Consider the following 54,780-nt stretch of genomic DNA (forward strand, 5'->3'; position numbering starts at 1 on the left):
AGAGGCCGTGATGGGGCTCTGATCTTACCAGTCTCTGCTCTTGCTAACTTCCTGCTTGGACTGAAATGTCCTCCTGCTTTGTCCCCTACACTCTGCTCTCCAAGGCCCTTCTCTTCCTAGAAGACTTCCGGGCCAGTGCCACTTCTTCTTCTTTTTTTTTTTTTTTTTTTAAGATTTTATTTATTTATTTGATGGACAGAGATCACAAGTAGGCAGAGAGGCAGGCAGAGAGAGAGGAGGAAGCAGGTTCCCTGCTGAGCAGAGATCCTGATGCGGGGCTTGATCCCAGGACCCTGGGACCATGACCTGAACCCAAAGCAGAGGCTTAACCCACTGAGTCACCCAGGCACCCCCCAGTGCCACTTCTTACAGAACCTTCTGTGACCCTCTTCTCCCCACCGCACCTCATGCTCCCATAATCCCGGGTGCACGTCTCATGTCATCTCACTCACCGCCGTGAATATTCCCGCCTGCCGGACTCTTTAACGAAGGAGCTGAGTTGTTTGTCTTTGTCTTCAGTGACTTGCCCGGGGCCCGACATGTAGAAAGTGTGCATGTGCGTGTGTGTCCATACACACACACACACACACACACACACACACACACAAGAAATGGTTGCTGAATATTGGATGTTACTGGGCAAAAGGGGAGGGAAAATATACCCAAAGAGCAAAGTACCAAAAACAGCAGAAAGAATTTATCTGCTGTAAGAGTTATATTAAAATAACTTTTCATGAAGAGAACAAGTCTGGATTAGACATCATAACTGTACACAAAGTCCAAAGGTGACTTTATATTATAATTAAAATGTCGTATTTCTTCAAATAGGGGAAGTAATATGTTTTAAGTCAAGCCCCAAGTTTCTCTAAAAACAAATTTGCCTTTCTCCCTAGCCAATTCAAAATGTATATGTAAGTCAAGCCAAATTAATAAGAGAAAACAGTTCCACAATGAACCCTAATCCTATTAACGGAATTGTCAATCTAGGTTAGTCATTGAAAAATAATGTTGTGCCCCCTGCCGCGCTATGATTTAGTTACACCTGGTGTTTGTCTGCTGTATTAAGGGCATCGTTCGTGCTGAATCAAGACGAAGGTAGAAGAAAATCTACCAGTGGGGTCGACTTTGAAGGTATCACATTGAAAACTCCCTTAGAACAGAATTTAAAAGTTGCCTCTTTTTTTTTTCTTTGGCCATTTCTTTGCCTCCTCCTTCAGATTCAGAGCTCGGGGGCTGCCCAGCAGGGTCCCAGACAGTGAATCCTCCCGCCCTGGGAACAGCTGTTTCTGGTGGCAGAGCTGGAGGCCATTGGGGGGGGGGGGGCGTCGGGGGCCTTCCCTTCCCCCTCTCCTCCCCATCCTGTCCCCGTTCAGTTTGCTCCTTCTACTCCCCTGTCCCTGAAAGAGCCGTGGACTGAATGTCCTGAGGGGACTTGGGGAAGGGGAGAGAGCCCTGGGAACTGGTGCAGTGGTCCTTAGCCACGTGGGCAATCTCACTGAATCCTCTCGACCACCCCGACCACCTCACTGCACGGTGAGGTAGGTCGGTCTTATTTCCCCTTCCCAGATACGAACACTGGCTGCTAGGGGGCGAGGAAGAGCGGCTTCCCAAGGTCACGCCACCTGTAAATGGCAAAGCAGGATGAGACCCCAGGCCGATCTGACCCCACTGGCCATATCTTCCTGCTACCCCCACGGCGGGGCTGGCTGTGCACCCTGAACAAGCTGAGTGATACTTATGTAAGTCTTGGAACCTCAGCTTCCTCCTCTGTAAAGAGAGGCTTGGATAGTGACCCCCACGAGCTTCTCGAGAAAGCTTCTCCTTTCTCTGCAAAGGAAAGAAGTGAGAGATGTACACAATCGGTATCTAGAGACCCCGTTCCTCCCTGGTCCTATCGGTGCGCACGCGCTCCGCCGAAGAAGTCAGACCCACACCCTCTGTCCAATAGCTGATGGGGGAGGACCGCACGGTGTAGGGGACAATGCAGGCACCAAGCCCCAGACAAGGGTCCTTGTCCTGCTCGACACTAGAATCACCTGGGAAACTTTTAAAAAATCGTATTGCCCAGGCCCCTGCCCCAGAGCCTCGCTCCTGCTCTGGCCTGAAGACCCCTTTACCTCTGGCAAAGCAGGCTGTGCTCACTTTGACTTGCCGCGGAGGGGTTTGCTGACTGGCTGTGTTCTTTTATCTCTCCCCCTCCCCCTTCCACGTCTCCTAGGTTTCTGCAGGACAGGAGCCAGGGGTGGTTGTCACCCTCCCTAGCAGCCAGTGCAGCCCCCCTTGCATAAGCAGGTGTGAAGACCGGTGGTCCTCACAAACACAGAAACAGCTGGTGTTAGATCAGCGCGTCCAAGTCGAAGAACTATGTCCATCTAGCTGTTTGGTATTACGTAGACCAACACCAAATAAACAAACCAAAGCCCAAATAGAATCTGCCTAGAAGCCGATATGCCGGTATTTGCGACGTGCCCAGTTTGATTGTCTAGGAACTTAACCAGCGGTGAACGCTCAGCTTTTTGACAAAATAGCCATCTGAGATAGGATTGTTTTTCAACCTGGCTCAAGGTGGGTACAGGATGAAGGCCGGTTTGTCAAAATCTAGGGCTCAGACCGTGGGAATCCTGAGGTCGTGCTTACCCCTCAGTGAAAGGTCAGAAATCAGTCACAGGGAATGGCCAGAGCATGGCGCCGGGAGATTTAAATAATGGGGCCTTGAGCGCTGGCAGGAAGATTATAAATCTGGTTAAAAACCAAGAGATTAAAACTGATTCTGGCCAGCCGGCATAAAAATAATTAGCTCTTAACTGCATTAAACAATATCCCAAATGGATAAGATTTCTAGAAACGAGAAGACCTCCAAGACAGGAATAAAGGACAGCTTGTCAGGCCTCTAACTGCGTGCGGGCTCGCCTCCCTCCCTCTCTCCCTCCTGATCACCTCCCTTCTTTCACACCGTGCTCAGCTTTTTGACAAAATAGCCATCTGAGATAGGATTGTTTTTCAACCTGCGCCTCCCTGCCTCCCTGGAGCTGTGCTGGATAGTCTGTAACTACACTCGAATCGGGGGGTGTGCGGAGGCATTACTGCCTTCCTTGACGTGTGGACGGTGTCCAGACCTCCCTGGCCTCCCCCGTCCGACTCATCAATGGGCAGCAGAAAGTGTGCGTGAGACGTTCGCTACGTGGACTGCAGACGAGATCCCGTGGGTAGGGAGGCTGGGGAGGTCAAGGGGACAAGGCTGCTTCTATTCTTCGTGGCTTGCTCTGCTCTGGATCTTTCTCCCAAGGGGCCAGTGCTCTTCCACCCTCTGTGTCCCTATCTGTGCCTTCTCAATCGCAGGGATCCTTTCAGCAGGGATGGTGACGGCGAGCTGCCCTTTTTTCTCAAAAATGTGAGTAACCACAGTCCTGCTTGTCCAGGGCTTAAAAGCTTACAAGACCGTCTCACATCCCAGCTCCCTCCATCTGCTTGGGAACCCTCTGAGAATCCACGGGCATGGGGAGTGTAAGGTGACTTGCCAAAGGTCACGCAGAGGGCGAGTGACAAAGCTGGGGCTCGAACCCGGGTCTTTGGCCGCATGCCACCCCTGCAGGGGAGCGGTCTGAGTCCGCTGCAGGAGGCTGTTAGAAGCCCAGACCCCTTTTTACAAACAGGACCCTCGCCCTTGGCCTGTTCTGGACCTGGGGCCAGCCCACATTAGGCCCCAGTGCTAAGGAGGCTGGGGCCCAGATTTGGTCCCAAAGGGTTTCATTTTGTCCTCTAATTACTTGCTCACTGGCCCTGTCTGGTTGTCCTGCCCTCAGTCATAAGGAACCCACAGCCCAGAGAAATGGGTCCCAGGGCTATTGGGTCATCACTGGAAGCAATGGTGCTGCTGATAGAGGTCAGTAACATTGTCCTTCTAGGAGGGGGACTGTAGGACTCGGCCCCTAACCAATGACGACGCTGCACACTGCCTTTAGACGGGACAGTTGGAGCCACCTGCCTTGGGCCCCATGCTTTAGATGTGTGCCTTGGGCCACATTCCTTCACATGGGGGTGCAAAGTTTACAGGGCCACAGGGACAGGCCCGCCCAGAGCCCACATCCCTATTTTATTTTTTATTTTTTATTTTTTTCTAAGATTTTATTTATTTGACAGAGAGAGATCACAAGTAGACAGAGAGACAAGCAGAGATGGGGGGGGGTGCAGGCTCCCTGCTGAGCAGAGAGCCTGATGCGGGGCTCGATCCCAAGACCTGAGATCATGACCTGGGCCGAAGGCAGAGGTTTAACCCACTGAGCCACCCAGGCGCCCCCCACATCCCTATTTTAGACCACACTCCAGCTTCCCAGAGGTCCAAATTCCCTGCCTCAATGTATTTGTGGAGACTGCTTCAGGCCTCGTCTCGGGGCCAGTGCCCTGGAGAGTTCAGTGAGCTGCTGGTCGATGTCCTGCTAAGCCTCCAGGGGTGGGCAGGGGCTCTGCATACATAAAGTTCCCAGGGAGGGACAGACCCAGCGGTGGGGGGAAAAGGATGGCTGGTCGTGAGTCTGGGCCATCCTCTGGGTCCCACAAACATGCACATGGGATGACAAAGGCTAAGGGAGTCCCGGTAGATGTGTCCCAGAATTGAGGACCTAGTGCCGAAAAGGAAATGAACGGGCCCAGCCTGCCAGAAACTTGACTGTGGAGTGAAAGAAGCAGGGGGCGAGGAGGTGCATTTCTAGGCCAGAGGTGAAGGTACCCAGAGAGCAAGGCCTCTGGTCAGGCTGACTGCCATGTGCAGGAGTCACGGTTGTCTGCCACAAATCCCCAGCCCAGCGCTGAGGGTTATTCTGCTCCCGAGCAGCCCCTGGGGGTGACTGCTTCATGCACTCCAAATAATGCAGGTGTCATCTAATTAATCTTCTACAACTCTAAGGCCAATAGTAGAATCCTAATTTATAGGAAATAAAACTCAGAGAGGTTGGGGCGCCTGGGTGCCTCAGTGGGTTAAAGCCTCTGCTCGGGTCATGATCCCAGAGTCCTGGGATCGAGCCCCACATCGGGCTCTCTGCTCAGCGGGGAGCCTGCTTCCTCCTCTCTCTCTCTGTCTGCCTCTCTGCCTACTTGTGATCTCTGTCAAGTAGATAGATAAAATCTTTAAAAAAAACCCACAAAAACTCAGAGAGGTTATGTAAGGTGCCCAAGGTCACACAGCATGTAAGTGGTGGCGGTAACTTTTCCGCTCAGGCAATCTGATTCTCAAGCCAACACTGACCTCCCAGGGCACTGGCCCAGCGGCAGTGGCCAGTAAGTCAGTAGCTGCGACATAGAGCTCTTTACAGCAAAGTGGACCTGCCCATTTAAGGATCGTTAAGGCCGTTGCAGTCCCGGAACACTGGCTCATGGAATCGTTCAGTAAACGTTCACCGTCTGTGTCTGCATGCCAGGCATTCTGCTTGTTTTGGAACCTTGCAGAGAAGTAAGTTATGGTCCTGTCTTCAAGAAAAAGGGAGCAGGGCCTCTTAAACGCACCAGAGTCACCAGGAGGGTTCGAGAAGTCGGAGATTGCTGGGCCCGCCCTTCCAGCTTCTGAGTCAGCAGTTCCGGGTGAGGATGTGCCTTTGCAACAAGGTCCCAGCAGCCCATGCTGCTGGCCTGGGAGCCCTACTTTGAGACACAGTTTGGTAAAAGTCCCGATCAAGAGCCCCTCCGTGAGTTGTAAGGCAAAATGGAACCCAACGCTCTCCCTTCCCTCGGCAAGGGGAATGAGGAGAAAATAAACCCGAAACTCCTCCCTGAAGGAGGTACTCTTTCCAGACCTCCCCAGAGGCAGGAAGCTGCAGGGCCCCCCAAAGGCGAGACAGGGGAGCACTATCTTCAGGAGCAGCCCAGCTCTCTGAGCACCAGCTGGCTGGCCCCCGACCTTCCAGCTACCTGTCCCTCCAGGCTACTCCTTCCAGTCTGGACTCCACGGACTCCACAGAAATCTTATTCCCCACCAGAGGGGAAGGGAGGCAGTGCCAGAATTCCCAAGAGTGCCTTTTCAAATCATTATTTATTTTATTCCAGGGTGCGTAAGAGAGGGGAGACGTCCTGCATTGACAGGAACTGAGAATTGCCAGGCTGATGTCCCGCCTTTCCTCCCCTCCCTGCAAAATTGCCCAGAAAACGATCAGCAAGAAAGGCAACCTCTAGGCTAGGTAAATAAAAAAGAAATAGAGATGGAAGATTGGCTGGGAGCCCTGAGGATTAACTAACTAATTAATCCCCACAACAGTTTGACGAGGAACTAATTAATCCATTAAGCGCTTTGAGGGACCAAGGCCTGGCCAAGTGCAGGGAGAGGCTTCTCTCCCTCAGCAGGCTGTGGTGGAGGGTGGACCCTCCCAGGGGCCTTTGTGGAGGGTCTGTGCGAGGATCGAGGATCGTACATCCCAAAGGGGTATGTCTCCCCCGCATGGGAATCCTGCCTCCCACACAGGCTTGCTGTCACTTCGCCCAGGGAACCAGAGACCCAACCAAAAGAAGGAGCTCTGAGGGGAACCACGGGGCCCTAGGGCTGGAGAAGGCCCTGGAGAGCCACTTTACAGATGGAGAATAGAGTGTCCCCCTTACCCTGACTCGCTCTTTGGACCCAGAGACAACCAATGTCTGTTTATAGCCTTTTTTTTTTTTGAAGATTTTGTTTATTTATTTGACAGAGAAAGACACAGAGAGAGAGAGAGAGAGCAGGGGGGCTGGGAGAGGGAGAAGGAGGCTTCCCACTGAGCAGGGAGCCTGATGTGGGGCTCGATCCCAGGACCCTGGGATCATGACCTGAGCTGAAGGCAGAGGCTTTAACCCACTGAGCCACCCAGGCGCTCCTATTTATAGCCTTTTCTACTCAGCACCCGGGCAAGGGGAATTCATATTTTCCTCTAGGTGTTGACTCTAGCACCCAAGGGGCCCTAAGATCTTTCTAAAATCAGATCAATGAGGGTCTGATTAAAACTAGGCGATCGTTTTATCTTGATGAGAGTTTTCACACGCTTTGGCTGCAGCACATGGAGGTGGGCGAGCCCCAAAGTCTGCTGAGATCTTCCCGACCCTTTGCTTTTCTGACGCTCTGTAAGCTTCTGGGCCCCTGGAGCCCTGTGTGCCTCCTGTTACAACCAGACCTCAGAAATCGTCTGATAGGGCCACGTGGGGATATACACTATCCCTACCTTTCCCAGAGAAACTTTTTCATTCAGAAAGGGAGTGAGGAGGGAGAAACAGAGGGAGAGGGACGAGAGAGCTTAAGCTGGGTGTGCAGCCCGATGTGGGGCTCAATCTCACAACCCTGAGATCATCGGGTCATGACCTGTGCCAAAAATCGAGAGTCGGATACTTAATCAGTGAGCTGCCCAGGTGCCCCTCCCAGAGAAACTTCTGTAGATTCTCCTCTCTCCTTAAGAAACAAAGGCTTGAAGCCAAAGGGGTAAAGGAATATCTAACACCACGCAGCACGCACTATGAAATTCTGGAGCAGTCACTGGTGGGATCCCAGCCTGATCTCTGTGAGGGGCAGACAGCGGCGGGGGCAGGCGCGGGGAAGGGTGCTGGGAACAGCCACGCCCCGGCGAGTCCCTTAATAAACAGGCACCATGTGCCCGACTTGCTTCCAGGTACGGAGCCTGTGGGGTTGAACGGATTCTGTGCCCCACAAGGGGCCCCCTGTCTAAATGGAGGGAGGGAAGGGGCAAAGGTCAAGCAGAAGTTGCCACGGTGACTGAATGTGGTCTGGCTTGTGGTCTGGCCAGGCCTTGTGAGACCAGACCCCACCCTCCAGGGCGGGACCTGCCCACGGGAACCACTGAGTCACAGCCTGGGGCTGATAGACTGCAAAGCTTGCACAGCTGCCCTGAGGCGGAGTGTACAGGGTGTTGTTCTCAAGCTTTGCTGGCGGGCTGGAGGGGACGGATTCTTATAACCCGGATCGCTGAGCACCGCCCAGGAGTTTCTGATTCCGCTGGTTTGGGGACCCGAGGATCCGTCTTTTTACCGTGTTCCAGCAGCATTAGAGACCACACTTTGAGAACCACTGTTGTAGAAAGATCTGGTCGGCCCAAGGTGCAGTGGAAGGGGGCATGTGAACCACGACCCGCAGCCCCCGCCACCAGCCGGAGAGAGACGCCGTCCCCGTCGTTCAGCCCCCACCGGTGCTCTGGCGGCTACTCTGACTCTGTGGGTGGCTTGGTTGTGGGACAGTGGCTCATCTCCTCCGTGTTTGTGTTTGACACAGAGTGAAATGGACGAGAACCAGATCCAAATGGCTGGAGACGATGTGGACCTGCCCGAAGAGCTCCGGAAAATGGTGGATGAAGATCAAATCGAGGAGGAAGACAAGGATTCTATTCTTGGGCATTTACAGAACCTCCAGAACATGGACTTGGACACCATCAAAGAAAAGGCCCAGGCCACCTTCACGGAAATGAAGCAGACGGCAGGGCAGAAGTGTTCTGTGATGTGAGGGGAGGGCGCGGGGTCAAGGGCAAGGGGACCGCTCTCCTGAGGAACACTGCCAGCAATGAATACTTAAACACAGCAGACACAGAAAAACCGTGGTTAGAAAGCACTCCACAAACTGGTAGACAACACCTTGATGATCTAAATGTTTCTGGTAGAGCACTTAGCCAGCACCTTGCAGTAGGAAACAGACTCTCCTTTTAGTTATAAATGTGGCTCTGGGGGCGCCTGGGTGGCTCAGTGGGTTAAGCCTCTGCTTTCAGCTCAGGTCATGATCTCAGGGTCCTGGGATCGAGCCCTGCATCGGGCTCTCTGCTCAGCAGGGAGCCTGCTTCCCCCTCTCTCTGCCTGCCTGTCTGCCTACTTGTGATTTCTGTCTGTCAAATAAATAAATAAAATCTTTAAAAAAAAAAAAATGTGGCTCCGTGTGAAATTTCATCTGTGAGTGACGTAGAACACGTATCTGCTTGGAGATCTTCGGGACAGCCTGGAAGAACCGAAAGCAAATGGCATTTCCTCTCTGGCTTCCTTTCTTAGAGGGCAGGGTCTCACCCTCTCCAACCATTAACATGACTCCAAGTCCCTTGGAAAAAGATGTAGGAGGTCAGGGAGCCCACCGGGAACCCAGGCAGGTTCAATGGCAAGCAAAGATCACTCTGACTCTCTCTCCCAGGCACCTCGACAGGGCTGATCCTCCCCCATCAAGGGTGGCACTTGGACAGGTTCAAGGCCAAGGGGCGGTGGCGGGGATATGATGAGAGATGAAGGTGAGAAATGAAGGCAGGGAATGGAACTCACCAGCCATTTGCATCATTCTAGAGGCCATGTGAAGAATGGATTGTGTGTGTGGGGGGGGTGACAGGAGAGGCAGGGGCCAAGTAGGAAGGCTGTGGCTCTTCCCACGTTGACGTCTGTTGGTGATTGCAATGACAACAAAGCAGGGGGACCAATAAAGAGCATTGAGAAGTTGAATCAGTCTTGCTCTGTGTGTGTGTGTATGTGTCTCTCTCTCTCTCCTCGTTCTCCCTCATCTTCTTCTCCCCAGCTTGCCTCCCCTACCTCTCCTTGGTTTTCCTCTCCCGTCCCTCCTCATCCCTCGGCTGCAGACTAGATTCCAATAAACCTTGCTGTCCTTCTGCACTGACCTTCCGCGGGTGCCACATTTCCTTCGCCTCACACTTGCTCTCGGGGAAATTGCTCCAAAGACAGACTATTTACCTCGGAAACATCTAGAGCTGGCTAACTAAAGCCAAACTAAAACCAAACCAAAACAAAACTTGCCTTTCAATGAATCTGTTCATTGAATAAATAATGCTCAAAGACAGCTTTAAAAAAAAAAAGATTTGTTTATTGGAGAGAGAGAGAGGGCTCGCCAGAGCAGGAGTGGGAGGGGCAGAGGGAGAAGGAGAGAGAGATTGACAAGCAGATGCTCCGCGGACCGTGCAGCCCACCACGGGGCTCGATCTCACAACCCTGATATCGTGACCTGAGCTGACCTCGAAGAGCTGGATGCTTCACCTGCTGAGGCAACCAGGCAGCCCCAAAGACAGCTTTTAACAAGAGGAACTGCTCTATCAGAGGAAAGGAGACCCAAGACCAAAAAGCTAGGGGCTAACCTGCTCTCTAACCAGAGTTCCTGAATGTGCGCTAGAAGAGGAAGCTGCGTGCTATGAAAATACGTAAATGATACAAATCATCAGCGGTCCAGGACCTACGATCCTCAGAAAAGTTTAGCTCCTCTTGGAAGTCCCTGGGAGAATACTGAAGTTCTTGAAGCCGTCTTGAAGTTCACCGTCATACTCCATCCCGGCTGCTATGATCAGATATGACAGTCTGGGTGACTTATAAACAAAAAATGTTTTTTTCTCATCGTTTGGGAGACTGGAAGGCTGCGATCAGGGTGCCAGTATGTCTGGGTGAGGACCCTCTTCTGGGCTGTAGCATTCTCATTTTATCCTCACACCATGGAAGCGGCAAGGGAGCTCTGGGGGGGGGGGTCCCTTTAATAAGAGCACTCACCCCATTCACAGGGCTCCACTCTCATCACCTTATCACCTCCCAAAGACCCCACCTGACAACATCACCTTGAAGGTGAGAATTCAGCATATGAGCCTTGAGGGGACACAAACTCAGGACACAGCATCCACAGACCCCCAATACCATGGGAATATTTTAAAATCATGCTTGTCTTTTATCAGAACTGGCATGTGAGTGGTGATTGGTTTTATAGTAGAACATGTAAAATAGTCAACATTATTAAAGCTGTAAAATAATGGATAAAACTTAACTTCATTCTGTGCCTGCCTCTGCCCCATAACGGATGGAAGGCATGGGACGTATGGGGGTGCACATGGGCCTTGGGTTTATATACTTTGTTGTGACATAAAATATTGTGATTGTCAAGTTTGCCCACAGACTAGCTGCAGAACGGCCCACAAGACTTGCTTTCTTAGGAGATACCACCAACACAGATAAGGAAACCACCACACTAGCACTTCATCTTGACAGTCAACATTGCTCCGAGGGCCTTTGGTCCACATCCCAGTGGAGCGGCGTAACTACTAGAAGACTCTGCCACAGTCGTCAGATTCCTCATATCACAACACATCACATCACGTGACACCACACAACCCTGGTTCCTAGTATCCCCAGCAAAGCCCACCGCAGCACCCCAAATAACACCACATCCCACGAATGTGTGGGTTTGGGCCAGAGAGGGCCTGTGTTCGAGCATCCAGAAAGCCCTTTTCCTTCTAGGTAGGTAGGGTCTGTACCCTGTGGTGGACACAAAGGGTCTCCTTTCACCACAACAGAGAATCCAACCATTGTAAAGCACAAGGAGGGAACCTGTTCTAAACTCCCACAAATAGGGGTGCCTGGGTGGTTCAGTCAGTTAAGCATCTGCCTTCGGTTAGGGTCATGATCTCAGGATCCTGGGATCGAGGCCCTCGTTGGACTCTCCGTTCAGCAGGGAGTCTGCTTCCCCCTCTCCCTCTGTCCCACCAGCCCCCCTTTCATTTGCTCACGCTCTCTCAAGTAAATAAATGGAATCTTTAAAAAAAAAAAATGGACTTTCCAATTTTGCCTAGAAGTGCTCAGTCCTCAATTAGCTAGGAGCTCCTATAACAGAAGGAAACAGGAGTTCTTTTGAAAGAATATTGACGGGGCACCTAGGTGGCTCAGTCATTAAGCATCTACCTTTGGCTCCAGTCGTGATTCCAGGGTCCTGGGATGGAGCCCCTCATAGGGCTTCCTGCTTGGCGGGAAGCCTGCTTCTCCCTCTCCCACTCCCCCTGCTTGTGTTCCCTCTCTAGCTGTGTCTCTCTTTGTCAAATAATAAATAAAATCTTTAAAAAAAAAAGAATATTGACATAGCAAAGCTCCATCATTCAGAGTCCAAGTAGTCCAGCTCGTGAGTTACAGAAGCCCCCCAGTTTTGATCCTGACGCTAGAAATCTGGCCAAATCTTCTACAAACAGAACTGGCTGAGACAGGGAGAGGAGTGAGATTATAACTAACCGACTGTGGTTTGCAGCTTCTGATAACGGAGGATTAGCTCCCAGGGGATCCACCCGCCTGCAGATAACAACTTTAAACTCTTGACCAAATACAAAGAAACAATAGCCCAAAGGCACCAGACAGCCGCCAAAAGCAGGTCCACACTGGAGGGGAATTGAATCTACACTTGGGAAAAGGAAGAAGGGCCAGTGAATTTTCTTTTGTTTACCAGTTTCATCTAAGGGCAGACCCCAGCCAAGCCAAGTAAGACCGCTAAAACTCAGGAAACCTGCAGCCCTTTCGGCTTGCTCGAAGAACCGGGGTGACCCCAGGAGCCATAAAATGAAAGAGCAATTTCCAGAAGGGACAGAGCCCTGGGAGAATGGTCCTAATTCTGTGTATTAAGTCTGCTCCAGACACTGGCTAGTCCCTGATCTGTGTGTGCATCAGACAGACACCAAGCCTCCATCCACCCAGGGAAAAGAGTTGGGAGTTTCTATCTAGCCAAGTTTGCAGACTGCTAAACAAACCAACCAAAATACTCTTGGTAAAAACATAACACTTAGCAAATTAAGGAGAAGGGAGGAAACACTAAACACAGGAGCACCAATCAATGAAAAAGAAAGCAATTAATATATTTTAAGAAGCCCAAAAGTTAGTTCTTTAAGAGGAACAACAAAATTGGTATGTGCTTGGGGCGCCTGGGTGGCTCAGTGGGTTAAAGCCTCTGCCTTCGCCAGGTCATGATCTCAGGGTCCTGGGATCAAGCCTCGCCTCGCATCGCATCTCCTCTCCGGCGGGGAGCCTGCTTCCTCCTCTCTCTCTCTCTCTGCCTGCCTCTCTGCCTACTTGTGATCTCTGTCAAATAAATAAATAAAATCTTAAAAAAAAAATTGGTATGTGCTCGATAAATCAGTCCAAGAAAAGAAAAGAACATGAACTGGCAGTATCAAAAACCAAAACCAGCATTCCCTGCAGATTCTAGAGATGTTATTAACATCTCAGTAAGGAACATTACAGAGAACTTTATGCCAATGCATCTGACAACTTAGTTGTCTCAATTTGAACTTGACAAATGCTTTGGAAAAAAATAAACCTTACAAATCCTGATACGAGGGTAGAATAACTCCATGTTTATTGAAGAAATAGAAGTAATTCCCAAACTCTTATCCCCAAAGAATAAAATATAAATATATACTTATATATATCCAAAATTCCAATCTTTTGTTAGTTATAAATATATCTATAATTTACATGAATACAACCCAATGATAAAAATTTTTAAAAACAAATGCAAAAAGAAAGGGAAAAGTGTGAGCGGACACTTAACAAAGGGAGACGAAGAAGCAGCCAAGCATATGAAAAGGCGCTCAGTGTGATTGTCAGGGAAATGAACGTTCAAAAGAATCGCAAAAGTAAGTCAATCAGAGAAGGTAATTATCATACATCTTGCTGATATGTAGAATTTGAGAAACAAGACAGAGGATCATGGGGAAAGGGAGGGAAAAATGAAATAAGAGGAAACCAGAGAAGGAGACAAACCCTAAGAGACTCTTAATCTCAGGAAACAAACTGAGGGTTGCTGGAGGGGAGGAGGCGTGGAAGGGATGGGATGGACATTGGGGAGGGTGTGTGCTATGGTGAGTGCTGTGAATTGTTAAGACTGATGATTCACAGACCTGTTCCTCTGACACAAATAATACATTCTATGTTAATGAAAAAATTATATTAAAAAAATCACAAAATGACATCGTATCACAGACCCACTAGAATGTTTAACATTGTAAAAACTGACAAGGGTTGGGAAGGCTGTGGAGCAGTGGGACCCCTCCTGTGCTACTGGAGGGAGTGTGAAACGGTACCACCGGTTTGGCGAAATGTTCTGGCACTTTCATATGCAAGTAACGGACTAAACCACACTAGCCTCTGACCTGGCCACTGCATGCTTAGGGTTTGAAGGCACATGTCCTCAAAAAGATGAGTCCAAGAATGTTCCCAGCAGCTTTATTCGTAAGACCCAGGAAGTGGAAGCAATCCAGGTGTCCATCAACAGGGGAATGGATAAACAATGAAGGATGATTCATTCAATGAAATACTAAACAGTAAAAATGAATGCAGTGCAGAAAAACAGGGGAGACTCTCGAAAGCATCAAACTGAGTGAAAGGAGTCTGACCCAAAGTAGCCATATGATTCCATTTATAAGAAATTCTTGAATGGGGGCGGGGGGGGTCCTGGGTGGTTCAGTTGGTTAAAAGTCTGCCTTTGGCTCAGGTCATGATCCTGGACTGCTGGGATTAAGGGCCCTCCCCCTCACCCCAGGGCTCCCTGCTCAGTGGGGAGTCTGCTTGTCCCTTTCCTTCTGCCTCTTCCCCCCTTGCTTGTGCTCTCTCTCTCTCTCTCTCTCAAATAAATAAAAACCTTTAAAAAAAAAAAAAGACATCATGCATTACTATCATCTCAGAAAATTCATGCATGCCCTTCCTGGCTAGTGCATCACACCGTTCCCCTCAAGCAAATGCAGTTCTGGTATTTTTCACTATAGACTGGTTTACCTGTTCAAGAATTTCTTTTCTTTTTTCTTTTTTTAAGATTTTATTTATTGGGGCACCTGGGTGGCTCAGTAGGTTAAGCCTCTGCCTTCGGCTCAGGTCATGATCTCAGGGTCCTGGAATCGAGCCCCACATCAGGCGCTCTGCTCAGCAGAGAGCCTGCTTCCCCCTCTCTCTCTGCCTGCCTCTCTGCCTACTTGTGATCTCTCTCTCTCTGTCAAATAAATAAATAACATATTTTTAAAAAATATGTTATTTATTTATTTATTTGAGAGAGAGGGAGAGAGAGCACGAGCCAAGCCGGGGGAGGGGCAGAGAGAGAGGGGATAAGCAGAGTCCCCCACTGAGCACGGAGCCTGATGCAAGGCTCAATCCCAGGACCCTGAGATCATGACCTGAGCTGAAGGCAGTCGCTTAACCGACTGAGCCACCCAGGTACCCCAAGATTTGCTTATTTATTTGAGAGAGAGAAAGCATGGGAGTGGGGGGAGGGGCAGAGGGAGAGGGAGACAGTCTTCAAGCAGACTCCCCGGTGAGCACAGAAGCCTATTCAGAACTCCATCCTATAACCCATGAGATCAGGACCTGAGCCAACACTAACAGTTGGAAGCTCAACTGACTGAGCCACCCAGACACCCCCAACTGTCACCATTTTTAAGAGTACAGTTCTGTGACATGAAGTCCATTCATGTAGAACAACGATTACCACCTCCCATCTCTGGAACCTTTCCATCTTCCGCAGCTGAAGCTCTGAATCCATGAATGAAACAGGACCTTCCCATTCTCTCCTCGCCCCCTACCCTAGCCTGACAACCAGCTTTCTACTTTCAGTCTCTGTGCATTTGACAACTCTAGGGACCTCGTAAGATTGGATCACACAATATGCCTCCTTTCATGACTGGCTTATTTCACGCAGCAGAATGTCCTCAGTTTTCTCCCATGCTGCAGCATGTGTCTGAATTTGCTTTCCTTTTTAAGGCAGAGTAATATTCTACTGTATGTATAGACCACATTTTGTTTATCCATTCATCTGTCTATGGACACAGGTTGATTCTACTTTTTGGCTACCTGAGCGCTCCTACATTCCACCTTTTTTCAATGAGATTGGATGCATTTCCACCTAGAAACAGAATTTCTAGATTGCTCTTAGATTTCTGTCTGCATTAGAAATAGTGGTTTGCGGAACTACAAAAATGATGCTTGGAGAATGCAATAAAATTTAGGGTCATACAAATTAAATTCAGATCTAGAAATCTAGGATTTCCTTTTTTTTCCCTTAAAAAAAAAAACCTTTTATTATGGAAAATTTTCAAACCTAACCAAAAGTAGCACTGCAAGTTTAGCAAATGAACTTGTATCCAAGTTCAGCTTCCTCAAAATGCTGCTCTCCTGGGAGAACTATGTGTTGTCAACCCCACCTATATACTAACGACATCACTCTTAGATGGTGTCTAAGTCCTAGAGCTAGAGAAAAATAGCATAAATGCACAAAGTGATGCTTGCTGGTTTTCTCGAGTCATTTCAGAAAACTCTGAAGATTTCCAAGTTGTATTTCTTTAAAGCTGATTCCTTTTGACTCACAATGCATGCACCCTCCGTGTAAGTGCGGTAAGCTGACATCTGAATGAAGACACTTCTGGGGGAACATCTTGAAAACGCTATTGAAAGCATCTGGTGGTTAAAAGGGGCTAATTAGATTGGCCGAGGGGGGGATATATGAGATCAGCATTTTTAGGGCTTAAGGGGTCAAAGGAGAAAGTACAATAAAAATGGACAAACAAATGTCTATGAAATTGCAGCCAGCTGTAAAAGTAAGCTACGGCTTATGGTGCAGAGGGGAGTTACAGGACCCCCTTCGGATAAAGAATGGCATTTCTCAGACGGTGCACCCTACCAAGAGAGGAGCCGGCTGGGGTGGGCTCTGAGTGTGGTGGCTGGGGCATTGCACGAGGGCTGACTCCTCATTCGATGACCGATGAACGCTCACATCAAAGACCAGCGAGGAAACCCCAGAAAGCGCTGATGCTGACAAGACTGGAAGGGCCTGAACTGACTTTTGAAAGTGATCAAATGGTTTCTGTCGACTTCGTCGGAAGGAAAGCCAAGCGGCTTGACATTTTCCAAACACCTGGGAAATAACTAATATTTAGAAAAACTTCTGATGACTGATGATAAGGATGTGAAAAAACATGTACTTGTGATAATAACACTGTGAAATCAGACAAGTTTCTTAACCTGTTTCCTCATCTATAAAATACCGTTCCTTGCTGTTTTTCATTAAATCAGCCACCGCTGTGGATAGCACATGTTCTCGATGCTAGGAATCCAATAGACAAGGTCCCTATTCTCACACAGCTTAGAGTCTAAGGTGGGGAGACAGGTAACAAACAATTACACAAACAATAAATAAGATTGCTTTGGAGAGCGGAAGGTGCTATGAGAAAAATAAGATGACGAGAAGGGTTATGTGGACATTTGGAATTGGGGAGGAGGCAGTATTTCAGGCAGTGAGACTAGTCAGTGCAAGTGTCCTGAGGCGGAAAGGGGGTTGGAGGATTTCAACAAGAGAAAAAGACCAGTGTGGCTGTAGCTCTGTGAGCAAGTTGGAGTAGATAGGAGGATGGCCAGAAGTGTTTAATGAGGCCACGTAAGTGGGGAAGAGGTAAGTTTTGACCCCACAGGGTGCTGGGAAAATGAAATGAGAATTGACTCCTTTAAAAAAGAAGAGAGGAGGAGACTGCTGGAGGTGGCCCAGCTCTGAGAGGGGGGTGGGTCAAGGCTGCAGCAGAATGGACATCCTCGGATTTATCTTCTTAGCATTCTAAAGAGGATTGATGGGCTTCAAGTCCATCATCCCCTTGAGATAAATGTCTCTTGTGCTTCCCTTAGACACTCTGAATTCAATTAGTTTAATTAGAAAACAAGTAAAGAGGAATTATCTTAATATAGCTTTGCTCCTAACAACGCAAAAAAAAAGGGGGGGGGCTCATTTCTTTGGCAGAAATCCAAGTTTCCCTCTTTTATTTATATATTCTGAGATAATGATGCAAATGTTCCATTTTATTGGCAAAAGAGGTGGACATCTCTTATCTAATAGATCACATTTTAGCTTTCATAATAATAATTTCTTATTTCTTCAACTCTTTAACGAAGTAAGAACATTGGTATGCTAGTGAATATTTTTAGACGGCTAAAAATATTGAGGGGTAGGGGAAGAGAAGAGGGAAAATGCTCTGATTTTCAGTATTTGCCAGTATCGGTGACTATGATTTGTTTCAAGTCACTAATGTGGCATCGGTGAACTCAGAACTGGGAAGGGATACTCACCATCAGCTCTCATAAGCCACTACGAGCTGATTCCAGCACACTGATTGTTTGCCCAAATGCCCCGCAAATCTATTGCCAAGGGAATTTTTCCTGTTATGTAGAAGCTACTTGGATTGGCATCAGCTGCAAAAGCAAGCTCAGGACCAAGGCCAAGGTAATTGGGTTGGTAAATGATTGGGGAGTAGTACGAAGAGTAACTTCATTGTGTTTGTTCAATAAATGTATTCCTCCATGATTCGTGCACACATTTACTCTAACTACAAGCCTTCCAAGTGTAGGACCCCCTGAGAGCTCAGCATGGCAGTGGTAAAGCCACAGTAGCCTGTGGAAGAGTCAGGAAGTCCAGAGACTGGCCCCTGGTCCAAGCCTTGCCACAGCCATCCTGTCTCATCGTTGGGCAAATCACTCCCTCTCTCTGGACTCCAATTTCCCAGATTCCCACATCCCTGAAGGACAGATGGGGGCTAGTGGTGGGAGAGCAGACAAGATAATAACCAAGTTTTCCCTTCTAAGTCTTAAACATATGATCCTCTGAAATACCAGAAAACTACATCAGAGGCTAGTTTTAAGTGATGGTATCCCTAAAAATATTGTAATGGGGAAACAACAAGAATGCCAAAGGAGGACAGACTTATTGCCAATTAATGGATAATCTTCAGAGAGCTGTGGTCTCTGTTCTTCCACAAAAGGAAATCTTTCAAGAAGCGTATTGCCACTGGGGAAACTCAGCAGCTCCCAAATGCCCTTGGTTTCATTTGAGGATTAGGTAAAATGTCTGTTTCCATCTGCCCATCTGAGAGGCTCTTGGTTCAGCCAGAAATGCCTATAGGATGCCCTTCTTTTCACTGGTTGGTGTGTTTTAGCCACAGTTATGTGATGAGGTGAATAATAATTCACTGCAGTATACTTTCATCAACACTGACTCCAATTTATTTTGAAAATACTAGAAAACATTCAGGTTGCCATATGGAATGGTAACTGATGTATAGGAAATGTGTTTAGTACTCGTGCCAATTTGATGAAAGTGGTCAACGATATTCATTCTTCGTTGTCTCCTTGTAAAACTGGGTGTTCTGATAAGTATCTCTAAGGACATGTTCCTGGGGCGCCTGGGTGGCTCCGTGGGTTAAGCCTCTGCCTTTGGCTCAGGTCATGATCTCAGGGTCCTGGGATCGAGCTCTGCATCGGGCTCTCCGCTCAGTGGCGAGTCTGTTTCTCCTTCTGCCTCTGTGATCCCTCTCCCTCTGTAATTGCTTTTGCTCTCTCTAAAATAAATAAAACTTAACAAGGAAAAAAAAAAAAGAACAGGTTCCTGACTTTCTTTCTGCTGGGCTTCCAGTAGGAAAATACTTCACTGATTTAGGATGGTAGTGAGAAACGAACAAGCACTGTGTGTCTTATCTCTGGACTCCGTGTGTCCGAATTAAAGAGAGTTTAGCGATTGTTTTTTTTTTTGTTTTGTTTTGTCATGTGGGAAGGACAATATGGAACAACAATTGGAGTGGGGCGGGGTGGGAGGGGGAGATTTGGAGGAGAAAGGGCATTGGGTCAGGCTAACACGAAGAAAATGAAATCGAAATGTAGCTAGCAGTTATGGGCGGCTGTAGTGTAAAGGGGCTCTTTTGTCTTGGGTGGATGTGGGAGGTCCCATTTCTGGACGCATTCTAGGTGGACTGCTTCCCCCAGAGCACTCTTGTGGGAAATGGGCATTTGTAGAACAAGTTCCCTGTGCACTGGGTGAGCACGGGACATGTTCATGACACGCTAATGGCATTTGACTGTAGCCTCTGGTCATTTCACCGTGAAGCCGTGTTTGAGGTTTTGGCAAAAAATGTTTATTTAAGGGCCTATATGATATCACTTCACAAAGTGTTTTTGTTTTTTTTTTAACAATTGTCAGCAGCTTGTATATTGCGCCCACGATGTGACATGCAATGTACAGTATAGTATATGGGAGAATTCATAGCATCAAAGACAGACAAAATAAATGACACAGGGCTGATGCTTAAAATATACTGGGTGGTTCGGTAAAGCCCCGCCCCACTCCAGTCGTCGTTCCATATTGTCCTTCCCACATGATACGGAACCTCCCACTCTGAAGACACCCCCCCCCACCCAAGCCCTGAAAACCCCCACTCTCCTCACTTCTGGAAATGTTTCTCTGAGCCATGCCAAGTTTAAAGGAGCTTCAGCTGTGTCTAGGTTCAGCCCGCATGTGGGGGCCGGGAGGAGGGATTTTTCTTTGATCTGCCTAATGAATTAATGAATTAAACAGAGGTGGAGTTCAGAAGGCAGGCTCCTTACTTTTTCCAAAGTTGGGCTGATTATGAGCTGGAGTAACTGGTGGAAAAATGCAGCTTCAGGCTAGAATTAGGGACATGGCCGAGTCCATTCATCTTCCCTAATCGAGTTCTTGGGAAATACACATGTAGATTAGCCCCTAACAATGACCCCCGGCTGATTGCTTGGAGTACCCTCCACCGTGCCCACAATGGCACTGACTAGCTCTTTATGTCGCGCACAAAGGAAGCCCCAACCTCCCCTTGTCCTGCTTTGCCCTGTTTCCCCCCAAAGTCCCTCGCCAGTGGCTGTTGAAGTCTTTTTTGCTTTTCTTTCAAGACTCTGAAATAAACAGTAAATAAAAGCTAACCTCACCTGGACCTATTAGGGAGAGCTGGGCAGTCCCAGAGGGAATTAACTTTGGAAAACAAGGCTCTAAGCCCCTTAGCATGTGGGCAGAAGCTTAAGAAAACACTGCCAATCTTTGTTGAGCAGGGATGATAGCGATCAATTTAATATTGGGGAAGTTTACATGAAAAGCGTCCTTGGTCGTAGGGGAAACAGCAAACACCTGTCAGCCGCTGGCAGCCAGAGACATTAGCACCTGAACCACCAGGTCTACGAAACTGGCATTTGGACATTGTGGGGTTGCCACCAGACCCTTTGCAAGGACAGGGTCTTCAACAGCCTAGAAAGCCCAAGGGCCCCAGGGACAGCCTTTGCCTGGACTGTGATGGGAACTTCCCAAGGATTTGTTCAGTGGTCCCAGACATCGGTACCCCACAGGCTGCTGTTCTGGGCTCTGACTTCATTACTGGGGGAAGCAAAGCCGCCATTACCTCAGCCTCTCAGATGCGGCGCCCAGTCTCCGGGAAGGATTAAGGATGGACTGCAGGCTAAGATGTGCCTCTTTTCTTTTCAAAAGCATCGCACTCACAACATTTATTACAAATGACCTATAGGCAGAAAACGCTGGACAAAGAGTCCCGTGGTCTGAGTTCTAGTCCTGACCCCTGTGCTGACAAGCTGCCTCACCATGAGCCTCAGTGTCCTCTTCTGTAAAATGGGGACAACTGGATTTGTCCTGCTCCCCTTACACGGCTGTGAGGATCCTCTGAAGGGAAGATTGTGAAAGGATTCTGAAAGCTGTAAGGTGCATACTGTTTATCATTAACGTAGCTTTTTCTTAAAATAAAACTCAACTTCTGGGGCACCTGGGTGGCTCAGTCAGTTAAGCATCTGACTCGTGATCATGCCTCAGGTCCTGATCTCATGACCCTAATCAGGGTCATGGGATTCAGCCTCCAACCAGCTCCTCGCTCAGCAAGGAATCTGCTTGATTTCCCTCTCTCCTTCTGCCCCTCCTGCACATACTCCCTCACACAAATAAAAATAAATAAGTCTTTAAAATGAAATACAACTTTTCACTTGAACGGACAGCTCAATTTCTATCTACTGCAGACTCACCTGCTTGCTATTTTAATTTACCTTATTCTAGGTCTACTAAAAATGGGAGGGATTTGTGTAACGACCATTCCCATATGCCTGCCACAGAGAATTAATCATTCCACAATCCTCAATGTGGTCACATGTCCTTTTGAGTGCCCTTCTAACATCAATTTAAAGGTGAGGACTGGGGGCTCCTGGCTGGCTCAGTCAGAAGAGCACACAGCTCTTAATCTCATGAGGTTGTGAGTTCCAGCCCCACCTTGGGTATAGAGATTACTTAAATAAATAAACTTTCAAAAATAAAATAAAAGTGAGGGTTGAAAGATACATGTTTTTCTCTTGTTTCTTCCTTTGTCTTGTCTCCCAGGCTGGACATTAAACTTCTCAAGACCAGCGCCCAGCCTTTCTTTTCTTCTGTGGGGCTGGCATTCCACCACCCCCCGCACCCCCCCCCACCGCCCCGTGAGTGCGGGACCCTCAGAAGGGAGGCAGTAAACCTTTGGCTGAATGCAAGGAGAAAGAAACTAATGGGGTTGGGGAGAGACATCCCTGTGTGGAGATCAAAGCTCCAACTGCAGAGCACATTTTCAGAATCTCTATAGTTTGTATCCGGATGAGATCATGAGAGGTGAACTAAACTTATCGTGGGAATCATTTCACGACACAGGTAAGCCAAGTCATTCTACTGTACACCTTGAACTCACCCAGCACTGTATGTCAGTTATATGGCAATAACAGTGGGGAAAAGGAAAGGAATCTCTAGGTCCTTAGACCTTTAGAAAAGCATTTATGTTCACATTTCCTGCTAATAGTTTAGAAGGGGGACGGGGGCGGAGGGGGGTGGGTTCGGGTCCAGGATCAGACTTGAGCAGTGTCAGCCTTCACAGCGCGGATCACAGCACTGGCGGACTGGGGGGAAATCACTCGCGGACGGTAACCATCATTCCACCTGGCCTGAGACTCTCATTCTGCCCCAAGGAAGCCTCGTGGGGCTGCCAAAGTGGAAAGAAATGCAGGCAGATTACGCCTAGAATCCCCCCCCACCCCGAGAATGCGAGGAATCACCCCAGACGAAGGCCCTTCCCTTCTGCCTGAGGCTGGAACATCTCCTGGGTCTGGAGAGTATTTGGTGGGGAGAGGGGTCCCGCGGAAGTCTACGGGAGTGAGGGGCCCCGGGCAGGTCTGTCTGTCCCCCCACCCCCCGGCCTGAGCCCGGGAGCAGGTCCCTCTCTGGGCCTCCCAGCCTCCTGCTGGGCTGTCGGGCACTCGAGGTCACAGGCGCGCAGGCACAGATGGCCCCATCGCCTCCTGGGGTGAGCCTGCCCGCGCGCGAATCCGAGGGGACAGGAAGGAGCAGTTAAACATACGTAGACAAACAAAATAAACGCGAAGTCCGAGGCTTCGGACTACGAAGCCGAAAGAGGAGGGCCCTTGGGGGTAGAAAGATGGAGAGAGAAGGGAAATTTTAAGCTGGGAAGAAGCGCGCGTGGCCCGACGTCCTACGCAGCAGAGCCTGGCAGCCGTCCGTCCCCCGCCCCCCGCCCCTTTCCAAAGGTCGCCCCCGGCGCTCAGCCCTGCGGAGGAAGTGAGCGCGAGGGCAGAGGCGACTCTGGGGTCTGGGAAATGAAGAGGGAGGTAAACCCAAGAAGGGAGGCAAGCCCCCGGGGTACTGGGGGAAGGTGAGACCGAGGGCGTCGGCCTCATTGAGGCCAGAAGCGGGCCCCAGAGCCGGATGCCCAGGCCTGTCAAACATCCCACAGCCGTTTCCCCCGGGACGTGCTTGGAGCGGATCGAGAGTTGGAAGGTGGAAAGTTCGGAACGCCGGCCCCGCCGGGAGTGGCCGCACAGGGAACCGGAGGGGAAGACCCGCCCCGCTGCCGGGGGAGGGGCCGAGGGAAGAGGCTGGGTCGTGGGCAGGAGGGGAGGAGCCGGGGCTCGCGGGCTTTAGCCCCCGGAGCCCCAGCTACCCGGAGTCCGAACTTCAGACTCCTGCAGAGACCCAGGCCGCGGCGGGCGGAGCGCTCTCCCACCTCCGGCGTGCGCGGCCCAGGCCCGCGTCACCCGCCAAGCTTGACCTTGGGTCGGGACCAAGCGGGTAGAACGGCGGTCCCCGGGAGGCACCGACTTAGGGTCTCTTCTCTGGGTCTCCAAAGCGGGCGGCGCTGCGAGAGCGCGGGCCGAGCCCTCCCGCCTCCTGGCGCTCCCCATGCACCTGCCGGCCTGCGCCCCCGCCATGGCCGACGGCAGCTTCTCGCTTGCCGGCCACCTGCTCCGCAGCCCGGGAGGAAGCACCTCCCGGCTGCACAGCATCGAGGCTATCCTGGGATTTACCAAGGACGACGCGATCCTCGGTTCCTTCTCTGCGGAGCCGGGCGCCCGGGGCGCGAAGGAGCGGGATAGGAGGCCGGGCGCGCGGGCCGCCTGCCCCAAGGCGCCCGGGGGAAGCGGCGAGCCCTCCCCGCAGCCTGCCCCCGCGCCTGCTCCAGAGTACGAAGGTGAGTGTGCACCCCTGGCTGCTGCAGGGCCCTGAGGGGTGTCCAAACGTAGGAGCTCTGCAAGACGAATAAGCCAGTGCCTTGACTTTTATTAAGGCATCTGGGCGCGGAGTTTGAGTTAGTGTGCAGAGCAGGAGACTCCAATTTGTGTTCAGAGAAACCTTAGGGGCCCCTACGGCCTTACCCCGACCTCCTGGCCCAGCGCCCAGGAGCAGCCAGCGTCCAGCTGCCGGCGCCCAAGGGTAGGCGGAGTGGGCCCAGAGATGACTCCCGGAGTGTCTCTGACCGTCTGGGGCCTCTTCGTCCCAGCCCCTCGACCTTACTGCCCCAAGGAGCCTGGAGAAGCACGGCCGAGCCAAGGGCTGCCCGTGGGTCCCGCCACCGGGGACGCGAAGCTGTCGGAGGAGGAGCAGCCCAAGAAGAAGCACCGGCGGAACCGCACGACCTTCACCACGTATCAGCTGCACGAGCTGGAACGCGCATTCGAGAAGTCTCACTACCCCGACGTGTACAGCCGCGAGGAGCTGGCGGGCAAAGTCAACCTACCCGAAGTCCGCGTCCAGGTAAAGCGCCCAGATCGGTCCCCGGGAGGGCCCCAGGCCCAGCCTGCAGCCAGTGCTCCCCCGAATCCCCGGGCGTCCACGCATTTACTGTGACACTGTTCCTATTGGTCTTCCTCGACTGGGCTCACCCAGAGCCTCAGACGAGCGTCGCCGATCTTGCGGGTGTCCCACCACCGCCCTTTGGACAGTCTGTTCCATTTTGTAGTAGGATCTCTCCTTTGGGGGGGGGTCTCCCTCTTTGAACCTAAAGAGAGCACTAGGGCATGGCTGTCGAGATGAAGGGCGACAGCTCATTACAAGCCCTGCCAAGGACTGGGGAGAGAGGCGGTGAGTGGAGAGGGGATGTAGGCAGCCTCCCGGATTGGGACCCCAAATGCCACCCTAGTCACTAACTACACTCACCCTGTCCAGATATGAAAACCCAGTCTTTTACAAGGGCTCTGGTGCCTGCAGTTGAAAGTTTTGGTGGATTTGTTTAAGAAACTGACTTTTGCTTCTTTGGTGCACATCCAGCCAAACTTCTCACTACTGCAGAGAGGACTTGACTTTTCTTTTCTTTCCTTTCCTTCCTTCCTTCCTTCTTTTCTTTCTTTTTTTTTTTTGTAAGAGGGTTTTCGCTTTAATTAAAGCTGAATTATCTTTAATCCCTGATCATTAAAATATTTGAAAGCCTTAAATATTTGCTAGTCATCTGTGAAAAATCTGGGAGGATTTCCAAATTAGGAAAGTTTACAGAGGCCTGAAAGGGAGTCATTGGGAACAAATTTCACTGCCTCTGAAAGGCAATGGGACTAAGGTGGGATTTTTGTGTGTGTCTAATGAATTAGATTTCCAGGAAGTGAAGATATTCCGATGTTTGGGGGCTTTTAGCCTTACCTTAAAGCTACAAGAGGACAAGCTTTTGCCTTTTGTCTCTTCTGCTTATTATATTAGGAGTTTAAAGTAATGAGTGAATGTCATGGTTTAAAAAAAAAATAATTCCCTAATGTAACTCAGGATTAACTTGCAAGGACAGTTCAATTTCTCTTAATTTGGAGCAGTAGAACTGCAATGGTTTCATTGAAGGTGTGGACATTTTAGTACCTGCTTTTTTCAGGGAGAGGCTGGGGTAGGGGGAAGAAAGGGACAGGAGTGAAGGATGAAGGAAAAGAGACAAAACCTCCCAGTGCCCCTACAGACCACAGACACAGCCAGCACGAAGCTACCTTCAAACTGGATGCCACCTCTGTCCTACCTTCCTTCCTCCCTCTTTATTTGTTCACAGATTTTGGCTCCTCCTCTAAGTTGTCAGCTTCTTGAGAACAGTGTCTGTGACTTCTCTGTGACCACAGGGCCAGCACAGTGCCCAGCATATGGCGGTTCTTAACACATGGCTATGATGTAATCAGACGGAGGGGGTGGTCTACCATGGGCCTCCAGCTGTGTGGAGGGAAACAGTACAGCCTCCTAAGAGCCGACTGTCCCAGTCTTCAGCTTTCTGCCTTTGAATACTGGGTGGAAGACTGTAGCCAATATTTTGGGGGCCAGAGTGGGACATGCAGGGAATTGGAGGAAGCAGTGGGATGGGAGCCCTCCCCAAGCTGTTGTTTCTCTTTTCTTTTTTATCACCAAATAACTAATGTTTCTGGGGAAATTAGGGCCTCTGGTATGGAGATGAATCTTTTGTGGGAAGGGGACAAAGGTACTTAACTTTTTTGTCCTTTCTCCCCCGCCCCCAAATCCTAGCCTTACATATACACTTGCCCTGCCCTGCCCAGGTGCTGGGTGGCTGTTCTCTCCCTGCTTCTAAGAGGTCCCCTCCCCCACTGACTCAAAACTGCCTTCTCCCTTCTAAGGTCTCAGCCATTCCTTTATTTCTTTCCATTAATATAACACTGAAGCCACCAGTTTGGCCAAAGTTCTTTCTAGCCCAGTTCTCTCTGTTATGTTTCCAGGGGTAGTAACTTGGTAGTCAAACCTTAATTACACCTTTTCTTGTGCTTTTACCCAATAAGTAATGGACGTTTTATCATTAAAAGATCAGACTTTGAGGGGCACCTAGGTGGCTCAGTGGGTTAAGCCTCTGCCTTCAGCTCAGATCATGATCTCAGGGTCCTGGGATCGAGCCCCGCATCGGGCTCTCTGCTCAGTGGGGAGACTGCCCCCCATCCTACCTGATTCTCTGCCAACTTGTGATCTCTCTCAAATAAATAAATTTTTAAAAATTTTTTAAAAAAAATTTTAAAAAAGAAAGAGATCAGACTTCACTCTTGGTGCAGACTTTCCATATGTAAAGAAAAAAAAGCAAAAAGAAAAATATAATTCATTGAACTCATCTTAGAATAATGTCATAATCGACCCCAAAAAGTCAACGTAAATATAATAAACTTGAACTATTGTAATCATTGAAAACCATTTTTAAGAAATATCAGAAATACTAAAGGGATAGCAATTAAAGAAGAATCGATATCTTATTGAAGCAGCAACTTAAAAAAGCTTGGGATAAAATAAACCCACTTTTTTCCTACTAGTTATCATAACCAGTAATTCCTGGAAATAGCTGTATTATAATACCCTGTGCTGCTAGTTAAGGTACTTAGAGTATTTGCTTATACCTATGTTTATAATAGAGACAAAATGTGGGTAAAGCTCAGGGAGTCCCGAGGCCTGGGTGGCTCAGGGTGCTTAAGCGCTCACTGCCTTTGGCTCAAGTCAGGATCCCAGTGTCCTTGGATCGAGCCCCCTGTCGGGCTCCCTGCTCAGCCCGGAGTCTGCTTCTCCCTCTCCCTCTGCCTGCCGCTCTCCCTGCGTGTGCTCTCTATGAAATAAATAATATTTTTATTTGTTAAAGATTATTTATTTATTTGATAGAGCAAGAGCGAGAGCACAAGGGGGAGCAGCAGAGGGAGAGGGAGAAGCAGGCTCCCCCATGAGCAAGGAACCCAATGCAGGACTAGATCCCAGCACGCTGGGATCATGACCTGAGCGGAAAGCAGACGTTTAACCCACTGAGCCACCCAGGCGCCCCATAAAGTATTTTTAAACATTTTAAAAAGAAAAGCACAAGAGAGTCTGAGCCAAACTCCCAGCCCTGAGCGCAGGGCCATACAGGGAGGAAGAAACGTCTAAACCGAAGTGCCCGGAGGGGCTGCCGAGCAGCAGGTCCCCGAAATTTGGTGAGATCTGCTTTCCAAAATCCTAGGCCCCATCCCCAAGGTTAACCTCCCTATTTTTTCTGAGCACCCACTCCGTGTCGGGAGTCGGAAACAGCCACAGCCACAGCTATGGGTGAGGTAACCAGGGACAGGGGTGGGACAAGGATGAGACAGAGACTCCGCGCGAACGGGAGGAGGGGAGAGGCAACGAGGAGAAAACGGGGTGTAAAGGAAAGAGAGCGTCGGGGTGGGGAGGTGGTGCGATAGAGTCCAGCCCCAGTTTTCTCTGGGGGTGACAGAGTCGTCCCCAGCCGGGCTGCCCCGGGGGAGCAGGGCGGGGGCGCGGCCCGAGCCTCCGCCGCCGCCGACGGCCGCTGTGCTGCCCTCCGCAGGTGTGGTTCCAGAACCGACGGGCCAAGTGGCGGCGGCAGGAGAAGCTCGAAGTGTCGTCCATGAAGCTGCAAGACTCGCCCCTCCTCTCCTTCAGCCGCTCCCCGCCGTCGGCAGCTCTGGCGCCCCTCGGGGCGAGCCCGGGCGGGGGCGGCGGGCCGGCGGGGGGCGCCCTGCCGCTCGAGTCCTGGCTGGGGTCGCCGCTGCCCGGCGGGGGCGCCACCGCGCTGCAGAGCCTGCCCGGCTTCGGGCCCCCCGCGCAGAGCCTGCCGGCCAGCTACACGCCGCCGCCGCCGCCGCCCTTCCTGAACTCCCCGCCGCTGGGCCCCGGCCTGCAGCCCCTCGGGCCGCCGCCGCCCGCCTACCCGTGCGCGCCCGGCTTCGGGGACAAGTTCCCGCTGGACGAGGCGGACCCGCGCAACAGCAGCATCGCGGCTCTGCGCCTCAAGGCCAAGGAGCACATCCAGGCCATCGGGAAGCCGTGGCAGGCCCTCTAGGGGCACCCGACACCGGATCGGGCCGGACGACCGTCCTGGGAACCGACCGCGACCCGCAGGCGCGCGCCCTTTCCCCTTGCGGTCCCCACACGGCCACCCTCCCGGGCCGCCTGAAGCTGCGGCCAGGCCTGGGTCTCCGACGCGCGTCTGCTCCTGGCTCGCCGGGGAGGACTGACCTTGCGGCCCGCCGAGGCCCTCTGGCCACCACCCCTCCACCCCCACGGACCCCCGGCCCTGCTGCTGGAGGGGGAGAGGCGGCCCGGCCCCTCGGGGTTAAGGAGACCCAACGCGCCTGACCTCGGCCGCTCCCGGACGGCGTGGCTACCCCGGAAAACGACAACTGGGAGGAAGGGGAGGCCGAGGAGTATAGTTTGAGGGACTGTTTGTATGCGTAGTTTGAAGTGTTGGGGAGGAGAATTAAAGACTGCCTTGTTTTTGTTTGACTCCGGTGAAGGGCGCCCAGGACTGCGGTGGCGGGAAGGAAGGCTGACGCGGGTACCCGAGGGGCTGCGGTGACGGATGGGGTGGGTCAGGGGAAGCAGATGACCGCGCAGGACCTGGGGCCCCCTCTTGCGTATCCTCCTGGGGCGGGGGGGGGGCGCTTTGCTGCTGCGCCCTCCACCCGAGCCCTCCTCCCCTGGCGCGTGCGGGAGCAGCGATCGTGTGGGGTTCGGGGTGTTTGGAGCCTAAGGCTCAGCTGCCTGAGCGTTCCCCGGCCCTCTACCCCCCAATAGCCAAGCTGCGGCTGCTGCTTAGAAGGATCGACCCCAACAGAAAACGTCTATCCCACCTTCCCCAGGGGGAGAGCTGAAAGTCCGGAACGCCTGGGGGCCCCGCCTCCCTGTTTGCTGCCCACCACTGCCCAAGGGCCCTCTCGGATCACTGTCCAGGTCGCGGGCTCGGTGCCAGCCCCTGCTACCAAGGACTGGTGACATTAGTCCTCCAAAGACTCGGGCAGAGCGACTTTTCCTCTTCTGATCCCCACGCCTCTCTCCCGCTTCCCCAACTCGCTCCTTAAACCCCCAACCCCGCGGTTCTGTTCAATGCCCGTTAGATTAGCTGCCGTGCTTGCGGACAGTGTCCTGGAGCGCTCTGCGTCGCGACCCCGGCGGGCACATCCTTGCGGGCGCGTCCTGGACAATATGGGCTATTTTTTGACGCCGGCTCTGGGGCGGGAGGGAATCCGCGGGCTTCCGAAGCTCCCGCAGCACTCGGGGAGTCACCCGTGAAGCAAAGCCCGGAACTCCCAGCCTGAGCAGCCGCGGTGTCCGCAGCGGGTCCTGGAAGCTGGGCAGACCCTGGAATAACCCAGATTCCCGCCGCGCAGGTCCTCTGGCCTCGTTGCTTTGAGTGCGCTGGAAAAGACGCTGCCAGGAGCCTTAGCATCATCCCCCCCACACACCCCACTGTTCTGTCGTCCCTTAGCGTGTTAGTGAGTCACCCCTTTCCTTGTCTAAATGAACCCTATGTCCCTGGGAGGTGGAAAAGATTCAGTGAGGTCAACAGAAAGGGCTTTGACTGAACCACCAAGGACCCCACACCGGGCAGTACATACTGTGATGCCCCCTCTCCGATCCCACGGTATCCCAGTCCTGCTCTTGGGTTCCCAAAACGTACTTGGGTAAAGGATGACGATCCTGAGGCTGGGGTAGAGGAAGTGTCATCACAGAATTCGGGCCTTGCCATGAGGGTCCTGAGAGGTTATCCTATAATCAGGGGTGAGTACCCCTAGCCCCTCAACATGGTGCCCTACATATAGCAGACTGGTCAGTAAGGATTAACTGGATGTGTTATTACCTTCAAGAGGTAGGAAGTAATACCTGTACTTTCCTTCACTAGGATGTTCGTTGGAAAATGGATGTATTGGCCAAGTGATCCCAGCTGTTGGCATGGGTCAAAAAAAAAAAATAGATAAACAGGATGAATGTGTAAGTGAATTTCTTTCAGTTTGGACTAACCTCTTTCACCCATCCTTTCATTCTTTAACGCCCTCCTTTTACTAGGAACGATTTATCCAGTGAACTCCAAGTTCACTGGTGAGTACTTGCTCTGCCTTCCCTCTCCTTTCTGCAGTCCTGGGCACCTGTGACCTTGCCCAGCCCCCCACCAGCATCTTCTTCTCTTCCATTCCCGTGACTACTCATTTTGCCTCCTTATGCCATTTTTCTTCCTATGATTGGTTGCCTGCAGGTTTCAAACCATCACTTCTTTCTCCTCTTTTACTACTTAGTCTGAGAATGAATCTTCTAAACCATCTCTTTAGACACCAACAGAGTGAATCATACCTGGATTTCAGGGACAAATCTTTGGAAAATGATCAAAATACTAACAACTAATGATCTCTGAGAGCTTATTATGTGCCATCACTCTTCCGAGCAGCTTACGTCTACTGATTCATTTAAGCCTCACAAGGACCATGCCAGGAAGACAAGATCAGCCTCATTTTATAAATGAGGAAAGTGAGGCACAGGGAAGTTGCCTTAAATAAGCTTTGACCAGAAGCTCTGGCCAGCATAGTGCGATGTTCCAGAAACACTTGCTGAAGAAGCGCTCCTATTCCAACTCCCAGCAACTACTCTTTAGACCACATTGGGAATTGAGATCCTGAGGGGTGGGTGGAAGGGTCTTTCCTGGGCTCCCATCAGCCCCAGAGCCCCCCCTTCCCTCACTCCTAGGGGCTACCTGAAGAGCAGTTCTGAGAGCCCCAGGAGTTAACTCAGGCTGGAGGTGAGAGTGACTTGTGCTGAAGGACCTTAAAGCCCCAGAGGACCCTGAAACACTTGGGGCTGCTGCCCAAGCTCACGGCTGCAGAAAGCCGTTGGCAGAGGCGCGCGCTTCCGAAGCTAGATTGTGCCGGCTGTGATTTGGGGCGGGTACAAATTTTTCAGGGACTCCGGGGGAGTCTCCCCCGTAAGCCTGCATCACTTGAAAAATGGTTCTTGAGTGTTCCATAATGAGACTGAGGGCTTGGCTCAGGCGACGCTTCCAGCGTCCACTGAAGGGGAACAAGAACCGGTTGGGAGTTGTTCTACAGGGTTCGGGGAAGAAAGACACTGTTGTCCAAGCACAGCTCCCTAGGACGCCTGGGGGCCGCTGATTCAGGTTGACTGGACTCAGTCAGTCTAAGAGGGAGGCCTCGGGAGCCTCCGCCCCAGAAGACGACATACGCTCTGACCTGCCACGGGAGGAAAGCAGGTAGGTCTGTAACCGAATCGCTCCGTTTGGGCTCCCGGGTGCGCGGCTTGGAGCGGTGCAGGGCAGGGCTCCAGGCCTGGGGGGGCGGGGCGGGAAAGGACGCCTCGGATTGGGCCACTCCGAGAGGGGCGGAGTCGGGCGCGGCTGGGGACCTCGGGTGCACGCCGGCAGATGCTCGCTGTCCAGTGCCCAGAGGAGACCAAGGACTAATCCAGAGATCCTGGAGGCGAGGAGCCATGCCACCCCGGCCACGGCCCCAACGTCGGGGGCGTTTCAGTTTTCGCGTTTTCCCCATTTTGGAAGAGTCTCTTGCCCACGGGAGTGTCGTGATCACTCTGCGCGCCACGCTCGGATTTATGGTGGCGATTTTTCTCTCCCACAGGGACGCTGGGGACTGAGGGCCCCGCCTCTCCCGGTCACCCGTTTCTGGAGCCCCCGCAGGACCCTCCTTGCTCCGTGTCCTGGGGCCCCACGCTGTGGCCCCAGGCCCGTCCAGTATATTCACCCGGACTGGGTGTCCAGTTCTTGAAACCAGTTCTGCGTGTCTGAGCTACCCCCTCTGCCACCCAGGAGGTTGACTGGGACTGGTGTGGGTGACACATGGAGGACTGGGAGAGACTCCTTGGGAGGGGCAGGCTTTGACTAGAGGTCAGCAACTGGCCTAGGGTGGCCACTATGTTTTTACTTATTTTAAACAGAGAGTCCCTGTTTGGGAGATGGAAAATGTCAAGCCAGGGGAGACAATCCCTGCCTGTCCCCCATTCCCGTTGTCAGTTAATTCAGAATCCAGAGAGCGGAGACAGGGAATCCTCATTCTCTCCTCTCTCAGCCAAGTTCATTGGTTAATTGAAAGTCTTTGCTAGGGGATTCTTGGAGCGGGGGCAGCCCAGGACTCCGCTGCGCTGCCGGGGACGCGTCAGCCCCGCAGGCGGTTTATGGTGAGGACTGGAGGAGCGCAGACTCAGCTGCCCCAGCGACGTTGACATTTGAAGTCGTGCCTCCCAGTTCTGCCACCTTCCCACATCCTCCCCAGCCCCCCAGCCCCCCAGCCCCCCAGCCTCACCGCGGGCCCTTCTCTGTCTCCATCCAAGTTCTCCTTTTCTCCCACAGAACCTTACTACACGATTACAACTGAAGCCTCCAGCAGGCTAAGCAGGAAAAGATTTCTGGGGAAGATAAAATTAATGAAAAAGTTGGCCCTTCCTCTCGGCAAAGCCAGCGCGAGCTCCGCACCAGCCCTCGGGACTCCGCTCGGGTCCTAACTCGCCTGAGAAAGGGGCGGCCCTGCGGCTCCCCGCGGGTGCGCTGAACCCGTCGAGGCGGACGGTGTGCTTTGTGGCCAATGTCGTCCCCTTAATTGGGAACTGGCTCTAATAATCGGGCCTCAGCTTGTTAACTGTACAATAGTGGGGAGAGTTAATGACTCATTAGTGATTAATTCTTTAACTGTGCCTTAATTGCTCACTGTAAACCCCCTTTCCTAAAACGGGATTAAATCGTCTAGATCTTGGCCACGTCTCTCACAGCCCTGGAAGACGCTTGAGGAATGCCACGTTCCACCCAACTTCGGGCAGGTAGGCTTCTTAAAAGCCAGGGCAGCGGCGACCCCCCAGCCTGGAAGTGGGGAGATCTGTAGGGCAGCTGAGCTATGCCATTGCCTGGTCCTGACCTTCAACAGTCCCACCCACCCCTCAACACACACAGCAAAGCTGGATCCTCAAGATCTCCCCCCGCCTCATGACCCCAGGAAAGACACCCAAAAGGTAACACCCTATTTTCCAAGCAGCTTTCCTCTGCTCTGTATTTAACATGGGTGTGTGTTCACAGTAGATTCTGAATGAGTTGTAAAGTCACCTGTGGAAATTCTTTCCAGGGCTGACCGTAGCTGAGTTCTATATATACTCTGTCCATTTGTACTTTAAAAAAATTAGCCCTTTGTGGTTTTTTCCACCTTCTTAATTTTCCTGCAACCTTTATCTGTTCTGGAAATTTCTAAGGCATTGTGGATTTGTGATGATAAACAACTATTTCCACCCTCAAGGTGCATGGCCTAAATAGAGGAAATGGGCCATTTCTATATATGTTTTCAAATACCTACCGGTTTTCTCCACTTGGTGTTCCACAGGCCACCCAAAACAGATACGCTCAAAACAAAACTTACTCATCTTTACTCCGAGGCTTTGTATAAACCTCCTTAAAACTCCTCCCTCTTTCTTCATTCAGAGCCACCCAGTGGGTAAAAAGAATCATTCTTGGAGCCCAGACAAGTTATTTTCCATTTCCTTTCTGCCACTTACTTCTCTCCCCCATAGAGCTTCCAGATCTTAGCTGCCCAGAGCAAAGACACCTCCCAAGCTCCCTTTCAACTAGAGATGATTAAATAATCTCCTAATGTCATAGATGGGCAAGCCCTTCTAGGAAGCTAAATTCTAACAAGTCCCCAGCTCGCTCTGCTCTTGTCCCTTCCCTGCCACCCACTGTCTGCGAGGCGGGTGTGATGTTGGTGGCGGAGCACCCATCTGGGACTGTGTTATGAAGCCATGTGTTGAGAATGAGTAGCAGGATCAAAGGGACCGCATGTGATAAGTCCCTGACACGGGAGAACCATACTGGCTCCCGATTGCTATCTGGGCTCTGTTTTAAATCTGTCTGTTGTCGCTGTCAGCCAAACCCAGGCCCAATTCAGTCATTCCTTTCAACACCTATATGCAGTTCATCACTTAGCCGCATTGCTTTCACTTCAGAACACCTCTCAATTCACCTGTCCTTGATTTTCTCTGCCAGTTCTCTAGTTCGGGAGATCTTTATGATCTCTCCCCCGTGCTGCCTGGCTTCCCATGGCGTGCAGACCTTCTCACATGGTGCTTACCACATATGTTCCTGCCTTATGGTTGTTTCTTCATTGATTCATTTACAACCATGTATTGAGTTCTCTCTCTCTTTCTTTGTCTCTTTCCAGCTATAAAGATATGGCCTCCATGTGGATCTGCTTGTTACTCGATCCTCAATCTATCCTTCACACTCTAGCAAGAATTAGCTACCTCAAGCAGTTCCTCTGCTTAAAACAATTCTTTGTGGCTCATGGGACCATAGCCAAGCTCCTGGTGAATATGGCATCTGAGGCTCTTTTGAACCTGACTCGACCCAGCTTCCTAGGCTTGTCTCTGGCATTCTTCCTCTTTCCTTACCTTCCTCTTTCTCTCTTTCTTTCCTCGCCCTCTGTTCAATGGACACCAGCATACTCTGCATCTCACTGGTCCACCATGCGCTTTTTTGCTTGGTGGGTTTGAGCATAAATGTTCCTTCTGCCTAGAAAGATTTCCCACCATCCTGGTCCTGGCAAACTCCTTCAGGACCTGGCCCAGGTGCCACCATCGCTCTGTGCAGCTGGCCAGTATTCCTGTAGCAGTCAATTCCTTGCCCCCGCCGCTGACACCACTTACCCAACCCCCAAGAGCATTTCACTATTGTCCACTTGAGGGTTACTCCAGTGCGTAACCCACAGGGTTGTCTGTGGTCCCCGGTGAAACTGTAGGATCCTTTCAGGCAACTGTCTGACCCTTCTTAGCATATTCAGTGTCTGACCCCATGGAAGCACCCAGTAACTGATGAACAATAACTAACACAAGGGGTATGCGATTCCCGGAGAAAGCACCATATTCTATAACAGCTTACAACAAAGAAACCTGCCTTAGCCTGTGAAGTCATGGAAGTCACCCTGAGGAAGTGACACTCATGAGCCATGAAGGGAAAATGGGAGAGAACAGAGAAGAGTTGAGGGAAAGGAGAGGTCGCCAAGCCTGCAAAGGAAGAGGGAGCAGGGCTTGTCCGAGGCTCCCGGACTCTCCTGGGCTGGCAGGAGCCAAAGGACAACTTAAAGAAATAGAGTCTGTGTGTAGCTACAAACAATCAGGAGCTAGGCTCGGCAGCCAAGCAAGACGTGTAAGGAGGAGAAGTCTCCAGCCTGGGAAGGGTGTTCTGGTGCTGGGCAGCCAAAAATTAACTAGTGTCGCTACAGGTGGTGACGTAATCATTTCTCGTAGATCATCCTGCCTGTTGTATGGAGAAGAGCTTGGAAGGAGGTAAGAGAGGGTTCTAGAAGACCAGTTCGAAAGCTATCGCAGTAACAGAGGGGAAATGGAAGCTTGGCCTCATGTAGTGATGAGGTGGCCAGGTTTGAGGTTGAATGAGGAGATTTTGGGGGGTGCACCTTTCCTGGAAGGACTGCAATGCCAGGTCAGTACATGGAGCAGACGGAGCAAGGTCATTGTCTACCTCCCTGCTCCCAAAATCCATTTAATATATTGTCTTTGGATACAGGACATATCAGATATTAAACTGATAGAAACAGATACTACACTTGATCTTAGCCAAAAGACTGAGAAACAACTTTTCTTTTTTTATGTTCAGTTTTGATCAAATGAGTTTGAAGATATTGAGTAGACAATTCCAAGTACGGGTTTGGAGCTCAGGAAAAGGATCCAAGCTGTGTGATCAGTGTACAGAAGATAATACAAGCCATGGGCATAGAGGAGGTTGCCTCGGGGGAGGGAAAGGAGGGAGAAGAGGGTGTCTAATGTCAGAACCTTGAGAAACACCAGCATTTACTGCACTTTCCCTGAGCTTTCCCACCCCTATGGCTTTACCCAAGCTCTGGAATGTCTTTTGCCACAGAAAACGCCTTAAGATGAAGGAGAATACAACATACCCAGACTTCTGAAATACAGCTAAAGCAGTGCTTAGAAGGATTTTTAACAGCAAATGCCTACATTAAAAAAAGAAGAAAGATCTGAAATCTACAACCTCACCTCCTACCTTAAGACCATAGGAAAATAAGATTAGACTAAACCTGGAGGAAGCAGAAGGAAGAAAATAGTTGAAATCAGAGTGAAAGGGGCTCCTGGGTGGCTCAGTCAGTTAAGTGTCTGCCTCTGGATTTCAGCTCAGGTCATGATCTCAGGGTAATGAGATCGAGCCCTGCATCAGCCTGCTTCAGATACTCTCTCTCCCTCTGCCTCTGCCCAGCCCCCACGGACTCTAAAATAAATAAATAAATCTTAAAAAAAAAAAAGGAAATCAGAGTGGAAATCAATGAGATGGAGAAAAGAAAAGCAATAGAGAAAATCATATGAAAAATATTTGATATAAGGAGTCATCAGAGAAATAAAAGACAAAACCACAGTGAGACACCACTGCATACATATTAGGATGGCTAGAATAAAAAAATCAGTAGCAAGAAGTGTTGGTGAGAATGTAGAGAAATGAGAGCCCTCGTACAGTGTGGGTGGAAATGTAAGATGGTACAGCCACTTTGGAGAGCAATCTGGCAGTCCTTCCGATAATTAAATGCAGAGTTTCATATGACCCATCAATTCTGGTCAAGAGAAATGAAAACATATTTCCACACGGAAACTTGTACATGAATATTTGAACAGCATTCTTCATACTGGCCAAAAGATAGAAACAACCCAGAAGTCCCTCAACAGATGTGCTGATAAAGTGTGACATATACAAGTGCTGGGATTATTCAGCCAAGAAAAGGAACGAAGTGTGCATAAACATTGTAGCATGGGTGGAATCTGAAGATATTCTGCTAAGTGAAAAAAGCTAGTCACAATAGACGACATACCATATACACGGACATTCATATGAAAGTCCGGAATAGGGAAATCTATAGAGACAGAAAATTGACTCACAGCTGCTTAGTGCTGGGGGACAGGGGGATGGGGACATAAAGGGTGATAGATAAAGGATATGGGATTTCTTCTTGAGGTAACAAAAATGTTCTAAGATGGGTTGTGATTATGGGTGATTGCATGTATCTTGGAATATACTAAAGACTACTGAACGGTGCACCTTAAGTGGGTGAATCATAGAGTAAGTGAATTATCTCTCAAAGTTGTTTAAAAAAACACAAGACCATCTTTCCACTGAGCTCTTGCTCCTTCCATCCTTTTCAGGTACTTGTGTTGGAATAATTTTCCTAAATACCATTTTCAGTTTGCCACTCCCTTGCCAGGTGAGCCTTTTCAGGGTCAATAAAGACGTAGCAATTCAGCGAATCCATTCAGCACCCCCTGTCCTGGGCACAGTGATACATCCATCTGCTTCAGTTTTAGATCTCAATTCCCCTTTCTGATCTTCAAGGCTCACCCTGCATGCCTCACACAACCATTTCCTTTCCCATTGACTTTCCTGGTGTTAGAGACTCTCTGCTTTGAACAAGCGACCCGGACAGCATCATGTTCCCCTCCATTTCCTTCTCCATACTATTACTCTGGGTGGGCAATATCCTTTTATCCAAAATGACAGAGGGGCCCAAAATGCCAGTTGTCCCAGAAAAGAGCAATCGCTTAAATTCACTGTATGGTGCGGAGGCTTGGTTGGAGAGAACTTCCTCTGCCGATGATTGTTCAGAGAGCTGGGGCAGGGGCTCCGGGGTCCTGTAAGGAGCAGGCAGGAAAAGAGGAAGAACTGAGGCCCCAGGGAAGCTGGACCCGCATGCTATTTGCATAGGGCCAGCCCGCTGAGATGTAGGATTATTCCTGCTTTTTTTTCACCTGGGTGCGTACTACTAACCATCCTGTGCCTGTCGCCTTTTCTCCTTTCCTTGCGTCTAACCCTAATTCAAAGCTCCTCTCCTCCAGTGATTTCTCTTTAGTTTCCGTGGCCGCAGTCGCCTTACTTCCCCAGGATCAGTCTGTCTTGTATCTGTGAATTCCCCTCTTCTGTCCACCCCCACCCCCTGTTTCTGTTTTATTTATATATTTATTTTTATTTTAAAAATTATTTAAGGGGCGCCTGGGTGGGTCAGTGGGTTAAAGCCTCTGCCTTGGGCTCAGGTCATGGTCTCAGGGTCCTGGGATCGAGCCCCACATCGGGCTCTCTGCTCAGCGGGGAGCCTGCTTCCTCCTCTCTCTCTCTCTCTCTCTGCCTGCTTGTGATCTCTGTCTATCAAATAAATAAATAAATAAATCTTTAAAAAAATTCCTTATTTAAATTCAACTTGGTTGGCATACACTGCGTTATCAGTTCCAGGAGCAGAATTTAGTGATTCATCAGTTGTCTGGAACACGCAGGGCTCATTATATCACGTGCCTCCTTCATGGCCAACCCCCGTCCACCCATTCACCCACCCCCAGCAACCCTCACTTTGTTTCCTAGAGTTCAGCATCTCTTAGGGTTTGCCTCCCTGTTTTCATCTTATTGCTTTTTCCCTTCCCTCACATGGTGTTTGTTTTTCTCTGACTGACTTACTTCACTTAGCATAATTTAAAAAAAGATTTTATTTATTTATTTGAGGGAGAGAGAGCATGAACCTCTGCAGAGGGTCAGAAGGAGAATCAGAGTCCCCACTGAGCAGGAAGCCCAACCACAGGCTCGATTCTGGGACTCCCACACCATGACCCGAGCAGAAGACAGACGCCCAACCGACTGAGCCACCCAGGCACCCTTTTGCTTAACATAATAGGTTTGCGCTCCAACCACATCGTTGTAAATGGCAAGATTTCTTTATTTTTGATGGCTGAATAATATCCCATAGTGTGCATGTGTGTGCGTGTGCGTGTGTGTGTGTGTGTGTGTACACTACACCTTTATCCATTCATCTGTCAATAGCTATCTGGGCTCTTTCCATATTTTGGCTGTTGTGGACATTGCTGCTATAAACATTGGGGTACAAACAAAAGTAAAAATGAACTATCGGACTTGAAGGAGACTAAAAAAACCCCTTTTGCACAACAAAGGAAACAGCAAAACATAAAGGCAACCTACTGAATGGGAGAAGATATTTGCAAATGTCTTAATCAGGTAAAGGGCCAGGATCCTCCCCCACCCTTCTTAAAGCAAACAGGTCCTTGATATATGTGACTGCCTAGCATTTAACAAAAATCTGCTTGAGGCTCAAGGTTTAGCCTGCAAGGCTTTGTACGCAAACTCACAGAACCGTGTGGATATTCAAACAGCCCTCCTCTGTCTTTTTATACTCTATTTTGCTTGGAAGGGAGGAACACTCCTTTCAGATTACCATTATAGAGAGGATTGGATTTCTTGTTAGGAGGTCACGGGAACCCTAGTTCTGCCACGGACTTGATCTGGGCTTCAGGCAGAGGGGTCTCAGCGTGGCTGGAGTTCCTGGGCTGGGACACAAAAGGGCTAGACCTGGGTGGACTTCTCTCCATCCTCCGGGCTGCAGGATTCTATCCGGCAAATACATTTACTTCAGTAATTTGGCTGAGGCTGCCATCTGATGGCCATTTTGAGAACTTCACTCGCTGATTGCGCACGAGGAGCTTTCCTGAGAATGCTGATTTCCCAGCATGGCCAGCGAGGAGAAGCTCCTGTCCTCAGCCAGGTAATGGCCTTCCTGTCTAACTCCTCCCAAGTCCATGGCCTCATGCTTCCCCTTGGTTGAAAGCCCCTCCTTCTCCACTCAGATTCCCACCCAGGCTAGGTCAACCCAGCCACCGGGATTCTTACACCATGAAAGCCACCGTAAGAGGAACCAGGAGGCTAGGAAAGCTATGATTTCTTGTTCTCGTGTGTTCTCTCCCCGCACCCCAACCACCCTGCACTTCGAATTAGCAATGAATTGGTTCTAAGGTAATTCATTCAAAGCAGGAGTGACTTAACTTCTTAAAACTTTCAGGAGGAAATACTCGCATTAAAAAAAAAAAAAAGAGCCCTGAAGTAGGGCAATTCCTTTTTTTCTTTTTTTAATTGAATGCATTTGACATAAAACACTGTGCAAATTTAAGGTGTACAGCATGTTGGGTGCCTGGGAAGCTCAGTCTGGTGAGCGTCTGCCTTTTGCTCAGGTCATGACCCTGGGGTCCTAGGGTCAAGTTCTGTCTTGGGGCTCCCTGCTCCAAGGGGAGCCTGCTTCTCCCTCTCCTTCTGCTCGTGCTCTCTCTCTCTCTCTCTGATTGTCAAATAAATAAAGTATTTTTTTAAAAGGTGTACAACATGTTAATTTGATACATTTCTATATTGTAATATGATTTCCATTGTCACAATATTTTGTATCTCTATCACATTACAAAATCATCCTCTCTTTTTAGTGGTTGTGATAAAATTTTCATCTCTTAGTAAGTTTGATGATCATAGTACAATATTGTCTGTATTGAAGTAAGACAATTCTTAATTTAAATTTAATTAATTAAAAATTATACTCAGGGTAGTGGTGCCTGGGTGGCTCAGTCCATTAAGCATCTGCCTCTGACTCAGGTCATGATCCCAGGGTCCTGGGATTGAGCCTCACATCAGGCTCCCTGCTCAGCAGGGAGTCTGCTTCTCCCTCTGCCCCTCCCCCTGTTATGCGCACGTGTGCTCTCTCTCTCTCTCTCTCTCTCTCTGTCAAATAAATAAATAAAATCTTTAAAGAATTATACTAAGGGCAGAATTTTGGATGCCTGTGTAGTAAAAATATTTGGTACATTGTATCCCCAACCTGATATTCTTCAAATCACAGCAAATAGGTAATAAATTCAGTCCTACCACTAGACATTACATATTATAGGAGATACACTAGGTTTTAGACAACATATTAGTGACATAAATATCCTAATATACCATCCCACTTAGAAATACAAACATTTTAGTAGATAACCTCTGGGGGGTACAAGGACCAATGCAAAAAATTAATGGTAGAATTTAGGTGTATAAGAAATCCTTTTTTAAAAATATATTTATTTATTTATTTATTTGACAGAAAGAGACACACACAGTTGGAGAGGGAACACAAGCAGGGGGAGTGGGAGAGGGAGAAGCAGGCTCCTTGCTCAGCAGGGAACCCGGCACAGGGCTTGATCCCAGGACCCTGAGATCAAGATCTTAGCTGAAGACAGATGTTTAATGACTGAGCCACTCAAGTGCCCCCAAGTGTATAAGAAATCTTGTGGGGAGATACTTTGAAGCTCAGGGACCTTTCTGGCCACCCTCCAGTGACCGAGATTTTGGCACTTCTTAAGTCTCATATGTGGGATTAAGAGAGAGCCAGAGAGCATGAGCGTGGGGTAGGGGGAGAGTGGCAGAGGGAGAGGGAGAAGCAGGCTCCCTACTGAGCAGGAAGCCTGTTTTGGGGCTCGATCCCAGGACCCCGGGATCATGACCTGAGCCAAAGGTAGATGCTTAACTGACTGAGCCACCCAGGTGCCCCATCTGTCTTTTTTTTAAAGAGTCACATAGCAAAGGTTTCCAGGATGAGCACAGTATTTTCAACTGCATTTTCCCATTTCCTCAATCTGGATATTATGCAAAAGATGCAGGACCTTCAAACACCAATGTCAGTGAAACTAGAAGGTAATTATGATTTGAAGAAGAAAATGTGTAAATGCTGCCCCATGTAGCTGAGATTGTTGTAGAAGCTGTGCAGAACAATTCAGTACCTTTTAGATAGTCAGGAAGGGTTTTGTGTCCAGATGGAGTTTCCTTTGAGAATAGAGGCTATAGTTGGCTCAGTTGGTTAAGTGTCTGCCTTTGGCTCATGTCATGATCTCAGGGTCCTAGGACTGAGTCCCACACAGGGCTCCCCACTTAGCAGGGAGTCTGCTTCTCCCTCTCCCTCTGTGCTCTCTCTTTCCCTCAAGTAAGTACATAAAATCTTAAAAAATAATTAAAATAACTATTAGAGAGACACCTGGCTGGCTCAGTTGATGGTATTTGCAACTTTTGATCTCAGAATTATAAGTTCCAGCCCCACGTTGGATGTAGAGATTACTTAAAATCTTTAGGAGTGCCTGGGTGGCTCAGCGGGTTAAGCGTCTGCCTTCAGCTCAGGTCATGATCCCAGGGTAGTGGGATCGAGCCCTGCATGGGGCTCTCTGCTCAGCGGGGAGCCTGTTTCTCCACCCACCCCACCCCGCCTGCCTCTCTGCCTACCTGTGATCTCTGTCAAATAAATAAATAAAATCTTAAAAAAATAAAAATAAAACCTTAAAAAAATAACTATTAGAGGATGGATTTTAGGTAATCAAGAGATAACTAAGGAACCCACAGCCAAAGAATTGTGGATAAGAACTAAATAAATGCAGTATACGAACTACAGTGAAACAAAAGGGATATGGTGTGGTTATTCGCACTCACATTATAGAACTGAGGCAACTGACAAAAAGGAAAAAAGAAAAAGATCAGAATTGGAAGTTTAATAGGTCATTTTGTATCAAAAGTTAAGCACCTAGAATTTTTCAGTTAAAAGAATATATTCTCTGGGTTCTGCTATAGCCCAGACAGTGTTAACTTTCTTTTTATTGTGGGTTTTTATTTTTCCCCCCAAAATTGGTTTTATTTGATGTACCCAAGTCTTAACTTTCTCAACAAAGAAAAAAATCTCCATAAAAAAGAAAAAGAAAAAAAAAAAAAGAAAAAGATCAGAACTAGAGTAAATTTGCTAGTGCTGGAATTCAAATAATATCACTTAAAAATGATAAATATAAGAAGTGTATGTATATTTAATAGTAAAAGCTAAATACAAAAAAAAGGTAACTCTATTGACTATCATTGGGTGACAGGGCAAAGGGAAGGAGGAAGAAGAAACAGTATGATCCTTGTTCTGAGTAGGTAAAGCCTATAAAAACAGATGTCTAAGGATAAGGTATAGAAGAATAGTTTTTAAAAGTAACCCCCCAGTGGGTGCCTGGGTGGTTCAGTGGTTTAAAGCCTCTGTCTTCGGCTCAGGTCATGATCTCAGGGTCCTGGGATTGAGCCCCTCATTGGACTCTCTGCTCAGCAGGAGCCTGCTTCCTCCTCTCTCTCTGTCTGCTTGTGATCTCTGTCTGTCAAATAAATAAAATCTTTGAAAAAAAAAATAAAAGTAACCCCCCAAAACAAAGGTACAAACCTTCCTCAGTATCTGAAAACTGTATACACACGGGGAAGAAACAAAGAAAACAGATTATGCAGTGAGAGGCTTTCAGAAGCAAGACTGTAAAGACAAAAACAAAAGGGGGATTTATCATGCTAAAGAGACAAATTCACCCCAAAAAGATAAGAGCTCTGATAGCAATGGGCTGTGTAATGGAGCTGAGCAGGAACGGGCATGCAGCAGAGATGAGCAGAGATCACGGGAGGCTGAGGAGAGACAGCAACAGCAGGAGAACCACCGTACAATAACCCCCCAGGAGTCAGCTCAACCCCAGCGATCTCCATCCCAGTGGTGGTTACACAGCCTGGGGAGCCGTGAGCACTCACCGACCCTATGCCTGAGATTTGGGCATTTTATTGGCTGTATAGTATCACTCAATCACATTTTTTAAATTAAAAAAAAAAAAAGAGTTTGCTTCCTTCAAAATTCAAAAGGACACCGCTTCGGAAGTCATTCAGTCTTGATACCCTGACACCATTACAAGTGACAGAAGTGCTTTCAGGTGGCGTGTAGTTATTCGTTATTTGCACAGCAGGGTCCAAGTTACACATTTCAGGGGTGCCTGGACAGCTCACCTGTTAAGCGACCGACTCTTGATTTGGGCTCAGGTTATGATCTCGAGGATCGTGAGATCAACCACCGAGTCGGGCTCCACACTCAATGCAAAGTCTGCTTGAGAGTCTCTCTCTCCCTCTCCCTCTGCCCCTCTCCCTGCTCTTGCTCTCTCTCTCTCTCTCTCTCTCTCAAATAAATAAATAAATAAAATGTTTTTTAAAAATTACAAATTTTAAATACTGATGTGCAAAAAGATTTTTTTTAAAGCACAATTCTTTATTTTCTGAAAGGCAACTAGCTATCCTCATGAGCAAAAAGCAGATTTTCCCGGGATTTTTCACTTGTACAACCCTCCCCTGGGCCCCGAGAGACAACCAGAATTAGCACCATGAACCGTGTGGCTTAAGCAACAGAAGTTTATTCTCTCACATTTCTGGAGGCTGAAAGTCTGAGATAAGATGCTCTCTGAAGGCTCTAGGGAAGGATCCCTTCCAGGCTTCTTTTCTAGCTGCTGGTAAACTCCTTGGCTTGTGAGAACATAACCCCAATCTTCAGAAGGCATTCTGTGTGTGTGTGTGTGTGTGTGTGTGTGTGTGTGTGTAACCACATTTCCCCTTTTTATAAAAACACAGTTATATTGGATTATGGGTCAGCTCTACTCTGGCAAGACTTCATCTTGAGTTCACTCATTAAAAATTAATAAGGGCGGGCGCCTGGGTGGCTCCGTGGGTTAAGCCGCTGCCTTCGGCTCAGGTCATGATCTCGGAGTCCTGAGATCGAGCCCCGCATCTGGCTCTCTGCTCAGCAGGGAGCCTGCTTCCTCCTCTCTCTCTGCCTGCCTCTCTGCCTGCTTGTGATCTCTCTCTATCAAATAAATAAATAAAATCTTTAAAAAAAAATTAATAAGGGCGCCTGGGTGGCTCAGTTGGTTAAGCATCTGCCTTCAGCTCAGGTCGTGATCCTAGGGTCCTGGGATCGAGCCCGGCATCAGGCTCCCTGCTGGGCGGGGAGACTGCTTCTCTCTCTCCCACTCCCCCTGCTTATGTTCCTGCTCTCTCTGTCTCTCTGTCTCTGTCTCTGTCTCTCTCTCTCTCTCTCTGTCAATAAATAAATAAATAAATTTTTAAAATTAACATTATTTCCAAACAGGATCACATTCTGAGGCACTGGGGGTCGCAACTTCAATATATGAAAGCTATAGCGGTAACAACACCGGGGACTTGCTACGGTTGCACAGATGCATACATCTGTGAACACGGAGCGGCATGCAGACGTAAGGCTGGGTAGTATCTAATAACTGCCCCAAGATGATCTGGCCCGGAACAGGATCGGTCCACTAGCCCAAAAATCTGGGTTGTACTTGGGGAATGAGATAAAACACTGAGGGTGGCCATGGGAGAGGAGAGGCTTGAATTTGGAAACTAACATTCACACAAAAACTTGCGCAAGAAAGTACACAGCAGCTCAAACCTGGAGTCTGCCCAGATGTCCTTCCACAGTGAGCGGCTAAACAGGACTGGGGTCCACAAGCCACAGAAGACTGCTTAGCACGAGAAAGAGTGGACTCCTGAGAGATGCAGCAGTGTGAATGCATTTCCACGGAATCATGCTGAGGAAGAAAGCTAATTCCAAAAGATTTGAGTTCTCTATGGCTCCGTTTATGTAACACTTTTGAAATGACAAATTGGAGACCCGCAGGACAGATTAGTGGTTGCCAGGGGAGGGGTGATGGCAGGGCGGAGAGTGAGTTATAGAAAGGTAACAGGAGGGGCTGCACAGTGTTGACACTGCTCCCAGGGTGCGGGGCCGGGGGTAGGGTGGGGGGCTCAGTCAGTTAAGCAACTGCCTTCAGGTCAGGTCATGATCCCAGAGTCCTAGGGTCGAGTCCTACATCGGGATCCCTGCTCCGTGGGGAGTCTGCTTCTCCCTCTGACCTTCTCCCCTCTCATGCTCTCTCTCTCAAATAAATAAATAAATAAATCTAAAAAAAAAAAAGAAAGAAAGAAACTTCTCCTTACGTCGACTGTGGTGATGGATACTCGAACCTACATGGGTAACAAAAGTATATGGAACCTAAAACATGCACACACTCGCATTCACATGTGCACAAACGTATTCCAATACGAGTGTAACTGGGAAATCGGAACAAAATCAGAGGGTTATATCAATGCCAATATCCTAGTTATAATATTGAACTACAGTTTTGCAAAATATTACCTTTCAGAGAAACTGGGCAAAGTGTACAGAGTATCTCTGTACTCTTTTTTTTTTTTTTTTTGGACAGAGAGAGAGATCACAAGGACGCAGAGAGGCAGGTGGTGGGGGCCGGGGCGGGGGAAGTATATTCCCTGCTGAGCAGAGAGCCCAATGCAGGGCTTGATCCCAGGACGCTGAGATCATGACCTGAGCCGAAGGCAGAGGCTTAACCCACTGAGCCACCCAGGCAACCCTTAACTTTTTTCTTTTTTAAAATTTTATTTATTTATTTGACAGACAGAGATCACAAGTAGGCAGAGAGGCAGGCAGAGAGAGAGGGGGAAGTAGGCTCCCCGCTGAGCAGAGAGTTGGGGGCTCGGTCCCAGGACCCTGAGATCATGACCTAAGCTGAAGGCAGAGGCTTTAACCCACTGAGCCACCCAGGTGCCCCTTTCTTTTCTTTTCTTTTTTTTAAAGATTGTATTTATGTATTTGAGAGAGAGAGAAGGAGCAGTGGGGAGGGGCAGAAGGAGAGAGAGAGAGAGAAAAGCAGACTCCCTATTAAGCAGGAAGCCTGACATGGGGCTCGATCCCAGAACCCAGAGTTCATAACATGAGCCAAAGGCAGACACCCAACTGACTGAGCCACCCAGGGCTCTATATTATTTCTTACAACTACATGTGATTCTGTAATTATCTCAAGTTTTTCACTTAAAAAAGGAAGAATTTAATGTATTTGGGAGGGGTAGTGATGAAAGGGATGGGTTCTCTGAGGAAATGACATTTAAACAAAGACATGAAAATTCAAGAGGGCAGCAGAATGTGCAAAGGCCCTGAAGCAGCAAAGAGCTCGGTGAGTCCATGGAACTAAAAGAAGTCCAGTGACACCCAAGTGGGGAGAAGTGAGGTTGGAGGCAGTAGCCAGACCAGGCAGAGAAACAGATTATTCTAGACATTTGATCTGCCTGAGAACAGAGACCATGTTTCAAGCAGGAGAGTTCCGTGATTTCTTGTGAACTTGGAAAAGACCCCTCAGGGTATTGGAAGGCAGCAAGGATACACGTAGAGAGACCATTCAGGCCATGTGGCAATAGGAAAACTATTTCAACATCCATCAAGAAGGAGATTCAGGATGATGAAGTTCATTTTGGACCCACCGAGAGGGCACGAGAGGAGGAATACTACACCTCACAGTTGGACTTCTTAATAAATGAAGGGCTCGTTTTGGGTGTCAGCCTTCTGGTTCATCAGGAAATGCAAAACCAACTGTCGGATCCCTGTTGAGGTTTACTAACAACTAAATCCATCAGTCACCTCAACAGCCGCGTTAATGCCATAGATTTCCTTCCCTTGACTTGTCTCTGGAAACCACATGCTTACCCAGCAGTACCAGAAATGAGGCAGGCTCAGGGTCACTCCGGTGACACGCCAGGGCCACCAGTGGCATCTTATTGTCCCCTGACGGGGCTCATATACCTATAACACATGTCCTTTAACTTTAAACTAGAAAGTGTCGTTGTCTTCTTCAAGATTTTATTTATTTATTTATTTGAGAGCGAGGAAAGCAAGAGACAAACACGAGCAGGGGAGGAGGGACAGAGACAGAAGCAGACTTGCCGCCAAGCAGGGAAGCCCCATGAGGGACTGGATCCCAGGACTCGCGCCCCCCCATTCCCCCACCAGGGTCGAGACTGGACATCGACATTCACTGACATCTTCAAAATATGACAGAGTTTCTTGCTTCACACAACTCTTTCCCTCTTTTAACATTTCACCTGTCGCAATCATCAGGAATCCCCGGAAGTCTAGGTGCAAATTCAATCTCTCTCTCAATTTCATCATCCAGAGAACAGTGAAATGTTCTATGGGTGGCATTAAAATCTCTGTGTAATGACTAGTTAGCTCTGGGAGAGCCGTGGCCTTACTCTCTCCTACACGCACAGAAGTCCCCCAAGATTAGGGAGAGGTCACGCGGGGTATGTGCAGTACAGCCCACAGTCATTCATCCAGATTCCATGGAGGACCTGCTCTTTGGTTTGTTTCCAATATTGTGAACAAGCACAGAGTATCCCCCATTCCCCCGTCATACCTAACAGTGAAACCAGGAGCATTAACTGGGTGCCTTGAGTGGACAGGCAGGTAATGTAAACAAATAAGCAGGAAGGGGTGGGCACTAGGGTGTGAGGGGACTGTGGCAAAGTGGACAAGGTGAGCCCCACCCACAGGATTGGCACCAGACACTGACTGTCTTCAGGGAGAGCAGGTTTTGTAAGAGCTTACAACCTGGATTGATATGTGAAATCCCTTGATTTTTAAACATGTGTGACATATTCTAATTTTTGAGACACTGTCCAGGCAAACAGCGTGTCTACTGTAGCCTCCAACCAGCAGGCTGCCTGTTCCTGACTGCTACTAAGATAAATTGTTTTTTAAGTTATTGACTTTCTTTTTCTCCAGTCAACCCCGGGAATTAAGTGGGAAGAAAAGGGCCCTCTCTATAATCTGGTCTGGGTATTTTTCTTTTTTTTTTCTTTTTTTAATTCAAGATCAACCCCCAGCCTGCCCATTCAGTCTGCTGCTAGCTCAGGCATCATGGGAAATCGCCCGGCAGAGGGACCACAATTTGAAGCTCCCGATTTCCTTTTTCATTTCTATTTATTTCAGTGGTAGAGTCAGAGGAGCAATTATGTTGCTACAGGGATGGCCATTTGTCTTGCCAGGCGAAGAAAGCAGTTAAGGCTGAGGGAGGCCCAGACAAAAGCCAGGAGCAGCATGTCACCGGAGACCCGAGCATCAGAGCTCTGAGCAGGAGAAATGGACTATGGTTTGCTCTGAAGAGCTCATGGTCTTAAAACTACTGGAAGGTCTTTACATGAGCATCTGAGAAAGGACCAAAACCCAGCAAGTTTATCTGTACTGGCCGTGGCTAAGTTTTGAAATTGGCATGCCGATCAAACCAGGGTTGGATGAGGTCACGAGAAATGAAGCTCGTGCCTGTTGTAGACGATGTTGGAAGTCCATCCCAAGTCACCTCCATCCTCCTTCCTCCCTGAGAGTCTTGATTTTGTTTAGGTTCCTGCCCCTCCCACCACATGACTCATTGGTAAATCCTACTCAGAGGAAGTCGGTCCTGGTGGTCAGATTCCCTTCACTAGTGGCAGAGTTAGGGCAAGCATGTGACTCGGCTGGTCACTGAGGCAAAGGATTAGAGACCTCTGGGGAAGGATTTACCTTAGGATTCACTTTCATAAGGTGAAGCCTAAAAGGAGATGGCCTCTCCTCTTCCTTTGAATGTCATCATGTCTGGATGTGACACCCGGAACGCCAGCAGCCATACTGTGACCATGAGAGAAGGCAGTTGAAGGACAAATCAGAACTGCTAGCGGCAGAGAGGCGAGTTGGAAAAATCCATCTCCTTGGAATATATTTGAGTCACTAAATTAAATGAATTAAACAACCTTAAATCCCACCTCTCTGTGAGAAAAGAAGTCTTATCTTTTATGCAAATTTGAATTCAGGGTTTTCTGTTACTAACAGCCACAGTATCCTACCTGTACAATGTTCCTTCCTGAAAGTCTACAGTAAATCTCTTTTCCATCTGGAGTCAGGTGGAATCATTCACTCATCATCCATTAATGAGCTTAATGAGTCTGCTCACAGGGCAAAAGAATTCCTGCGTGTCCCAGCAATCCCACTTCTGGCCACCCAAAGGAAACGGAATCCGTATCTTGTAGAGATAATCTGCATTTCCATGTTGGTAGTGGCATTGCTCATGATAGCCAAGATAGGCAAACAACTTAAATGTCTGTCAGGGAATGAGTGGAGAAAGAAAACGCAGTGTGCAGAGAAAGTGGAATATTACTCAGCCTTTTTTTAAAAAAAAGATTTTATTTATTTATTTGAGAGAGAGTGAGAGAGCGCACATGAGAGGGAGAAGCAGACTCTCCACTGAGCAGGGAGCCAGATATGGGGCTGGATCCCAGTACCCTGGGATCATGACCTGAGCCCAGGGCAGACTCTTAACAACGGAGCCACCCAGGCGCCCCAATATGACTCAGGCTTATAAGGAAGGAAACCCTGTCATTGGTGATGACATGGATGAAAGTGGAGGTCTGCATGCTAGTTGATATAAGCCAGACACAGAAAGGCAAAAACTGCACACTGTCACTTATAAGTAGAATCGAAAGAAATTGAACTGTAAAGAGGCAGAGCAGAATGGTGGTGGTCAGGGGTGGGGGAGGGATGGGAAATGCTGGTCAAAGGGCACCAGGTTTCAGTTATGCAGGATGCATAAATGCTGGACATCTAAGCATGGTGACTATAGCTAATAATACTGTATTGTATACTTGAAATTTGCTAAGAGGAGATCTTAACTCTTTGCATGGAAAAAAAAAAAGAAAAGAAAAGAAAGAAAAGGTAACACGCAGAGCGATGGATTTATTGAGTAGTTTGACTCTGGTAAGCATTTCACTATGCATATGTATATCAAAACATCATATTGTGCACCTTAAATAGACACAATTTTTATTTGTCAATCATACCTCTGTAAAGCTGAAAAAAAAAAAAACAAAACAAACAGACAATAGCAAGGCTCTAGGTTCCCTTCTTCCCAGTTTGTTTACCAAGTCCCTCTGTTCCTGAAGGAATGTGGGCAGAAGACTGCAAACACACTTCCCACACATCCACACAAACACACGCATCCATGTATGAAGACAGGTGTGACAACAGCACAAAGGGGGTTCTTCTGTGCCAATGGGTATTTGGCAAGTGTCACATCTTGTGTCTACTTTTAGCAATAAAGATGAGAGGCAATCAACAAAACTTGATGTTTATTGCAGTCCCCTGTTTTCAAAGATGAAGGATAGGTGGGGCCCCAGAGAAAGCGTATTGTCTGGAAATGATGGTTTCCTGGCGCTCAACGCTCAGGAGAGACATGGGACAGGGCAGCTTCCTGTTAAACCCAAAGACCTGTGGTCTAGGACTCGTCCAGTCATGTCAGTGTCAAGACCCACTATTTCCAGCTCAGTTTCTTCCCGGGATTCAATCTTATAATAGCCAACATGGTAAACCCTGCCTACCGAACATCCATCCTCTTCTTTTCCTTGTTAGTAGTAAAAGAAATATGGCTATTAGATGGGGGAGGGTGGGTGGAAGGGCAGGTGGTAGCCATGTTCCCTGCTGGAAAAACTACATTTCCCAATATCCTTTGCAGCCGGAACTGGTCAGTTCTGACCAAAAGACAAAGGCAGAAGATTTCAACGAGCAAGTAGTATGTGTTTTGTGCCCTCATATCACGTCCACGGCCGAAGTGTGGAAGAGTGGCATCTGTCCCCCTAAGGAGGGAGAGCCCAGCCTCTCCAGAGAGGAGAGGGCACCCCTGGGGGGGGCAGTCTCTGGAGACAAAGCTGGGTGAGAGCCACCAGAATCTTCTCTGGTGAAGAAGTGGGGGCAAGAGCAGGACATGATTACAGCGGCAGAGTGGGAGGACCAAGAACATTCTCATTCTTTCTTTGGAGACTCTCAATCGACCCGTGGTTAAAGCCACCCCCATGGTCAATCAGGTGATGTGTTCTATAGCTTATGTGGGCCGGAGAGAATGGAAGGAAAACCAGGGGAGAAACACAGAGATGTTTCTGTGTTTTATCAGGATCTAATTACAAAAATGTTTAAGTGGAAAACACAAAGCCCCACGAGGTGAAGCCAGAGCCCTTTTAGTGCACGTGACCACAGTCTTTCTGCTTTGGGAATGGCAATCGTTCATCGTGGTGGGTTTCCCTTGAAGAGCTATTTCTAGTGTCTGATTGAAGCAGCCTGTGGCTGAGGAAATGAATAACGTAAATCCCACAATTCGCTTAGATTCCTCCCTCCACATCGGAGCTGGGTTAAAATGCTTTGTGATGAACAAATGTCCCCCGTAGGAACTGGAAGGTGGGCATTGTGGGGCTAGAAACTGTACGACACTGCTTGAAATGCCTGCTTCGTGTGTTCCCGAACCTCGGATCATAAGCACAGACTGCCAAATTGCCCTGAGCAATCCACCCTGTAGCACTTAAAACAAAAAGAGACAGAGAGATTGTTTTTAAAAGAACAAATTTGAAGATTATTGCTTTCTTCCTTCTGGATTCTTCCTACTGGTTATCCTGCTTTACTGCAAGGACTTTGGAATATTGTCACCTCTTAAAAGCAATCTTCTTTTCTTGCTCTAGGCACACAAGTCTGGCCTGCGTGCTGTGGGAAGCGCCACCAGGCTCCTGCTTTCCCAGAATCCCAGTCCGGATGTTAAGTACCCTCTACAAAGAGGAATGGGCAGAAATCAAAGAGAAAATTCTTTTTTTTTTTTTTTTTTTTAGAAAAAAGGAGAAGGGGATATGTTATCTGTCTCTGACCATATTATTTGAACACCAGCTCCTTTTTTTTTTTTTTTTTTTGGATAGGATCCCACAGTCTTAGTCCCCCCAGTCTCAAAAATAGGATCCTTAAAACTACATTTCCCAGTTTCCCTTGCAGCTGGATCCAGACATGTGACCTAAGTTCCACCAATCAGACACAGACATTCAAAACTCTGATTTGGAAGTAAGCTAAGGCTGAAGAAGCTCTGGGGAGGAGGGACCCAGCTCTTCAGACACAAGTGGTGGCAGAGGCAGTAGAAGAGAGTGCCAACCTGCCAACCCTCGCAGCTCTGCAGAATGTTTTAGGGATCCTTGGGCAGGCGCTAACCTCCTCCTCAACCCGGTCAGGGCCGTGGCTTTGATCACCCAACCTGCTAGTTTAACCTCCAGTCCATCTCTCTGGTCTTCCCTGCCTACTACCTTCTCATAAAATTTCCTTTCCTGCTAAAAGAAACCAAGGAGGTTGCTGTTCTCGGCAGCTAAAAATTGCCCTGTCGAAGCGGCACACACTTCGTCGATATGTGATAAGCCTGCACCTGCAGAGGAGGGTTCAAGAAAGCTCTTCTAGTAGGGAACAGTCTATCTTTTAAATAAACGGATTCTAAGGCTGACTTGGCCTGGGCACAGAGGAGCCTCGCAAGGGTCAGGAGATGTGAGGGAGCTGTTCTCGTCTCTCAGAACACACAGAGGAAAAATAATTGCAGCGAAAACACAAGATCACAGCTACTCTTCTGACATAAGCAAAGAAGTGACCATCTAGGCGGGGCGGTTCTGAGAGTATTGCCTTACTCTCCCTGCTGGAAGTGTCACCATTCGAGGTCCGTTTTCGTCTTCACAAGTGTGCTGTCAGGGGTGAATCCTGGTGGTCGGGGGGGCTTACGCCTTGATCCTTAGCTGCCTGGCCGACTGCAGCTGACACAGCTCAGGACCAGGTTGGGAAAGACACCCAGGGAAGAAGTTGGCATGGTAGGACACTGCTGACACATTTTGTGTATCTCCCCAAGGCTGGCTCTGTGTAAGTTGTGAGTCAACAGGGTTTTGAGAGAAATTAAAAAGAAAACATGACATCTTATGTGGTTCTTTGACAATCAAAACAAGAGCAAGATAAATCTCTTGACTGTTTCAAATGTGATTTCCCTAAATGAAGGAAATCTAAAACATATGGCAAGAAGCTTTAAAATCTGCTCATGTGTAAATGTCATGATAAATCTGGAACCAGTGAGTGATACCAACCGCCAGGCCACGTTCTCTGGAAATGGAAGGGAATCTCTCAAATTCATCTTCTTTTGTTGTGCAGCTAAGTCTGCCTGTGGGGGCCACTTTCCTCCCAGACTGGCAGTGAGATTTTGAAGAAAGAGCGCTACTTATTAGGCTTAAGTATACTGAAAAGGAGGTTAAAAACGAGGTAACATGGACAACGTTAAATGTTACAGAACATCTGGTGACTTTGGATGTTTGAATCCCAGTTTCCATCTACTAGGTGACCTTGGCCAAGTCACTGACCTCTCGAATGCTCTTTCCCCATCTAGTAAGTGAGAAGGCTCATTCTCGGCTTATAAACCTATTAGGAGGAGAATATTGCTAACATTGGCAAAATACCTGGTCATTGTAAGGGCTAAAGAAATGGGAATTATTAAGTGACGAGTGATCCTCTCTCTTTGGCCTAGCCCATGCGATGGTAGAGATAAGGGACTATGAGCTTCTAGTTAAGGCCTCTAGAAAGGCTGCAAGTCACTACAAGGATTTAGTAAGTGGCCTTCGGGAGGGAGAGTTAAAAACCCAGCCTGCCGTCATCATCGAGCACACAAGTTCATTACAAGCTGTTTGTTAACCTCTGCCACATCCTTTCATTTGGAATTGAAATAAGAGGACTACCTGCGCTTTGGACAATGTGCTTAAGTTTTTTATTGTGAATGGTAGGAGGTTGGGGACTGGAATCTAACTGACA

The 54,780-nt window shown here is 48.9% G+C and overlaps 2 protein-coding genes and 1 non-coding gene across 3 annotated transcripts in view; 2 read left to right on the top strand and 1 right to left on the bottom strand.

Moving 5' to 3' along the window:
- Positions 1 to 8,700, top strand: part of CPLX4 (complexin 4) — a 22,079-nt gene extending 13,379 nt beyond the window's left edge. The window contains exon 3 of the mRNA XM_032882555.1: positions 8,231 to 8,700. Within this exon, the coding sequence (XP_032738446.1) occupies positions 8,231 to 8,458 (228 nt within the window). The 3' untranslated portion in view covers positions 8,459 to 8,700. The remainder of the gene's footprint in view (positions 1 to 8,230) is intronic.
- A 15,064-nt stretch (positions 8,701 to 23,764) lies between these two features.
- Positions 23,765 to 28,637, top strand: RAX (retina and anterior neural fold homeobox). Its single transcript, XM_032882563.1, has 3 exons — positions 23,765 to 24,053; positions 24,363 to 24,616; positions 28,143 to 28,637. Exons 1-3 carry the CDS (start codon positions 23,765 to 23,767, stop codon positions 28,635 to 28,637), a joined length of 1,038 nt encoding a protein of 345 aa, XP_032738454.1.
- A 7,394-nt stretch (positions 28,638 to 36,031) lies between these two features.
- LOC116882278 lies at positions 36,032 to 36,222 on the bottom strand. Its single transcript, XR_004385613.1, has one exon. It is a non-coding gene; the product is annotated as a U2 spliceosomal RNA (small nuclear RNA).
- Positions 36,223 to 54,780: the final 18,558 nt, after the last annotated feature.

Source organism: Lontra canadensis, unplaced genomic scaffold, assembly GCF_010015895.1.
Source record: "Lontra canadensis isolate GAN:19392208 unplaced genomic scaffold, GSC_riverotter_1.0 scaffold82, whole genome shotgun sequence".
NCBI classification, from domain to species: Eukaryota; Metazoa; Chordata; class Mammalia; order Carnivora; family Mustelidae; genus Lontra; species Lontra canadensis.

What these genes read in the sequence shown, in the direction of transcription:
- RAX (XM_032882563.1), top strand. Translation starts at nt 23,765, where the DNA reads ATGCACCTGCCGGCCTGCGCCCCCGCCATGGCCGACGGCAGCTTCTCG. An exon ending in GCCTGCTCCAGAGTACGAAG is followed by an intron (nt 24,054 to 24,362) that starts GTGAGTGTGCAC and finishes TCTTCGTCCCAG; the next exon opens with CCCCTCGACCTTACTGCCCC. An exon ending in TACCCGAAGTCCGCGTCCAG is followed by an intron (nt 24,617 to 28,142) that starts GTAAAGCGCCCA and finishes TGCCCTCCGCAG; the next exon opens with GTGTGGTTCCAGAACCGACG.